The 72,089-nt window shown below is 38.8% G+C and overlaps 4 protein-coding genes, 1 long non-coding RNA gene and 1 other non-coding gene across 6 annotated transcripts; 2 read left to right on the top strand and 4 right to left on the bottom strand.

Annotated features, from left to right (window-relative positions):
* Nucleotides 1-36,183: 36,183 nt before the first annotated feature.
* On the bottom strand, nt 36,184-38,246 carry LOC141656188 (uncharacterized). Its single transcript, XR_012548411.1, has 2 exons — nt 37,878-38,246; nt 36,184-37,344 (listed from the first exon to the last, which is right to left on the bottom strand). It is a non-coding gene; the product is annotated as an uncharacterized LOC141656188 (long non-coding RNA).
* Nucleotides 38,247-40,522: 2,276 nt separating this feature from the next.
* On the bottom strand, nt 40,523-40,596 carry TRNAN-GUU (transfer RNA asparagine (anticodon GUU)). Its single transcript has one exon. It is a non-coding gene; the product is annotated as a tRNA-Asn (tRNA).
* Nucleotides 40,597-43,079: 2,483 nt separating this feature from the next.
* LOC141657624 (protein neprosin) lies at nt 43,080-47,339 on the top strand. The gene is made up of 7 exons (XM_074464912.1): nt 43,080-43,526; nt 43,867-43,953; nt 44,423-44,704; nt 45,303-45,473; nt 45,701-45,754; nt 46,527-46,673; nt 46,784-47,339. Exons 1-7 carry the CDS (start codon nt 43,299-43,301, stop codon nt 47,159-47,161), a joined length of 1,347 nt encoding a protein of 448 aa, XP_074321013.1. The 5' UTR covers nt 43,080-43,298; the 3' UTR covers nt 47,162-47,339.
* Nucleotides 47,340-49,025: 1,686 nt separating this feature from the next.
* On the top strand, nt 49,026-50,066 carry LOC141657623 (uncharacterized). Its single transcript, XM_074464911.1, has 2 exons — nt 49,026-49,306; nt 49,645-50,066. The coding sequence occupies exons 1-2, from the start codon at nt 49,209-49,211 to the stop codon at nt 49,859-49,861; spliced, it is 315 nt and encodes a 104-aa protein (XP_074321012.1). The 5' UTR covers nt 49,026-49,208; the 3' UTR covers nt 49,862-50,066.
* Nucleotides 50,067-51,615: 1,549 nt separating this feature from the next.
* LOC141657625 (uncharacterized) lies at nt 51,616-55,992 on the bottom strand. Its single transcript, XM_074464913.1, has 2 exons — nt 55,618-55,992; nt 51,616-52,323 (listed from the first exon to the last, which is right to left on the bottom strand). Exons 1-2 carry the CDS (start codon nt 55,924-55,926, stop codon nt 51,787-51,789), a joined length of 846 nt encoding a protein of 281 aa, XP_074321014.1. The 5' UTR covers nt 55,927-55,992; the 3' UTR covers nt 51,616-51,786.
* A 3,934-nt stretch (nt 55,993-59,926) lies between these two features.
* Nucleotides 59,927-63,466, bottom strand: LOC141657622 (hypothetical protein At1g04090-like). The gene is made up of 2 exons (XM_074464910.1): nt 63,017-63,466; nt 59,927-61,648 (listed from the first exon to the last, which is right to left on the bottom strand). The coding sequence occupies exons 1-2, from the start codon at nt 63,123-63,125 to the stop codon at nt 60,096-60,098; spliced, it is 1,662 nt and encodes a 553-aa protein (XP_074321011.1). The 5' UTR covers nt 63,126-63,466; the 3' UTR covers nt 59,927-60,095.
* Between the last annotated feature and the right edge of the window lie 8,623 nt (nt 63,467-72,089).

Genomic DNA, 72,089 nt, shown 5'->3' with positions numbered 1-72,089 from the left:
GAAAAGGACCCAAGCATTTTGCCAAGAATGGAATATCAACCTGGTAACATCAACCCCTGGATATCCAAAAGCCAATGGCCAGGCTGAATCAAGCAATAAGGTAGTCATAAGCTGCCTAAAAAAGAAGCTAAAAAGAAGACGAGGCGGATGGGTCAAGAACTTCCATTAGTACTATGGGCGGACAGGGACGACTCAAAGACATCAACAGGCCAAACACCTTATTCTTTGGTGTACGGTTGTGAAGCTATCATTCTGCGGAAATACGGGTGCCAACATCAAGGTACAGTCTGAACAATGTTGAAGCAAACAAAGACCTAATGCAAGATAACCTGGTTCTAACAGAAGAATTAAGAGACGCTGCCAAGATCAGGATGGCATCATACCAACAAACAGTTGCCAGGACTTAAAACAAAAATGTCAAAATCAGAGTTTTCAGGGAAGGAGACCTTGTTCTACGCAAGGTATTTCCAAATAAAAAAAATCAGCAGGCAAACTGGCTCCCACATGGGAAGGCCCTTACTTAATTGATTCAATTGTTGGACAAAGAGCATATAGGCTCCAAACACTAGAAGGAGAAATGATCCCAAGATCCTGGAATGTAACCCATTTAAAATTATTCCATATGTAAAGATCAGATCAGGCCACAAATCAGGTATAAATTCAATCACTACTTAACCTGACATGCTACCTGAGAAACTACGTGTTTTACATGCTTTGTATGCAACTCATATCTATATATTCAACTAACCCATTTATTTTACTTCTTGAATCCTGAACAATTATACATGATAAAAGATATGCATAAATATTCAGGATTGAGGGCTACTCTACTATATATTTCTGAAACAAAAATTTTGCACTTGACTGTGCCTGACGAGTTGGTAACCACCATCGGATACAGTAAATGTCAGGACCAATCAGGCATGAAATAATTGCATGACCTGACTAGGTTTACTGCCACGAATTACAACCGGCTGGACGCAGCAAGACAGGTGCAAGGGTGTTCTCTCCCAAACACTTAGTCTAAATGCCCTCCTGACAGGCCGAATACCAAGCCCTCCAGCTAGGCAGGGGACATAAGCCCTTCTGACAGGCCGGTTTTCCCACTCCTTCAACCATTATAGCAAAAAACTATACTTGGTTGAATTACTCATGAATAACAAGATAGAACAAAAATGATGTGCAGGTTATTCAAAGAAAAGGTTTGACAGGCCCAATAGGATGAAACTCACAAATTCAAGCAAAGTCAAAAGCAAAATCAGCCAAAAAAGGCCACCATGCCTACATTAATAAAGCCCTTACCCCCTGGGGCAAAGGCACCAAAATATTCATAAAGGCCAGGGATAGTCTCTCTCACCAAGACAAGGACAGAAAAAAGAAAAATTGTTTGTCCAGGACATCCCCCCTGGATAGGCCAAATACCAACTAAAAAATCAAATTACTACTTCTCCTTAGAAATAGTACCAGCATCAACATCCTGCTCCCTACTCTTAGCCGGATTAGCATCAACATCCTGCTCCCCTGGAGAGTCGACCTCCTGTTCATTTTCTATGTTATGCAGGTCATGATACTTTGAAGCAGCAAAAGTCATCTCAGCTTCAGGATTCCACTTCGCCCTGGCCTCGACATGCTTTGACATAACAGCAGCCCTCCCTTTAATATAGAAGTAGAGGGAAGCATCATCTAGCTTGAACTCCAAGTCATCCCTCTCTTGGGTGAGCTCCTCATTCTTGTCCAAAGCTTCCTGCAAAAGCCGCTTACTTGAAACTGCCTCAGTCTTAGCAGCATCTCTCTCAGCCTGCACCCTCACCAAATCAGCAGCTTTAGCAGTCAGGTCAGCTCGTGCAAAATCCAGATCAGACTTCAGCCTATCATAATCTGATCTCATCAGATCAATCCTGGCCACCAAAGAAGTAGCCTGATAGGCATTATGGAGATAGGTCGCAGCACCCAGACCAAAAAACATGAAGAAAAGTATGAATAATATACCCCAATAATAAAAACTACCCAAACAAAACACACATAAAAATTGTTCCAGCCTACCTCCTTTACAGCAGCCAAGGCACCTGCCAAGAGGTCGATGAATGATCCATCAAGCAACCTTTGAGTAGCGAGTCTCAACAGGGTAAAGGGTGAGCATGACATCTGATCTAGAAGCAGCGTAATCCCTGATCTTCACCCTAGCAGCCTCCATATTGTCCACCCTGGCTTTCACTTCCCTGACCGGGGCATAAATGTCAACATCTTCAATTTTCCTTTTTTGGGCTGCTTCAGCAGGGGCAGCAGGTACAGCAGTGACCTTGGGAGCATCAGACTGTTCAGTCAAATCTATAACAGGTTCAGCATCTCCGCTTCCCTGGGAACCTTTCTCCTTGATCTTAGCCAGCCTGGCTGAAAGGTCAGCCATACCGAACCTGGCAAGACGAGTAGATGACCTGGTAGCTACAACATGAAACACTATATTAGCAATACAAACCAAACATTATCAGGAAGCCAAAGCAAAAAGAAGAAATAAATTAAGATAGACTTACTGCCTGAGGTTGTGGCACTAACAGCCCCAGAAGGCTTAGCCACCCTGGCAGCACCATCAGCCTTCAAGCAACGAGGAATATGGCCAACCCCACAACAGAGAGGCCAAGACCTCTCCAAAGGAGGAATAGCGAGGAAAGCAGAAATATTGGTAGTAGGATACTCGGTTTGAGAACCAGTCATCAATCACGCGCATAAAAGGTATAATTCAATATGAATTTCATTTCATTTTTTACTAACAAGTAAAACATGCAGGACGAAAGAAAGAAATTCACCAGCAACACAAGCTTCGTAATTTAAATACGCCAAGTCAGGACCCACAGAATTGGTCCTGACAAACATGTACCCAGCAGCCCAGCCCTTATCATGGCTGTTGTCCATATTGCTCAAAAGAGGAGTAGTAGAAGCCCTTACCTTAAAACTTATACGGCCAGGACTATTGGTTTTAACAGCGTAACAAGCCTTCAGATCATCAAGAGAAAACGAGATATTGTGCTTTTTACAGAGATAATCAATGAAACACACAACCTTCCACACCATAGGCATGAGCTGATAAGATGGAACGCCAATCTCCTTAATAACCTCAACCATAAGAGGAGAAAAAGGAAGCTTACAACCTGCCCTGAAAGCCCAATCATGAATGCAGAACTAACCAGGACAAGCCCAGTCGGCCCTGATAGGAGAATTCTCAGGGATCCAGACTTCAAAGATAGGGATGATCCCCTTATCCTTCAATACCTTCTCAAACTCAGGCTTCAAACGATTTGCAAGAGACTGATCATCCTTCAAAGCCTTCGTAGGCCTGAATTGGAAGTCACCATGAGAAATTGAGATCATCTCCAATGGAGAATCACTCGGCTTGCTGATCGTGGCAGGTTGAGCAGCAGAAGAAGTAGGCAAATTTTCGGAAGAAATTTCCTCAGGATTCTGAGAAGGAGGGGTTACAGGAGTCGCTGCCCTGGTAGACTTCTTTTTTGCAGCCATTGATGGAAGAGTTATGAAGATTAATTGAAGATTGAAGAACTCGGAATTAAGGAAACTAGAGAGAAAGATTATTAAGAAAGAAATAAGAAGAAGTATTTTGGTGGAGTTCAACTTAATGAAGCACGCAGGTATTTATAGTAGAGAAAATTAGGGTTTCAACCGCAAAGGAAGTGGATAATCATTAAGGAAGTTAAAGGAAATCTTACACGCGTCATAAACTGCAGTAAAATAGCCGTTACAGGAAACTGACTGGGTATAACTTAACCGTTGGGTAATCTTCCTAAGAATAAAGTTATCTCCTCATTTTTCGTCCTGGCACACTGAAAATAAGGAGATAAGGGCAATTGTTAGGACTGAAAATCCGCAGATGCCCCTGACCAGTATCTAATCTCAACCTGACTACCAGGCTGTCAGGATGTCAGGCTATCAGGACACATGAAGACAGGCGCCAGGCCATGGAGAGGACAGCGGTCAAAATATCAGGACAATATTAGACCATAAACGCGTATTATAAAAGGATTATATACGCAACATTGAATGGAAAGATCTCGCAGTAAATGCGGTAATTAAGGGAGGAATATTGGCAATTATCACAGGCAATTAAGGAGAATAATCCGCATTTAATTCAGTATCAAGTAGCCGTTCAAGTAAAAGCCTATATAAGGAACACTTTGAAGACATTGGAGATATCTCATTCTTACACAAGAGAAAGCATACGTCTAAATATTCCACACTTAGAGAAATATTAATATTGTCATTATCATACGCTGATTCTCCCAATTATATAGTGAAATCCTCTCCTAGATTGGTGCCCGTGGTTTTTTCCCATTCAAGGGTTTTCCACGTACAAAATTCTTTGTCTTATTATTGTTATTTTTTGTTATATTCATAGCATACGTTTTGACCCTGACGACCTGACCAATAGACCGATTAGAGCTAGTTAACCCTACTTAAATCTACCCTGACCTGATTTCGCCTTGCGCAAAATCCACACAAAACAGTTACCAACTCGTTAGGCACAGTGAAGTGCAAAAATATTTAAAAAGTGGTCCTAGTAAGGCACTTGGAGCATGACTCTTAGACACAAACGAATGTGTAGCCCCGGAATCAAACAAAACAAAGGACGGTACATTATGAACAAGAAAGGTACCGGTAACTACATGAGCATCATCCTGTGCTTCCTGCTTGTCCATCATGAAGAGCTTTCCACTGTTTTTCTGTCCTCCACCCTGAACTGAAGCATTGGAGGTACGCGGCTTGGCTGCTGAATCCTGAGTGACGCTATTGTTCTTGCGCTGATAAGATCCACCACCTCCGCGGTTGTAACCGCCCTGATTTCCCTGTCCACCTCTGTTGCCCCATGAACCTCCCGGTCGGTTACTAGCAAAACTCTGAGTCGGCCCCTGAGAAAAATTCCCTGACCGTGCTCCTGAACCAGTGCCGGGCTTGTAGCTCGTGCATTCCCGTCTTTTGTGGCCTATCCCACCACAGTTGAAGCAAGTAAGGTTGGAGTTGTCACTCACAGCCCGACCTCCATTCTTTCCCCAACCACGAGATCCTCCCGAGAAACCAGCTCCACCAGAAAAAGCCTTAGCATGGTTGAAATTCTCTTTCTTGTTGGTCGGCCGACCGTTGTTTCCACCATCGTCTTCCTCTTTCTGCAGCGAGTCCTCTCATCGATCTCTCTTGAGAGATCTACCATTCTCTCGGCTTGACCCGCTCTCAAGTACACTTCCTTGAGGTCGCAGCAACCCCTACTGGCATACGACTCACGATCTTATCAGATAAACCTCACTCAAAACGGAGAGCCAAACCTCTCTGTCCTAGCTGCATATCTTCAACATAACGAGATAGCTCCAAAAACCGATGATAGTAATCAGTGACTGTCATCTCCTCGGTCATGGTGAAGGAATCAAAGTCGGATCTCATCTTGTGTCGGATATACTCCGACTGGCGCTCTCTCATAGCACTCTTCAACCTGACCACGGAATAGCTCCTTCCGCTGGTAGTACGCTCTAGCATCTTCCTTGACATTTTGCCACCAAACTGCAGCCTCACCTCTTAGGTAGTACACTACCTGCTCAACAATCATGTCCTCGGGGAACTTAACCATTTCCATGAGAGCTTCAATCTCACGGTGCCACTTCTCGAGTAGCTTTGGTTCACCTACCCCGTCATATGTGGGAGGGTTGAAGCGAGCAATGATGATGCTGAGTTGAGTTGAATCCATCGACTTCTCGTTCCCCTTTCCCACATTTTTGAGAGCTTCAAGGAGAGCCTCTTGTTGCTCAATCATACGAGCAACCTCATCAAGAGTCATCTCCGAAGCTTGGATCTGCGCGGGAGTTCTTTTGGGCGGCATACTAAACTGACAAGAAACACGGAAACGTAAACAAAAAAGCCTACAACTCAAAACGTAGTAACCTCCACCAAAAGAACACTCGGCCGAGTATACCAACATACTCGGTCGAGTAACGACTACTCGGTCGAGTATCCTAGATACTCGGTCGAGTATTTCGACTCCAGAAGCGAACTTTAAAAACTCAAAAACAACACTCGGTCGAGTAAAACAACACTCGGCCGAGTAGCCACTACTCGGTCGAGTATACCTCTTACTCGGTCAAGTTGTCACAAACAGTAGCTACTGCTACTCACTGCAAATCAATACTCGGTCGAGCTCTTGGTTACTCGGCCGAGTGCTCCCTACTCGGTCGAGTACCTGCCCTGCTCGACCGAGTCACAAAATAGACGGGTATACAGTATAAAGTTCCCCTATCATGCTCACTATTCCCCGCAGCAAACGCATAATATTACGAGTTTAAATGCCATGTTATAATCACATCAGCATACAATTCATATATCAAGAACTTTAATGCCACATTAGAATCATATCAGCATACAATTCATACATATGCTAAATCCAACATGACCAACATTCACAACCCGTCACATCCACCATTCCTCCCATCACAACATTTAGAAACTTCAACACACATACTTTCAACTATCAACTTTTACCAACATGCATCTTCACATACATGTACATACAAAACCTAGCTCTCATCACACTTCCCCATGTTACCGGCTCGAGTTAGTGAGGGCCAATTTGCGACTCCGGACGTCTCCAGGAGTCTTTGCGGTAGCTCAAACAATTATCCCGGGTTCATTTTATTTAGACTCCCTAGGTTCATTATATTCATTTGTTTAGGTGCCGGAATCTTGGCTCTCGATACCACTTTGTAACACCCCTCATACCAAGGTGCCTTACCAGGACCACCTTACCATGAAAGTGTGTTACCATCTCGGTTGCCCGAGGTTGGTACATATCAAAAGCGTCGAACGAGCACATTTATTAAAAATCTTTAAAGCATAAAGTTTACAACATCCCAAATCCAAATCTTTTGGTTTAACAAAATACAATCTCCAAAGTTTAACAATAAAAGAAATCCAATCTAAGACTCAGACGGTGATGCTATGACTGGTGATGGCGATACTCCCAAGACAGTTCCCAAGCTTACACTAGCAATACCTGTCAAGCCTACTCACCATCCCCGAATGGATAACCGCAGATTCCACAAACAACACGGGGTCAGTATTACTCAAACATTAAGACAAACAAACGGAGAAATCCACTGATCATCGCCAATTCCCATTACTCTATTCTCACACAGTAACCGACTACACACTGAAGTGTGTAGGCCTGCCAGATTACTCATCGCAAAAGGTAATCCTCGCCGCCAGTGGGTGACCGCAGCCGATCCCACCTAGTCCAGTTCCTCAACGAGCGACAACAATCCCTGTCCCTTAATGTGCACATCCCCTCCCGTGGCGGGTTCCACGGAGGGCGAACTAAGTGTGAAGCCACTCCCACAAGTGACTCCACCACAATCACAAACACCAGATATCACGACCATCTCAATACCCTTACACCATCATCGTCACAACAATCTCCATACTCCGATGATCAACGGATAACAATAATCACAACAACATGTCTTACAATAACGATGAACCGAGTAGGAAACCCTACCTTAGAAATCAACAAAGTGGGAATGAACTTGCACACTCAGAAAGGCTCCTCTACGAAGTCTTCTCCTATACCATAATCATATCACACAATTACACATTGCACAACCCCCATATTCCCAATTCCGTAATTACAGTAACCCCAACGAATACAAACAACATAGAATAAAACTTACCAACAGTAGGATGAGGAATTGTACGTAAGGACTCCGAAGGTTTCGCAAACAACAAAGCAATGGGATGATTAGGGAGTGATTAGGGAGAGATTAGGGTTAACGTAAAATGATGAAGTAGAAATGATGTTTTGAAAACTGACGCGGGATATAAAATAAATCTTAAACGCTCCCTAATCAAACCGTCAAAATAATACTCGCCAGACCGAATACTCGGTCGAGTAAAGTTATACTCGGTCGAGTATCCTCTACTCGGTCGAGTATTCACTATACTCGGCCGAGTATTCATCGGAAGAACCAAAACAACTCATAACAACAGCACTACTCGGCCGAGTAGGCTCTACTAGGTCGAGTAGTCACCAAAGAAAATCCGTAGTGTTACAATCTTCCCCCCTTAAAAAGAACTTCGTCCCGAAGTTCATACTCTACTATAAAACAAAGCACAACACTACAGCACAAGACTATACTAACCACATATAACAACACCAAGGAACTAAACAAGTCACCACAAAAGTCATTATCCCGACTCAAAGCAAACAACAAACAAAACAAAACACAACCGCGACCATCTCCTACCCCCCGAAAAAGACAACGGTTACGTCCCCGTAACAAAACATACCTAATCAAAAAGGTGAGGAAAACGTTCTCGCATAGCTTCCTCGGGTTCCCATGTGGCTTCCTCCACATTATGATTAGACCAAAGGACCTTGAGTAAGACCGTCTCACCATTCCGGGTCTTACGAACCTTGCGATCAAGAATCTCCTTAGGAATCTCGGCGTAGGACAAGGATTCATCAAGCTCGATGTTCTCCATCTCAAGGATATGCGACGGATCGCTCACATACTTCCGAAGTTGAGATACATGAAAAACATTGTGTACTCTATCCAAAGCTGGTGGTAACGCTAACCTGTAGGCCACCTCGCCAACACGGTCCAAAATCTCATAAGGACCTATAAACTTTTGGCTTAGCTTACCCTTTTTCCCGAACCTCATAACACCTCGCATAAGTGACACTTTTAAAAGAACCTTGTCACCTACCATAAACTCAATGTCCTTGCGGTGCAAGTCAGCGTAGCTCTTCTGACGATCTTGAGTTGCTCTCATCTTTTGCCGAATTAATTGGATCTGCTCAACCATATCTTGAACCAACTGTGGCCCTAAAACCACCGTCTCAGAACTATCATCCCAACAAACTGGACTTCGGCATTTCCGGCCATACAAAGCTTCAAAAGGTGCCATCCCAATGCTTGTATGATAACTGTTATTGTATGAAAACTCGATCAAATCAAGCCTGTCTTCCCAACTGCCCCCAAAGTCCATAACACATGCCCTCAACATGTCCTCTAAGGTCTTGATGGTCCGTTCTGTCAATCGACCATCGTTTTGCGGGTGAAAGGCTGTACTCATCTTTAAAGTTGTACCCATCAACTCTTGCAGCTCTTGCCAAAACTTGGATATGAACCTCGCATCACGATCAGAAACGATATCTTTAGGTATACCATGTAACCGAACCACATGCCTCCTGTAACCCAATGCCAGCTGCATCTTAGACCAAGTATCTTTCATGGGAACGAAATGAGCTGACTTGGTTAACCGATCAACAATCACCCAAATCATATTGTTACCTTGTTGTGACCTAGGTAACCCCACAATGAAGTCCATGGAGATCGACTCCCACTTCCACTCGGGTATTGTCAAAGACTGAATCTTACCTTGTGGTCTCCTTTGTTCACCCTTGACCTTTTGACAGGTCAAACATCTGGCCACAAACTCAGCTACATCTCTCTTTATGTTTGGCCACCAAAAAGTCTTCTTAAGGTCTCTATAAAGCTTGTCTCCACCTGGGTGAACTGAATAGGGAGTGTAATGAGCCTCCGTCAAGATCACTCTCCGCAACTCTGCATCCTCAGGAACATACCATCTCCCATCAAAACGAACACTCCCATATGGATGGATAGAAAACCTGGAAGCCGTTCCACTCTCTACCTTTGACTTCCACTCCTGAATCTTCGGATCAAGCTCTTGCTTACTTTTGATGTTCTCATACAACTCTGGCTCGATCGTCAAATCCCCGATGGTATCCCCCTCTCGAATCATAAAGATCCCCAAATTAGACATCTCATCCCTCAACTTCAGCAAGGACATAGCTGTACATAGCGAATGAACGCTCTTCCTACTCAATGCATCTGCAACAACATTAGCCTTACCCTCGTGATAGATGATCTCCATATCATAATCTCCAATCAACTCCATCCACCGTCTCTGTCGCATGTTAAGCTCCTTCTGAGTGTAGATGTACTTTAGACTCTTATGATCAGAGAACACCTTAAAAGTTGCTCCATAAAGGTAGTGTCTCCAAATCTTAAGAGCGAACACAACGCACCCGACTCCGGATCATGAGTTGGGTAGTTCTCCTCATATTGCTTGTGCCTCGCCTCAAGCATAGGCTATGACTTTCCCTCCCTGCATCAAAACACAACCAAGACCATTCTTTGAAGCGTCGGTATATACCTCAAAGTTCTCACAACCCTCTGGCAAGGCTAAGATAGGAGCTGTGGTCAAGCGTTCCTTTAGGGTCTGAAACGCCGTCTTACAACTCTCATCCCAAACAAATCTAACTTCCTTCCTCATCAAAGATGTCATAGGCCGCGCTATGGTAGAGAAATCTTTCACAAATCTTCTGTAGTAGCCTGCAAGGCCTAAGAAACTCCGAATCTCAGCAACATTCTTCGGCGATTCCCACTTGGTAACGACCTCAATCTTACTAGGATCCACGGATACCCCCTATATTACATGGCCCAGAAAAGCCATCTCCCATAACCAGAACTCACACTTGGATAGCTTGGCATAAAGCTGATTATCTCTCAAAGTCTGCAGAACTATCCTCAAATGCTCCTCATGCTCTTTCTTAGTCTTAGAATAGACTAAGATATCGTCGATGAAAACAACCACAAACCTATCCAAAAACGGTGTAAAGATCCGATTCATCAAATCCATAAAAGCTGCTGGCGCATTGGTCAACCCAAAAGGCATCACCACGTACTCGTAGTGACCATATCGAGATCGGAACGCTGTTTTAGGAATATCCTCGTCTGCTATCCTCAATTTGGTGATACCCCGACCTCAGATCAATCTTGGAAAACACACCTGCTCCACTTAGCTGATCAAACAAGTCATCAATCCTCGGCAACGGATACTTGTTCTTCACTGTGACCCGATTGAGCTCTCTGTAATCAATGCACAGTCTCATACTCCCATCTTTGTTCTTTACAAAAAGAACTGGAGCTCCCCACGGTGACACACTAGGCCTGATATAACCCTTGCCTAGCAACTCATGTATCTGCTTTTTCAACTCTGCCAACTCTTTAGGTGCCATACGGTAAGGTGCTTTAGATATAGGACCCGTTCCCGGCTTAAGCTCCACGCTGAAATCAACATCCCTCTTGGGAGGCAAACTCGGTATCTCCTCAGGAAAAACATCTTGAACTCTCTCACCACGGATATCTCGGAAAGGTTGTCGGTGGCTCTACTCGATGATCTCTCACATGACAAAGAATCAAGGGACACTTCTTCCTTAAAAATGACTTTAAAGTCATTACAGCTATGAACCTACACTTAGGCTTTACCACAAACCCTCTATAGGACACCCTAACACCCTTGGGACCCTTTAAAGACACTCTCTTTTGTCGACAATCTATCCTGGCATCATACTTACCTAGCCAATCCATCCCGACAATCACCTCGAACCCATCCATAGGAAATTCTAACAGGTCTACTGGTAAATCTACCCCTCCAACTACCATGGATACTCCCTTATACAGCTTGAGACACGACACAGACTCCCCTGAAGGTATGAATACATCATCTTTTACAACCTCAAACTTTCCCAAACCCATAGACACAGCATGACTCTTAGACACAAACGAATGTGTAGCCCCGGAATCAAACAAAACAAAGGACGGTACATTATGAACAAGAAAGGTACCGGTAACTACATGAGCATCATCATGTGCTTCCTGCTTGTCCATCATGAAGAGCTTTCCACTGTTTTTCTGTCCTCCACCCTGAACTGAAGCATTGGAGGTACTTGGCTTGGCTGCCGAATCCTGAGTGACGCTATTGTTCTGGCGCTGATAAGATCCACCACCTCCGCGGTTGTAACCGCCCTGGTTGCCCTGTCCACCTCTGTTGCCCCATGAACCTCCCGGTCGGTTACTAGCAAAACTCTAAATCAGCCCCTGAGAAAATTTCCCTGACCGTGCTCCTGAACCAGTGCCGGGCTTGTAGCTCGTGCATTCCCGTCTTTTGTGGCCTATCCCACCATAGTTGAAGCAAGTAAGGTTGGAGGTGTCACTCACAGCCCGACCCCCATTCTTTCCCCAACCACAAGATCCTCCCATGAAACCAGCTCCACCAGAAAAAGCCTTAGCGTGGTTGAAATTCCCTTTCTTATTGGTCGGCTGACTGTTGTTTCCACCATCAGTCTTCCTCTTTCTGCAGTTAGCCGATCCTCTCATCGATCTCTCTTGAGAGATCTACCATTCTCTCGGCTTGACCCGCTCTCAAGTACACTTCCTTGAGGTCGTAGCAACCCGGTGGCATACGACTCACGATCTTAGCAGATAAACCCCGCTCAAAACGGAGAGCCAAACCTCTCTGTCCTAGTCGCATATCTTCAACATAACGAGATAGCTCCAAAAACCGATGATAGTAATCGGTGGATCTGTCATCTCCTCGGTCATGGTGAAGGAATCAAAGTCGGATCTCATCTTGTGTCGGATATGCTCCGCACAACCGCTCTCTCATAGCACTCTTCAACCCAGACCACGGAATAGCTCCTTCCGCCTGGTAGTACGCTCTAGCATCTTCCTTGACATTTTGCCACCAAGCTACAGCCTCACCTCTTAGGTAGTACACTACCTGCTCAACAATCATGTCCTCGGGGAACTTAACCATTTCCATGAGAGCTTCAATCTCACGGTGCCACTTCTCGAGTAGCTTTGGTTCACCTACCCCGTCATATGTGGGAGGGTTGAAGCGAGCAATGATGATCTTTGAGTTGAGTTGCATCCATCGACTTCTCGTTCCCCTTTCCCACATTTTTGAGAGCTTCAAGGAGAGCCTCTTGTTGCTCAATCATACGAGCAACCTCATCAAGAGTCATCTCCGAAGCTTGGATCTGCGCGGGAGTTCTTTTGGGCGTATACCGAATCGACAAGAAACACAGAAACGTAAACACAAAAGCCTACAACTCAAAACGTAGTAACCTCCGCCAAAAGAACACTCGGTACGAGTATACCAACATACTCGGTCGAGTAATGACTACTCGGTCGAGTATCCTAGATGCTCGGTCGAGTATTTCGACTCCTGAGCGAACTTCAAAAACTCAAAACAACACTCGGTCGAGTAAAACAACACTCGGCCGAGTAGCCACTACTCTGTCGAGTATACCTATTACTCGGTCGAGTTGTCACAAACAGTAGCTACTGCTACTCACTGCAAATCAATACTCGGTCGAGCTCTTGGTTACTCGGCCGAGTGCTCCCTACTCGGTCGAGTACCGCCCGCTCGGCCGAGTCACAAAATAGTCGGGTATACAAAGTATAAAGTTCCCTATCATGCTCACTATTCCCCGCAAACAAACGCATAATATTACGAGTTTAAATGCCATGTTATAATTACATCAACATACAATTCATATATTAAGAACTTTAATGCCACATTAGAATCATATCAGCATACAATTCATACATATGCTAAATCCAACATGACCAACATTCACAACCCATCACATCCACCATTCCTCCCATCACAACATTTATGAACTTCAACACACATACTTTCAACTATCAACTTTTACCAACATGCATCTTCACATACATGTACATACAAAACCTAGCTCTCATCACACTTCCCATGTTATTCTGGCTCGAGTTAGTGAGGGCCAATTTGCGACTCCGGACGTCTCCGAGTCTTTGCGGTAGCTCCAAACAACTCTCCCCGGGTTCATTTTATTTAGACTCCCTAGGTTCATTATATTCATTTGTTTAGGTGCCGGAATCTTGACTCGATACCACTTTGTAACACCCCCTCATACCAAGGTGCCTTACCAGGACCACCTTACCATGAAAGTGTGTTACCATCTCGGTTGCCCGAGGTTAGTACATATCAAAAGCGTCTGAACTGAGCACATTTATTAAAAATACTATAAAGCATAAAGTTTACAACATCCCAAATCCAAATACTGGTTTAACAAATCACAATCTCCAAAGTTTAACAATAAAAGAAATCCAATCTAAGACTCAGACGGTGATGCTATGACTGGTGATGGCGATACTCCCAAGACAGTTCCCAAGCTTACACTAGCAATACCGTCAAGCTCGCTCACCATCCCCGAATGTATCACCGCATGATTCCACAAACAACACGGGGTCAAGATTACTCAAACATTAAGACAAACAAACGGAGAAATCCACCGATCATCGCCAATTCCCATTACTCTATTCTCACACAAGAATCGACTACACACATTGAAGTGTATAGCCCCGCCGGATTACCCATCGCAACAGGTAATCCTCGCGCTTGATGGGTGACCGTAGCCGATCCCACTTAGTCCGGCTCCTCAACGAGCGACAACAATCCATGTCCCTTAATGTGCACATCCCCTCCCGTGGCGGGTTCCACGGAGGGCGAACTAGGGTGTGAAGCCACTCCCGCAAGTGACTCCACCACAATCACAAACACCGGATATCACGACCATCTCAACACCCTTACACCATCATCGTCACAACAATCTCCATACTCCGATGATCAACGGATAACAATAATCACAACAACATGTCTTACAATAAAAGAATGGCGAGTAGGAAACCCTACCTTAGAAATCAACGGTGGGAATGAACTTGCACACTCGAAAGGCTCCTCTACGAAGTCTTCTCCTATACCATAATCATATCACACAATTACACATTGCACAACCCCTATATTCCTAATTCCGTAATTACAAAAGAACCCCAACGAATACAAACAACATAGAATAAAACTTACCAACAGTAGGATGAGGAATTGTACGTAAGGACTCTGAAGGTTTCGCAAACAACAAAGCAATGGGATGATTAGGGAGTGATTAGGGAGAGATTAGGGTTAACGTAAAATGATGAAGTAGAAATGATGTTTTGAAAACTGACGCGGGATATAAAATAAATCTTAAACGCTCCCTAATCAAACCGTCAAAATAATACTCGCCAGACCGAATACTCGGTCGAGTAAAGTTATACTCGGCCGAGTATCCTCTACTCGGTCGAGTATTCACTATACTCGGCAGAGTATTCATCGGCAGAACCAAAACAACTCATAACAACAGCACTACTCGGCCGAGTAGGCTCTACTCGGTCGAGTAGTCACCAAAGAAAATCCGTAGTGTTACAATCTTCCCCCCTTAAAAAGAACTTCGTCCCGAAGTTCATACTCTACTATAAAACAAAGCACAACACTACAGCACAAGACTATACTAACTACATATAACAACACCAAGGAACTAAACAAGTCACCACAAAAGTCATTATCCCGACTCAAAGCAAACAACAAACAAAACAAAACACAACCGCGACCATCTCCTACCCCCCTAAAAAGGCAACGGTTACGTCCCCGTAACCAAACATACCTGATCAAAAAGGTGAGGAAAACGTTCTCGCATATCTTCCTCGGGTTCCCATGTGGCTTCCTCCACATTATGATTAGACCAAAGGACCTTGAGTAAGACCGTCTCACCATTCCGGGTCTTACGAACCTTGCGATCAAGAATCTCCTTAGGAATCTCGGCGTAGGACAAGGATTCATCAAGCTCGATGTTCTCCATCTCAAGGATATGCGACGGATCGCTCACATACTTCTGAAGTTGAGATACATGAAAAACATTGTGTACTCTATCCAAAGCTGGTGGTAACGCTAACCTGTAGGCCACCTCGCCAACACGGTCCAAAATCTCATAAGGACCTATAAACTTTTGGCTTAGCTTACCCTTTTTCCCAAACCTCATAACACCTCACATAGGTGACACTTTTAAAAGAACCTTGTCACCTACCATAAACTCAATGTCCTTGCGGTGCAAGTCAGCGTAGCTCTTCTGACGATCTTGAGCTGCTCTCATCTTTTGCCGAATTAATTGGATCTGCTCAACCATATCTTGAACCAACTGTGGCCCTAAAACCACCGTCTCAGAACTATCATCCCAACAAACTGGACTTCGGCATTTCCGGCCATACAAAGCTTCAAAAGGTGTCATCCCAATGCTTGTATGATAACTGTTATTGTATGAAAACTCGATCAAATCAAGCATGTCTTCCCAACTGCCCCCAAAGTCCATAACACATGCCCTCAACATGTCCTCTAAGGTCTTGATGGTCCCTTCAATCCGACCATCGGTTCTTAGGATGAAAGGTCTGTACTCATCTTTAAAGTTGTACCCATCAACTCTTGCAGCTCTTGCCAAAACTTGGATATGAACCTCGCATCACGATCAGAAACGATATCTTTAGGTATACCATGTAACCGAACCACATGCCTCCTGTAACCCAATGCCAGCTGCATCTTAGACCAAGTATCTTTCATGGGAACGAAATGAGCTGACTTGGTTAACCGATCAACAATCACCCAAATCATATTGTTACCTTGTTGTGACCTAGGTAACCCCACAATGAAGTCCATGGAGATCGACTCCCACTTCCACTCGGGTATTGTCAAAGACTGAATCTTACCTTGTGGTCTTCTTTGTTCACCCTTGACCTTTTGACAGTCGGACATCCGCCACAAACTCGGCTACATCTCTCTTTATGTTTGGCCACCAAAAAGTCTTCTTAAGGTCTCTATAAAGCTTGTCTCCACCGGGTGAATCGAATAGGGAGTGCAATGAGCCTCCGTCAAGATCACTCTCCGCAACTCTGCATCCTCGGGAACACACCATCTCCCATCAAAACGAACACTCCCATCTGGATGGATAGAAAACACAGAAGCCGTTCCACTCTCTACCTTTGACTTCCACTCCCGACTCTTCGGATCAAGCTCTTGCTTACTTTTGATGTTCTCATACAACTCTGGCTCGATCGTCAAATCCCCGATGGTATCCCCCTCTCGAATCATAAAGATCCCCAAATTAGACATCTCATCCCTCAACTTCAGCAAGGACATAGCTGTACATAGCGAATGAACGCTCTTCCTACTCAATGCATCTGCAACAACATTAGCCTTACCCTCGTGATAGATGATCTCCATATCATAATCTCCAATCAACTTCATCCACCGTCTCTGTCGCATGTTAAGCTCCTTCTGAGTGTAGATGTACTTTAGACTCTTATGATCAGAGAACACCTTAAAAGTTGCTCCATAAAGGTAGTGTCTCCAAATCTTAAGAGCGAACACAACTGTACCCAGCTCCAGATCATGAGTAGGGTAGTTCTCCTCATATTGCTTCAGCTGCCTTGAAGCATAGGCTATGACTTTCCCTCCCTGCATCAAAACACAACCAAGACCATTCTTTGAAGCATCGGTATATACCTCAAAGTTCTCACAACCCCTCGCAAGGCTAAGATAGAGAGTTGTGGTCAAGCGTTCCTTTAGGGTGAAACGCCGTCTTACAACTCTCATCCCAAACAAATCTGCTTCCTTCTTCCTCATCAAAGATGTCATAGGCCGCGCTATGGTAGAGAAATCTTTCACAAATCTTCGTAGTAGCCGCAAGGCCTAAGAAACTCGAATCTCAAGAACATTCTTCGGCGATTCCCACTTGGTAACGGCCTCAATCTTACTAGGATCCACGGATACCCCTTTCTTAGATATTACATGGCCCAGAAAAGCCACCTCCTCTAACCAGAACTCACACTTGGATAGCTTGGCATAAAGCTGATTATCTCTCAAAGTCTGCAGAACTATCCTCAAATGCTCCTCATGCTCTTCCTTAGTCTTAGAATAGACTAAGATATCGTCGATGAAAACAACGACAAACCTATCCAAAAACGGTGTAAAGATCCGATTCATCAAATCCATAAAAATTTGTTGGCGCATTGGTCAACCCAAAAGGCATCACCACGTACTCGTAGTGACCATATCGAGATCGGAACGCTGTTTTAGGAATATCCTCGTCTGCTATCCTCAGCTGGTGATACCCCGACCTCAGATCAATCTTGGAAAACACACCTGCTCCACTTAGCTGATCAAACAAGTCATCAATCCTCGGCAACGGATACTTGTTTTTTACTGTGACCCGATTGAGCTCTCTGTAATCAATGCACAGTCTCATACTCCCATCTTTCTTCTTTACAAAAAGAACGGAGCTCCCACGGTGACACACTAGGCCTGATATAACCCTTGCCTAGCAACTCATGTATCTGCTTTTTCAACTCTGCCAACTCTTTAGGTGCCATACGGTAAGGTGCTTTAGATATAGGACCCGTTCCCGGCTTAAGCTCCACGCTGAAATCAACATCCCTCTTGGGAGGCAAACTCGGTATCTCCTCAGGAAAAACATCTTCGAACTCTCTCACCACAGATATCTCAGAAGCTGTCGGTGGCTCTACTCGATGATCTCTCACATGACAAAGAATCAAGGGACACTTCTTCCTTAAACATGACTTTAAAGTCATTACAGCTATGAACCTACACTTAGGCTTTACCACAAACCCTCTATAGGACACCCTAACACCCTTGGGACCCTTTAAAGACACTCTCTTTTGTCGACAATCTATCCTGGCATCATACTTACCTAGCCAATCCATCCCGACAATCACCTCGAACCCATCCATAGGAAATTCTAACAGGTCTACTGGTAAATCTACCCCTCCAACTACCATGGATACTCCCTTATACAGCTTGAGACACGACACAGACTCCCCTGAAGGTATGAATACATCATCTTTTACAACCTCAAACTTTCCCAAACCCATAGACACAGCATGACTCTTAGACACAAACGAATGTGTAGCCCCGGAATCAAACAAAACAAAGGACGGTACATTATGAACAAGAAAGGTACCGGTAACTACATGAGCATCATCCTGTGCTTCCTGCTTGTCCATCATGAAGAGCTTTCCACTGTTTTTCTGTCCTCCACCCTGAACTGAAGCATTGGAGGTACTCGGCTTGGCTCTTTGAATCTGAGTGACGCTATTGTTCGCGCGATAAGATCCACCACCTCCGCGGTTGTAACCGCCCTGGTTGCCCTGTCCACCTCTGTTGCCCCATGAACCTCCCGGTCGGTTACTAGCAAAACTCTGAGTCGGCCCCTGAGAAAAATTCCCTGACCGTGCTCCTGAACCAGTGCCGGGCTTGTAGCTCGTGCATTCCCGTGTTTTGTGGCCTATCCCACCACAGTTGAAGCAAGTAAGGTTGGAGTTGTCACTCACAGCCCGACCCCCATTCTTTCCCCAACCACGAGATCCTCCCGAGAAACCAGCTCCACCAGAAAAAGCCTTAGCATGGTTGAAATTCCCTTTCTTGTTGGTCGGCTGACTGTTGTTTCCACCATCAGCCTTCCTCTTTTCTGCAGCAGTCCTCTCATCGATCTCTCTTGAGAGATCTACCATTCTCTCAGCTTGACCCGCTCTCAAGTACACTTCCTTGAGGTCAGTAGCAACCCCGGCTGGCATACGACTAACTATCTTAGCAGATAAACCCCGCTCAAAACGGAGAGCCAAACCTCTCTGTCCTAGCTGCATATCTTCAACATAACGAGATAGCTCCAAAAACCGATGATAGTAATCAGTGACTGTCATCTCCTCGGTCATGGTGAAGGAATCAAAGTCGGATCTCATCTTGTGTCGGATATGCTCCGTGTGACACCCTTAAATTTAGCGTTATCTAATTACTTAAATTCTACAGAAAAACTGGTAGGATATGTTTGTAATTGGTTCAACTAGATAAAAACCTGTAATTTCAAAAAAAATTCTAAACCAATCACAACATTTCCAACATTCCCAAAAGGAGGGTGTCAAAACCTGCAATGCTAACGAACTAATTTACATGCCATAGCTAATCTATATGAAAATGTAATGATACAACCCAAAATAGAAAAAGGGAGACATATGTCCCTTCAAATTATATACAAAACCAAAAGTTAAAAGGTTTACTATAAGAATAGCCAAACTAGGTCCAAGGTTCCTTGCTCACTAGCTCGTCTGTGACCCCAACAAAGCATCAACAACCTGTCAATCGCATTTTATACAAACACGAAAGCCGCAATTCGGTGGGGAGTAACCCGAGTCCTCCCGTACGAATCGTCATAAATAATGTAACATGTAGTAAAACATGTAAACAATATGATAATTAATCTAATTTCCAAGTATTATAACATATGAATACTAAATTGACCAATTTAAACTATCATGTGAAACATATAACAAATTGTAATCCAAACTTTATCAATTGTGGCAAACTTACATCTCACCTATTACAATTCATAAAATCACCATACAAGAAAGGGCAATATATCAAAGACAGGCATAAGTTCTTAGCACCGTCAATAGTCACTCTGTAACTCGAGTCTATACCACGAGGTAGGGAAGGTAATCGAACCGGTATCTTGGCTCAGCGGTTAATATTAATAAAACATGGCCAAGACACAACACAACCCTAGCCTAAAATCTGCGCAGACCTAGACATGCGGATACACACCACCGCACCCAAGACCCACAATTTTTCTAAAACAAAGTGAGTACCCTAAGGAGTCCACCAAAGGGTTGGCTAGTACTTAAGCTGACCACTTACTATCAAAATAAGTAACGAGGTCATGCCCCAACTTGGATATAAATCCACTAGTCAGGAACACAAAGGCTATCAAGCAGTGAACATATACTCGTCAAAGACTATAAAGACCTATCTATGATGAAGGCCGAAATACTCACCTAGGACCTAGTCCCAGCTAGTCCCAGCTTGAATACTTTAGCCCACACCACACAAGACAAGTAAGACACCCACTTAACCATAAGAGGACAAAAAGTCCAACTTACCAACCTAAATGCTAACATTCTATCATGTGAAAGGCTATATAAATGTCTATTCAGCAGATAATCCAACAGTGTCCTCAATAAGTATTCAATACTAATTTCCAATTCTAACAATATTAACCATGTTAAAGGCTTCAGGGAATCTAGGGCCGTTTCTACAATATAATAAGCTACTTAAATCAACTAATTACACATGTGAAATAAAAATATAATAAATGGCCTAAAACAAGAAAAAGGCCGATTATCTAATTCATTCAACCGAATTTTTACCCGCAACCCCAGCCCTCGCGACAGTGCGGGTTAAATTGCGGCTGACCAATCACTCAATTGACTGACATCGAATTAGTCAAAGGGATTAAGGCTCAGTTTTCGGCACAGTCATCAAAACATTGCAATTATTGCTATAAAGTTCATTTTGAGCCTACTAATTACAATTTCATTTTATAAACTAACCTAACATGTGATGACTATTAATATAAGCATAATTTTTACCAACCTCATTATCTTTACTACTAACATTATTCATTTTAAGCCTTTTTATTACCATTTCATTTTATAACCTATACTAACATATGCTAACTACCAATATAAGAATAATCTCTACTACTAGTATGATTCAATTTAAAAGTGTACTCATATGTGACTTATACAACTCTAACATTAATTAACCCGAAATGACCAATATTGTACGAAAAACCGCGAAACAAGCAACGGACCGACCCGGGCCAGCCATGGGCCAGCCGTAGGCCTGCCGGGCTGCTGCCGGGCCTGCTGCCGTCCCCCTACACCTCATTTTTTTTTTCATTTTTGTTCATTATAACATCGTCTGAACACTAATTAATCGTTCCAAATTCAACTTTGTTAACTTAAACTAACAAAAGGCATAAATTAAGCATGCATGCATCAAATTTTAACATGTGAAAATTTCTACTCAAACCAAAAATCACAAAACATCCAAAAACAACAAAGCATGTGACGATCTTTCGTCGAGTAACTCGAAATATGTTACCTTAAGCTAGAAAAAGAGCAATTAGCACCTTAAACCCAAACCCTAACAAGCACTAGCCGCTATCCTCGACAATATACGAGTCCCCAAACTCGTCCTCCAATTCTTCACCTAATTAAACAATAAAAACACCATAATAAGTACATAAATACCGAAATTACCGAAAATTCGTCTTAAAACAACTTCAAGAAAACTGAAATTAAAACATACAAGGTTGTAGATCTCGACGAGGGGATTCCGAAAATGTAAACTTTGCGAAAATCCGAGTAGAAATGAGGGAGTTGTGTCGAAAATTAGCTTGAAAGTAAGAAAAATGGTGGTTTTGAATGTTTAGAAGGTTGAAGATGATGATGAACAAAGGAAATCAGAAAAAAAAAAAAAAAGGGGGGGAAGGGGGTTTGGTCCGCGGGAAAGGGAGAAAGGAAAGGAGGGAGTCGGGTTTGAGTCGGGATTTTTCGAGTCGGTTTTGACTCGTTTCGATAATAATTAAAACCGTAAGTCAAATGCAAATTCCGACAAGACCAAAGTTTTTAAACACGAGATTACAAGAAAATTGAATACTCATACGACCCATTTCCAAATTCGTTTACCCAATGTTCAAAAGAATTGTCATATTCCCCCCGATACGCCCTTATTTCGAAATAAAAAGTTTTACACGGTTTAAACTATTTTTAAACATCTCGAAACTATCAAAATAAATACTTTTCTTCAAAATATAATAAAATTATATTTCTTTGAATTATTTTTACTTTAAATACTTAAATATCAAATTTTATTTGATTAATAAATTATTTTCGAAATATATTAACGGTCCGAAATTACGGGCGTTACACTCCGGCACAAACTGCTCTCTCATAGCACTCTTCAACCCAGACCACGGAATAGCTCCTTTCGCCTGGTAGTACGCTCTAGCATCTTCCTTGACATTTTGCCACCAAACTGCAGCCTCACCTCTTAGGTAGTACACTACCTGCTCAACAATCATGTCCTCGGGGCACTTAACCATTTCCATGAGAGCTTCAATCTCACGGTGCCACTTCTCGAGTAGTTTGGTTCACCTACCCCGTCATATGTGGAAGGGTTGAAGCGAGCAATGATGATGCTGAGTTGAGTTGCATCCATCGACTTCTCGTTCCCCTTTCCCACATTTTTGAGAGCTTCAAGGAGAGCCTCTTGTTGCTCAATCATACGAGCAACCTCATCAAGAGTCATCTCCGAAGCTTGGATCTGCGCGGGAGTTCTTTTGGGTGGCATACTGAACTGACAAGAAACACGAAAACGTAAACACAAAAGCCTACAACTCAAAACGTAGTAACCTCCGCCAAAAGAACACTCGGTCGAGTAAAACAACACTCGGCCGACTCCAGAAGCGAACTTCAAAATCTCAAAAACAACACTCGGTCGAGTAAAACAACACTCGGCCGAGTAGCCACTACTCGGTCGAGTATACCTCTTGCTCGGTCGAGTTGTCACAAACAGTAGCTACTGCTACTCACTGCAAATCAATACTCGGTCGAGCTCTTGGTAACTCGGCCGAGTCCTCCTACTCGGCCGAGCACCGCCCGCTCGGCCGAGTCACAAAATAGACGGGTATACGTATAAAGTTCCCCTATCATGCTCACTATTCCCCGCAGCAAACGCATAATATTACGAGTTTAAATGCCATGTTATAATCACATCAGCATAAAATTCATATATCAAGAACTTTAATTCCACATTAGAATCATATCAGCATACAATTCATATATATGCTAAATCCAACATGACCAACATTCACAACCCGTCACATCCACCATTCCTCCTATCACAACATTTAGGAACTTCAACACACATACTTTCAACTATCAACTTTTACCAACATGCATCTTCACATACATGTACATACAAAACCTAGCTCTCATCACACTTCCCCATGTTACTGGCTCGAGTTAGTGAGGGCCAATTTGCGACTCCGGGACGTCTCCCGAGTCTTTGCGGTAGCTTCAAACAACTCTCCCCGGGTTCATTTTATTTAGACTCCCTAGGTTCATTATATTCATTTGTTTAGGTGCCGGAATCTTCGGCTCTGATACCACTTTGTAACACCCCCTCATACCAAGGTGCCTTACCAGGACCACCTTACCATGAAAGTGTGTTACCATCTCGGTTGCCCGAGGTTAGTACATATCAAAAGCGTCTGAACTGAGCACATTTATTAAAAATACTGTAAAGCATAAAGTTTACAACATCCCAAATCCAAATACTGGTTTAACAAATCACAATCTCCAAAGTTTAACAATAAAAGAAATCCAATCTAAGACTCAGACGGTGATGCTATGACTGGTGATGGCGATACTCCCAAGACAGTTCCCAAGCTTACACTAGCAATACCTGTCAAGCCTGCTCACCATCCCCGAATGTATCACCGCAGATTCCACAAACAACACGGGGTCAGTATTACTCAAACATTAAGACAAACAAACGGAGAAATCCACTGATCATCGCCAATTCCCATTACTCTATTCTCACACAGTAACCGACTACACACTGAAGTGTATAGCCCTGCCAGATTACCCATCGCAACAGGTAATCCTCGCCGCCAGTGGGTGACCGTAGCCGATCCCACTTAGTCCAGCTCCTCAACGAGCGACAACAATCCATGTCCCTTAATGTGCACATCCCCTCCCGTGGCGGGTTCCACGGAGGGCGAACTAGGGTGTGAAGCCACTCCCGCAAGTGACTCCACCACAATCACAAACACCAGATATCACAGCCATCTCAACACCCTTACACCATCATCGTCACAACAATCTCCATACTCCGATGATCAACGGATAACAATAATCACAACAACATGTCTTACAATAACAGTAAACTGAGTAGGAAACCCTACCTCAGAAATCAACAGTGGGAATGAACTTGCACACTCAGAAAGGCTCCTCTACGAAGTCTTCTCCTATACCATAATCATATCACACAATTACACATTGCACAACCCCCATATTCCTAATTCCGTAATTACAGTAACCCCAACGAATACAAACAACGTAGAATAAAACTTACCAACAGTAGGATGAGGAATTGTACGTAAGGACTCCGAAGGTTTCGCAAACAACAAAGCAATGGGATGATTAGGGAGTTATTAGGGAGAGATTAGGGTTAACGTAAAATGATGAAGTAGAAATGATGTTTTGAAAACTGACGCGGGATATAAAATAAATCTTAAACGCTCCCTAATCAAACCATCAAAATAATACTCGCCAGACCGAATAGTCGGTCGAGTAAAGTTATACTCGGCCGAGTATCCTCTACTCGGTCGAGTATTCATTATACTCGGCCGAGTATTCATCGGCAGAACCAAAACAACTCATAACAACAGCACTACTCGGCCGAGTAGGCTCTACTCGGTCGAGTAGTCACCAAAGAAAATCCGTAGTGTTACACCCGTGGTTTTTTCCCATTCAAGGGTTTTCCACGTACAAAATTCTTTGTCTTATTATTGTTATTTTTTGTTATATTCATAGCATACGTTTTGACCTTGACGACCTGACCAATAGACCGATTAGAGCTAGTTAACCCTACTTAAATCTACCCTGACCTGATTTCGCCTTGCGCAAAATCCACACAAAACAGTTACCAACTCGTTAGGCACAGTGAAGTGCAAAAATATTTAAAAAGTATGTAAATAAGGGGTCTGATGTACAGTAGAGTAGCCCTCAATCCTGAATATTTATGCATACAAACATTTATCATGTATAATTGTTCAGGATTAAAAATAAGAGAAATTGGGTTAGTTGCACATACAGACTTGAATTACACATAGGACATGTGAAGCACGTAATTTTTCAGATAGCATGTGATAAGTCCATTTTATATAGACTTTATCTCCTTCTTTTAGCTCTAATATATTTGACATTATGCACTAACCTTAGTGATTTTGAGCTAATATTGTATTTCTAGTTGCATTTGCATGTTCTATCATATTTTGTAGGTACTTAAGCTTTAAGGAGCTTAATTCCACATATTTACAAGCACTAGGATACAAAGCTAAGTTGAAGAGAAGAATGGAACAACAATGAAGTAAAGCCTGGACTTGCATGAGCAAATGTGGTGGATTAATTTGAGAAATGCACAACACAAGTCAAGAAATATCAAGCCCAATTTATAAGTCCACACAAACTCAACATGGGATGCTCAACTTTGGATGCAAAATTGTGTGATTAACCAAAGCTTAAAGATGGGATTAATGGCTCACATGGGATTCTATAAGCAATTACTCAAGCAATTAAGAGAAAATATTTGGGGTTGACCCCTTGTATTTGCTCTAAGTTTCACCCTCATTTCCTATATAAAGGGTGTAGACTTCACCAATTTACATACCATTCACATAGACAATTTCTCATAATTCTCTCTAAGTTTAGTAGTTAGATTAGTTTAGTTATTAGCTTAGCTTAGTTTAGATTTACTTTATGTTATTTACATTTCTTATTTACATTTCAAGTCATAAAACAATTTACATTTACAAGTTATTTATATTACTAGTATTGTTCTTCCATTTCCATTTCCACTTCCAATTGCAAGGTAATTTCTTATTCATATTTTCATTATCTTTGTCATTTCATTTATCATTAGTTAAATTTACATTTCCGCCATGTTAGAGTAGTTGCATTTGTCTAAGGAGTAAGGGGAGCCATGCATGTTTAAGTAATAAGTAAATGTCAAAATGAGGATAAGTTAATATTGTTAATTGTTTCCATCACATGTTTGCACCTTAATGTTTAATCTTTGTTTAAAGGCCTTATTCATTGATTAAGTTTGTTCATTAATTCTAAAAGTCGAGAGGTATGAAATTGAATTAGACTAAGCATGTGTAGTAGGACGACTTAGTCATGGACGAGAGTTTCTCTAGGACTCGGTCTATGGTTGACACTAATATCGTAAGGTGGGTGTCTTTAAGCCTAAACATTTATCGTAAAATAAACTTCCTAACTTGACATGATCAATTGCATAATTAGCATGTGTGACCCGACCTCCCTAGACATTTTATTTATTATTGTTTTATCACTTCAACCCAATCAATCAATCGATAATCTACCAAGGTAAAATTCAATCCATAACAATTAATTAATAACTCCCGTCTCCTTTCGGTTCGACCCCTAAGTACTAAATTCATTTGTTTGTTAGGGTATAAATATTATCTTTGCATAGGTGTGCGATAGCCTATCAGCATGTCAGGTTGAAACACTGATAGTAAAGATATAGTTTTTACCTGATTCAGAGCTGACATAGAGTTTATACATGGAATAATTTCAAATGTGTTACATTCCAAGATCTTGGGATTATTTCTCCTTCTAATGTTTGGAGCCTGTATGCTCCTTGTCCGACAATTGAATCAATTAAGTAAGTGCCTTCCCATGTAGGCGCAAGCTTGCTCGCTGATTTTTCTTTTTTATTTGGAAAAACTTTTAGTAGGATAAGGTCTCCTTCCCAGAAGACTCTAATCCTGACATTTTTGTTGTAAGTTCTGGCTACTGCTTGTTGATATGAGGCCATTCTGATTTTAGCAGCGTCTCTTAGTTCTTCTATTAGGACCAGGTTGTCTTGCATCAGGTTGTTGTTTGCTTCGACATTGTTCAGGCTATATCTTGATTTTGGCACCCTAACTTCTGCAAGGATGACAGCTTCACAGCCATACACCAAAGAATAGGGTGTTTGGCCTCTTGTCGTCTTTGGAGTTGTCCTATCTGCCCATAGCACTAATGGAAGTTCTTCAGCCCATCTGCCTTGTCTTCTCTTCAGTTTCTTCTTTAAGCAGCTTATAACTACCTTGTTGCTAGATTCAGCCTGACCATTAGCTTTTGGATATCCAGGGGTTGATGTGACCAGGTTAATATTCCACTCTTGGCAAAATGCTTTAGTCTTTTTCCCCACAAATTGGGTCCCGTTATCACACACTATCTCTGATGGAACATCATATGTGCAAATAATATTTGTCCTGATGAAGGATATTACTTCCTTCTCGGTTACCTGCCCGAAGGAGTCAGCTTCAATCCATTTGGAGAAGTAGTCAGTCATAGCCAACATGAATACTTTCTGTCCTGGAGCTACGGGCAGTTTTCCTACAATATCCATGCCCCATTTCATAAATGGCCAGGGTGCAAAAATCGAGTGAAGAAGTTCAGACGACTGATGTATTATTGGTGCATGGATTTGGTAGGCTTCACATTTTTGAACAATATTCCAAGCAGTCAGCCCTCAGTGTAGGCCAATAGTAGCCTGTCCTGAGTACTTTACTTGCTAGGCTCTTTCCTCCTTTATGGTTGCCACAGTGTCCATCGTGTATTTCTTGGAGTACTTGTTTAGCTTCATCAGGCTCTAAACATCTCAAATATGGGCCAGCCTACGATCTCTTAAACAAAGTGTTATTGATAATAGAATAGGTTGAAGCTCTGATTTTAAAAGCCCTTGCTTCATGTCTTTCCTAAGGTAGTATTCCTTGGAGAAACCAATCATAATAGGATTTGCTCCAAGAATTACTATCTTGATTGACAGGGTTGACTTGTTCAGTTTTGCTGATAGTTGGTTCTAATAAATGAACAATTGGTATTTTGTCGAAAACTGCAGGGGTAAAATTTGAACCTAGTCTTGCTAAAGCATCAGCCTGGGTATTCAGGTCTCTTGGTATTTGATCTATGTCAAATAAAGTAAATTTAGGGGTAAGGGTTTTTGCATACTCTAAATATGAAATCATTTTTGCATCCTTTGCCGTGTAAATTCCCTTTATTTGATTAGCAATTAAAAGTGAATTTGTATTTACCTTTAAGTTCTGCACACCGAGGCTTAGACATACCTTTAGGCCTGCTATTAGGGCTTCGTATTCAGCTTCATTATTGGTAGCTTTGAACTCACAACTTACAGCCTGAGCTATCATGTCTCCCTGTGGCGATTTAAGCACTAATCCTAACCCTGTCCCCCTGGCATTGGATGCCCCATCTATGAAAAAAGTCCATTCTTGGTCTGGGATTTTATCTTCTAATTGGTTAACTTCTTTTTTCAGGTCAAGTTCTAGGTTAGGGCTGAAATCAGTCACAAAGTCGGCTAGGCCTATGATTTAATCGTTGTCCTGGATTCAAAGGTAATATCATATGTACTGAGCTGAACTGACCATTTGGCCATCCTACCTGACAATTCAGACTTGCGTAGGACAAATTTTATAGGTAAGTTGGTCCTGACTATGATGGGGTGACACTCAAAATAAGGACATAGTTTAGCACATGACATAAATAAAGCTAAAACATATTTCTCAAGTAATCCATACCTCATTTCGGCATTCAGCAGGCTTTTACTTACATAACAAACAGGATGTTGTTGACCTTCTTGTTCTTTTACCGGGACTGCACTGACTGATGTGTCAGTAACGGATAGGTATACTGACAGGGGTTCTCCTTTTTTCTGGTTTAGCCAGTAAAAGTAGAGATGATAGGTATGATTTTAAGTCTTGAAAGGTTGCTTCATGTTCATCCGTCCAATGGAACTGTTTATTTTTTCTGAGCAAGTTGTAAAATGTTTTACACCTTTCAGAGGATCTTGATATGAACCGGTTCAGGGCAGCTACTCGACCTGTCAATTTCTGAATATCTTTGACAGACTTGGGTGACTAAAGTTCCAGGATAGCTTTTATCTGCTCTGGACTGGCTTCTATGCCTCTTTTTGTAACTACGTAACCGAGGAATTTACCTGCAGAGACTCCGAAGTGGCACTTTGCAGGGTTGAGTTTCATGTTGTATTTTTCCAATATTTGGAATGCTATTTCCAAATGTTTCACATGATCTTTAGCTCTTTTAGATTTTACTATCATGTCATCTATATAGACTTCCATGATATCACCTATTTGATCCTTGAACATCATGTTGACCAGGCGCTGGTATGTTGCCCCTGCATTCTTCAGGCCGAAAGGCATGGCCGTAATGAAGATATGCCTCGATGCGTAATGAATGAAGTACTCTCCTGGTCACCAGGGTGCATTTTTATTTGATTGAATCCACTGGAGGCATCCATGAATGTCAGCATCTCATGTCCTGTTGTTGCATCTACCATGACATCAATATGTGGCAGGGAAAACGGATCTTTAGGGCAGGCTTTGTTCAGGTCAGTGTAATCTAAACAAACTCTCCATTTACCATTCTTTTTCTGCACAACAACCACGTTAGCTAACCATTCAGGGTACATTACTTCCCTGATCATTCCCATATCCAGAAGTTTTTCTACTTCTTCGTTAATTATTGCATTTCTTTCAGGTGCAAATTTCCATGTTTTCTGTTGCACAGGCTTAAAAGATTGATCAATGTTAAGTTTTTGTGTAATTATATCAGCACTAATTCCAGTCATATCAAAATGAGCAAACCAAGATGATTTATTCTTAAGAAATTTTATCAGTTCTGGTCTGACACAGTCTGGGACGTCAGACCCTACTAGAACATACCTGTCAGGGTACTCAGGTTCTAGGGTTACCTGATCTGTTTTCATCCTAGGTGGTGCCACATAAGTGCTCCTGACAGGGTACGGTAATTGCTATGCGAGAGACTTACCTGCCTTGGAAGGCTTCAAGGCTGCTGTATAGGATTCTTGGGTTGTCTTGTGTTCTCCTTTGATTGTGGCTATGCCCCAATCCGCTGGTACTTTGATGCACTGATGGTAGGTTGACGGCACGACTTTAACATTGTGGATCCAGGGCCTGCCCAAGATTGCATTGTAGGATAACAAGCAATCCAGGACTCCAAATTTCTCATAGGATGAGACTCCTTCAACATAAGTTGGAAGATGAATTTCTCCTAATATGCTTCTAGTTTCTCCGTTGAACCCTACCAAAACGCTGGATTTTTTGGTGATTTGATTTTCACTAATTTTCATGGCTTTCAGGACATCAAGCATGATCAAGTTCACCGAGCTGCCTCCATCTACTAGGATCCTCCTTACTGCAGCGGTTCCAATCTGCATAGAAATTACCAGGTCAACATGATGAACATCAGGAATTCCTACCAGGTCGTAATCACTGAATGTGATTGTCGGGACATGATCCGGTTTGCAAGATGATGTGGTCCTTGGCGTCCTGTCTATCTTTTTTGCTGCTGAACTGGTCAGGCCGCAAATTTCCGATCCACCATATATGAATTTTACTTCAGAGGAAGGCTGTGATCCTGTTTATGCTCCTGGTTCTCTTTGCCCTGGTCTGCATTTATGCCTTTCGTCCTGATCAAGTCTTTTAGATATCCGGATTTCAATAGGTAAGTCACTTCTTTTCTCAGGGTGAAGCAATCGTCCGTTGTATGTCCAATGTCCATGTGGAATTCGCACCATTTGGAGTTGTCTCTCCTTGGGTTGGGATTTTCCACCTTCCTGGGCCATCTGACTACTGGTCCCATGTTGTCAAGCCTTTGGATCAATCCTGCAATATCAACACTGAAGTTATACTCAGAAATAGGCGGAAAAACTTTAGCCTTACCTTGATACTCATGTGCCAGGTTAACTTCTAAATGGTCTGGCCTGGAATATGGAGTAGGTCTGTAATTGTTTCCTTTGCTGCTCTTCTTATTGCTCTTTTCATAATCCTTTGGTCCACTAGATGATCCGACTTTGTAGCTTTTTTCTTCTTCCAGCCTGATATAAGCAAGGGTCTTGGCCTGGACGTCTTCGAAGGTATGGCAAGGATACTTAGTGAGTTCATTGTATAAGTCACTATGAGGTAGTAACCCTTTCCTGAATGCTTCTACTGCTGTTCCAACGTCACACTTGGGAATAGATACTTTCTCCTTGTTGAACCTGGCGAGGAATACCCTGAGAGTCTCCTCTGGCTTCTGTGTAATCCTGTAAAGATCAATGGACCGTTTCTCCAACTTCCTGCTGCTTGCAAACTACTGGTTGAAGTTGTTGATCAGGTTGGCAAAAGAATAGATGCTCCCAGTTGGCAGGTTGATATACCATTGTAGTGCAGGTTCGGTTAGGGTTGTTCCGAATCCCTTACACATGCAGACTTGCCTGAACTCACTGGGATAGATGCAGCTAAAATTTTCTGTTTATAGAGAGTTACATGATTCTGTGGATCTGTGGTTCCATCATAAATTTTCATAGACGGAATCACAAACTTTTTAGGCAGATCCACTTTTGCTATTTCGTCGATAAAAGGTGAATCAGCATAGCTATCAGGGGCAGCTTCTTCTAGACTGGAAGGAACTCCAGGTATTTCTTCGAATTTTTCATTTAGCTTCTTGATTTCCTGAACTACTGCCATCATGATGGCTGCTAGCTGCAGATTCATCAGGTTTTTCATTGTTATTATTTGGCTCACTATCGCCATCAACATTGGCAAACTTAGAGCCACTTGGGCTTCCAAAGCTGGAAAAATCAATGTTTTTGATAATTGATGCAAACGGTGTTCCTGGCTGGAATCTGGAGCCTGCTCCTTGGGTTTTTTCCAATTTTTGTTTCAGAGCTAATTCAGATTCTCTTAACTGAAGGATTTCAGCCTCAGTTTGGGCTACCTTGTCTTTCAAGCTTTCTAACTCAGCTATTTGTTGGAGAGCTGCGTTTAGTTGTTCTTCAATGGTAGGCTGGCCATTTTTGTAGGTTATTTGGATTTTTGTAAGATAAGGAAAAAAGATTTTAAAGAGCTAGATGCCCCACGGTGGGCGCCAATTATTTTGTATGGATTTTGCGCAATGCGAAAGCAGGTCAGAGTAGGTCTAGGCAGGGTTAACTAGCTCAAACTTATCCGTGAATATGTACGGCAGGGTACGAAACTAGAAGAATAAACTAAGGTAAATAAACAATAGTGAGACAAAGAATTTGTACGTGGAAAACCCTTAAATGGGAAAAAACCACGGGCACCAAGCCAGAAGAGGATTTCACTATGATATTGAATAATTCGCACAAATGACTATAATTTAGCTTGTATATGAGTATTGCTAGTGTGTTGCTAGAGTATTGTCTTGTGTGTTGCAAATGATCTAAGTGCTCCTTATATAGTTCAATGCTGAACGGCTGTCGGATCTTCATCAATGCTGAATATTCTGCCTTAATTATCCGGAATAATGGTCATTATTGCTCCCTTAATTGCTGTCCTTTATTGCTAAATCTTCTCCATTAATGCTCCAATTATTGCGCGAATATTGTTTATAATATAGTCATCTAGTCAAATATTGTCCTGCTGTTTTGACCGTTGTCCTCTCCGTGGCTTGGCGCCTGTCTTCTTGCACCCTGGTGGCTTGATGTCCTGATAACTTGATAGTTTGACGGCCAGGGTAAAATGTCATCCTAAAGTATCTGCGGATTTCCAAGCCTAACACATACGATGACTTTTGTCATCTAGTTGTCTTAACTTGTGCAATTTTTGTATGTTAGAAGGTATTTTAGAATCGAAGGGAGTATTATAGTTATTGTAAGATGTATAATACGATGTAGAATGGACTAATGGAGGTCGTCGCATAACTATAACACTCTTATTCGAGTTTTTGTCCAGATTTTACATTACATAACTAACACAAGTCAAAAAGTTTTTACGGTGCAACTACCACATGCAATATTGGACCATTCATTTTTGTTTTATTTCTGTATCTTCAAGCTATAAGAAAATGTATAGAAATGGATTTGATAATAGGATTGCCTAAATTAGAATCCTCTAATAATTAGCATATTACATTGAGACGACTTTGCTCTCTATAATATTTTTGGCCTTTATTGTTAATTGGTGAATTAGGTAGTCTCAGAATATGGTGAAGCTAATAACTTCATTCAAGTTGGACGCAACTTATTCAAATATGCCTTATTTACACCGCACTTGTGAGATTTTGGTGATGTGGTGAATAAAAGCTGTCAAGAAATTCAATCAAACTGCCTACGAATAGAATAGAACGAATAAATAAGCTAGCTTGAAAAATTATTACTCTTCCCATTGTGATAATTTACTTATTTTATATTTAGATAATGTCTCAATTATTTTTTGACTTTTTATATTTAGAATGTTTTTTTAAGGTGCTTTGATCATTCACATGCATAACCTACTGTCCACTTGTTATCCTCTACAATATCCACAATTAGTCCCCTCGTTCTCCTTAGTCTTTGTGCCAAAATCAAAAATAAACAAATGACCGGGAGTAAAGGAAGTATACATTAAAAGAAAGAGCGAAAGATTATTAATTTTTGTAATGTATTGAATAGGGGTGCTCATGGGTTGGGTCGGCCTGGTTATGCTAAGAGTTAGCAGTCCAGGCACAGCTCGATTGAGGGATCGGGGATCGGGCTGTGCCGAGACAGGGATGGGGCGTATTCGTTTAACTCGAGCCCAGTTCACTGAGTAGCGGGTCAGAGTGGGCCGGGCTAGACCCCTTGTTTTTTTAATGTTGGGACCGGGATGGCTGGGCCGAGGAAGTAGCGGTGCTAGCCTGGCTCGTGGATGACACCATGACATGTTGGGCTGGTCGGGCTGCAAAATTCGGGCCCACTACACCGGGCTGGGCTAGCCTACCATATTGAACAACCCTAATACTGAATATCTCTTTAGAATTCGTAGCCGAAACTTTTGGTTTAACCCCTAGTAAATATTGGACTTACGAATTATCCAAGTGAGGTAAGTTTGTCACTCAAAATCTAATTAAAATGTAATTTTATGTTTTTTACTAAGTAGTTGTTTTCTCCTGCTAGAAAAACTACATATTTTATCCGTATTTATTGTGACACACATGATTTAATGATTATATCACTATTGTGTATATAATCGGCGGTATGAAATACTAAAATTATAATTATTTCCATATCACATTTGTTCTTGTCATTTACTTTATTTTACACGGTTTTCAAGACACTAATTTAACCGCATTGCTCGGCATGTATATAATTTTTGTTGAAAAATATATTCTGTGAAAAAAATTTCGATAATAAATCAAAATATTTTAGTTTTATGTCCTACTCCGTATTTTTTATTTATCTATTTATTTATGATCAAAATTTGAGATCTTCATAAAATGGTAATAAGGAATATGAAAAATTCTTGTGCCCTCCGGAAGGACCGTACTCCTTATATCTGAGCTTTAATTTTATAATATTTTATTTGGTAAATTGCCTTTACATGTAAAGAGTACGGTCTTCCAGGAGAACACAAAAATTTTTCTAACAAATACTCCCTCCATTCAACTCCACTTTACATGTATTCCATTTCCGTCCATTCAACTCTACTTTACAGATTTCCTTATTTGGCTAAAAAAATGACAATTCTATCCTTATTGAAAATCTTTATTTACAAAAAATGCCACCCAAAACCCACCATAAAACCCCACCTTTATGTTTTTTTAATATTTTTAACCTCTTCTTTCTCTTTCCCCATGTACTTTTAATACTTTTTTTAATCCGTTCCTTAATACCCGTGTAAAAACCAAAGTTGCAAAGTGGAGTTGAATGGAGGGAGTATACCGGTAGGGAGTACAATAATTTCAGTAGGGTGTTCGGACTTCTTTTTACCATGAATTATTTTAGCAAGTTAAACTTGTTCAATTTTGGGAAAGTTGAGTGTTTACTTTAGCTTCCAAGTTTCAATTGGCGGCCGAATTAATAGAACATGAAACGACATGAATGAATGCGGCATGTGAACAAATTGAATGTTTTTTTTTTTTTTTTTTTTTTTTGGTGCTTGAACAAATTGAATGTTGATGGGGTTGTTTCACAGCTACTCTTTCTAATTGCAGGAATTTTCTTAATAAGGTGTTCATGTAATAAACGAAATAATAACGATGTTTGCAACAAATAAGAAAATGAGATTATATCTATATGGTTGTGTTGATTTTATCAGTGAAGATCTCTGTTTTTCGTGGTTCGCATTTTGTATACTCCCTCTTATTCATTCATTTCTTCCCATTCTATTTTGCACAAGAATTAAGAAAATGATTTTGGACCATACAAAACACTTCATTCCACTCTACCCCACATGTAATTAAATTTGGATCACACAAAAGTTACCAAAAAAGGAAAAAGTGAAGAAAACTCGACTTATCCAAAAAGGAATGAGGGAAGAAATGGGTGAATATGAGGGAGTATAAGTTTATATACATTTTGACACATCAACACTTTAACATATATTTTGTATATTTTTTTATTTGTAATAACTGACGTGTTAAAAGATATGTTAATTGCCACAGAGAATGAGACTCAAGAGTGGACAAAGGACAATGTCAGTATAATCTCATTTTCATATTTCTTACAACTATTTTTTTTTTATTATTTGATTTATTTCCAATGTCGAAATAAACTCTTTCACTCTCGTGTGAAATATCTCAACTTCTAAACGTGTGTTTTATGTTAAATTGTTAATTGACTAAAAGCTTATCATCATCATATTAACTAAGTGAAAACTTTATTATTTAAATTTGTAAATGGATATCAAGGTGAATCTCATTCACTTTCCTTTATTTTTCATTGTTCATTCCATTCTTTTACCAACTCTTATAAAACATGTGAAAATCACTTTACTGATTAAAATCGTTTTCGTCTTCAAACAAGTGAAATAAGACTTTCGACATAATCTCTAACTCCCTCGAATGAAGGTAAAGCGCGAAGGATAAATTTCCCTAGCTTGCTGCTTTCTTCTCCCTGAGGCGGTAATTCACTTAGATCCTCGACTACCTTTAACTGTTTTTGATGACCTACCACCAACTTACCCGTTGTAGAATAATAAATCAAAGTAACATCTCTAAGATTCTTCGAGTCGACTACTTTTTCCCAGGAATTCCAATCATCCTTGTGTTTCAACTTCCAAACACTAATACAATTACGATAGGAGGTCGCGTGGACTGCAAGACAGCCTTTCAAATTCATCAACACGGCAGGTTCCCTCAAATCGGCAAACTTCATCCTTGGTTTTACCTCGTACTCTTCACGAACTAAATTGAACGAGTATATGAGTGCCCACATTGGCATAGATTTTATATACATTGAGAGGCCAGTAAAGACAATCGTCGACCAACACTGGCGCACCAGACTTTATCTTCATCAATGCACCATACCTGTCTATGCTACAAGAAATCCTTTTCCACAATCTACCCTTCCATGAAAAGGTCCAAAAAATACCTTGATGGAGATTGAAAGCGACTATCCTGTAGTCGTCGATGGAAGATACGTAACCAAACCAATTGAACCATTCTAGGAAACATTCATCGCCAGGCCCAAGAATTTCAACTTGCTGACCCGTAGCTGGGTTTAATACGTAAAATTTCATGGCACCCAAACACGATGAATCGAAATAAAAGCACACAAGTCCATTACAGCAGCCAATTACTCTTATCCAGGTATATTCACCGCCAATTTCACGAGCCGGAACAAGGAAAAAATTAGAGGTTTCAACCCTGACATTTTTTTGAAGCAGCAAAAATTGGTGGCGAGAGCTAGAGAAGGACAGGTGAGACTTTGAGAATTCAGGGGTAGAAATAGTAGAACGCCAATTTTTGCAAACAGATTTAAAGCGGATTAATTGTTTAACAGGGAGTCTTGGTAGGATGTCGTTGAATATGAGGTGATCAGGAAGTGTTGCAAGCCTGTGTCGCTCATCATCCTCGTCCTCGTTGATACATTCTTCCTCAAGAAGATTTGGGGGCTTCATTGTCACGAGATCTGTATTCTATTAAAACTTAGAAGAATAGAATTGTGAATGAATTGCATAAATACATCTCAAGTACAATGCTTATGCTATAAGGAATCCAATCAAGCTTATAAGAAGAACTGCTACTGCAAAATGGTTAATGGGCAGAGATGCGCTACTGCTACTGCTACTGCTACTGCTACTGCTACTGCTACTGCTACTGCTACTGCTACTGCAAATGGGCAGGGGATGCTAGGAGACTGCTCTAGGCATACCTTTGTTCCCTTACCTCATTACGAATGAATTGCATGCTGTAGACTATCAATTTTAATACAAACATATCGAACTCGGTTTAGAATAACAACAATCTAACAAATTAAAATCATACTGTAATAATTATTAATCCACAGCATAATCACCATCAAGTTACAATATTCCTCCCAGATTTGTCCATATTAACATAATCATCATCATCATCAAGTTATAATAATACTGTATAAACACAACAATTAAACAAAAATAAATCGAATTAAAACTTAGGGAATCTAAAAATTAGGGTTTATACCTCAAATAGGAAAGAGAATAAGGGTGGCACTCACGGTGGTTGTTCGCCGGTGGTGATATAACCAAAGAAATAAGGATCAAGTTTTACAAGCAACAAAATGACGATAGCTTTTGGTTCCCTTAATCTCCCAACATTGGGAAATTTTAGACCCTCGGATTTAAAATCGGGTCAAATCTCGGGACGTGCCGTGCCTGGTTCGTGTCGGACCGTGCCGTGTTTGGGCACAGAAATTCCCAAAAAACGCAGTCGCGGCACGCCTCCAACCTGTTCGTGCTGTGCCCATGCCGTTCATTCGTGTTGTATCGTGCCTGTGTCGCCCGCCTTAGCTCGGTTCGGATTGCCATCTCTAAATGAGGGTTTGATCAATAAAAGAACTGTCCTTTATCGGTTGTTAAATTTCATGTATTGTCATTCCTTGAAGCATACATCCTAAATATTTACATAGACCTGTCAAACGGGTGCGCGGGTCGGGTCAGAATATGGGTTTGGTTAGAGTCAGAATACGGGTCAAGAAATGATTTATAAGAAATGATTTATAACGATTTTTTTAATCAAAAAAATATTTTTAAAAATTGTAAAATACATTTAAAATTAACATTTTAATCATATTCAATGTTTAACTTAATTATATTGATATAATATTAAAATAACGTTTTTTAAATAATTATTTTATTATTAAATATAATAAAATATAAAATTGACTTTTTAATTGTGTTTGTAATTTTAAGTAATAAAAAAAATATTTTCTTAATTATTTTTTCAAATATAAAATATTAATATTAATATTTTAATCAAAAAAATTATTTACCTTTGACCCAACGGGTCGGGTCTCGACCCTAAATTAACGGGTCATTTCGGGTTCGGGTCAAGCAGGTCGCCGGGAAAAAATTTTCGGGTTTTGACCCTGAAAAACGGGTCGGGTCGGGTTAGAATTTGACCATAGTATGCGTGCAATTGTCTCTGTCATTTCAACAATCATTTATTTAATAACAATACTCCAAAACTATTGGGGTGTTTTTCAAAATGGGTATTGCTCTTTACATAACCATTTTATTCTTTCACATACTTTTGTTTCTGCAAAAGTGGTAATTGAGCATTTGAGCCCCATTACTTTGTCTGATTATGAAATTCAACCTCTTAAGTTTAAATTGTACTGATTAGGCCCCATAAGTTATAAAAGGTGAAATTAAATCCCTCACCCAAAATCTCATGACTCATGAGAAATTCAATATATCATATATAAAAAGTGAATTTGATTATACTTTTTAGAAAATATACAATCAAAATTCAAAAAAAAAAAAAACTAACAAATGAAATTATAATCGAAAATGAATTGACATCATTTAGAGAATATTTTAAATTATTTGATAGAAAAAATATTTAAATTTTATAAAAGAACTAAAATATTTTTCCTAAAATTGTTAACAATTCTTTAAAAATATACAGTATATAATTTTTTTTTTTGAAAAAAAAATGAATCTCTAAAAATATGTGTGCCTGGTTTTTAATTGTCTAAAGTTTTCTTAGGTAACAAATAAGTGTTTTAATAATAAAACGTTTTTTTTCTTAAAATATAGTATAAATTAAAAAATTTTATTTTTTTCAGATTTTAAAAACATAATTTTATTTATATTTAAAAAGTCCATATTTTTTTTAAATAAAACATAACTAATTTCGGTTTTTAGAGTACGAAAAAATGAATTTCGCATGAGTTTTTGATTTAGAGCTTAATTTCACTTTTTGCAAAATTTAAGGGCCTAATCACCTCAATTGAAACTTAAGGGTTGAATCTCCCAATTATACTAAGTTAAGAGGCTAATTTATTACTTTCGCGCTGTTTTTTCATAAATTGTGTCTCTTCTCCTTGAAATATAATCAAATTACTCCTAAAATCTGCAATTATAGATCAACATTTATTTACTCTTGGTTTCTTCTTATAGTGAACTGATAGATGATCAAAACTAGGATATCATCCTTTGACTTTATTTAGTGCTGATAGGGTTTGGCCTTTTGTCATGCTGTTGACTCTTTTTCTGTCATCTCATTGTGGATATTCATTGTTGTTTCTTGTTAGATTGCATCATTAGTCGGTACGTTATTATTCAGAAATTGCAAACACTCAAGGGTACAATACTACAATTAGTCAAGTCATTAATATGTTAGCTAAAATGGGATAAGCATTCGAAGCAATTAGTTACAGTTGTATTAATTATCTAGCGACTTATGATATCATTGGAAAGTTTGTTAAAACAGATGTTGTATTGCTTTACTATCTTTCAACTATACGAAAGCTACACCCTGGAAAATTTCTAGGTCCATGCTGAGAAAATAGGTGTTTCTGTGCAGCTGTTAAACAAGAATGCGGGGATCTAAGAAGGATCCAAATATCAGTATTGCTAAATCAACAAGTGACTCTGGCCTTAGTTTTCCTGCCTTACAGCTTCTTGCATTAAAGAAACCGACTTGAATACTCAAAGAACGAATGGGTTTCACACTATCAGGTAATTATGATTGCAAATTAACCCAGTACACATTTTAATTGGGTCTGTGCTACTTACTCACTGATTTATTCACGTCGTACGTCAAGATTTATTGTGAAGTTGCAATCATTAATAAATTTAAAGAAAAAAAGACTTGAGGGAAAACGCTAGAAGGAGGGCTTGAACCTCCGACCTTGTGGTTAACAGCCACACGCTCTAACCAACTGAGCTATTCCAGCTTCTTGTTTAATATTTTGTTAGTTTGTAAATAAAGTAATTAGTACCAGCAAATGGATCTCTTCTGTGTAGAATGCCATCACTGCGTCTCATGGGCCATGGCTTTCTAGTTTCTACCCCTAGTCCCCCCCATTAGGAGTCAGTAGACCTTGCAGAAGTAATATGACCCAACTAACTAAATTCAAATTACTTGGTTTTTATCTAAGTTAGATCCGAAAAGAACGACTTATAGTTGATCAAGACCTGAATGTGAAAATCACGAATTTTGAAAATGAACTCTAAAAGATTAAGAATAAGAGTTTTAAAACTAAAACATGACTATAAATGAGAGATGACAATTTGAAAGTTTCATCGTGAAATAACATGAACCAAACTGACAAGATCCAAACTGCCACATATTTAAAATGGTCAGACAAACTGCAATAAGAAATAATCTTACTCGTATTAACTCGACCCAAAATAACCAAACCCACTCAACTAAATCTCACATCCAAAATCAAAAGTTCAAAATTAAGAGTCAAACTTAATTCTTTCACGGCTAATTTTACTTCATTTAGCAAATTGGGCTGGATTATTCATTCACTAGAGGTCTCTCTAATGGCTGGGGTGACCAGCCTTTAACTGTAAGACTAATCTAACCATAAAAGTATGAGCTATGACCTATGGGCCTATGACAAACAAATATAAAGAGGAAGGTTAACAAATTTTTGTAACGAACAAAGTAACTGAAGTATGGCTTGTGACACCAAAGAGTATGGCATACAATGATGCAAATAACTGACCAACTCAAACATTTGGAATTTCCTTGCTCAGTTCCCCATTATGTGGAAGCGGTACCATCATAAATTGATATGCCGATTCTCCGGAGTAGTGGCTCGGAGTCACCGAGTGACCCTCGATGACTCCGGATATAATAGTGTAAAATTAAGGTAGGTATATGATCGAAAGTGAATTTAGCATTTATATAAGAGGGTGGAACTAAAATTCAATATCAAGCGCTCTCATTAAAAATATTATACGTAGTAATTACATATTATTATCCCTTTTGCACTCGACATCTTTAGTTTGTGTCATTCTCTTGCATTCCATAATCGTGTTAGATTATAGATTTTTTTTTTAGCATCACAAATTCACAACTCAAAAAGAGCAAGTCTTTTTTACATTGAAATTATTGGGAGAACTTTTAGGCTTTGTTCTTTTGAATCTAATTTATATTAGACTTAGTTTATTACAATTTATAATTAAATAAATTTAGTTTTAGTCGGATCTTAATATGAGAGTTACCGTTTATATAGGCCAACCTTGATATTGTGATGAGGGCTTAAAGCCAAAATCATTGTTTAGATCCAAACAATATTTGAATTTGTGATTATGATGACAGTGAAATGATTTGGCAATTGTTTGGTGTTTAATAACAATGGCTCATGGCTCATTGACCTTAGATAATCAAATCTGCTGTTATTGCGGGAGGCCAAGAGCTAATCAACTCCTCTATAAGCTTAAGTAGCCAATTCAAAACACCAGAAAATCTGCAACAATTGCACATAATCCAAAACTAGCAATCAACTCATACATCATCCTAAAATGATATGTATGCCATGTCCTTACTAAGTACAAAAGCACAAATAAAAAATCAATTAAGTAATTAATAATCGAATTCGTTTACAAAGAAAGAATTATAATGATTTCAAATAAAATAATTGTAAGAAGTCGTCAATGTTACAACTTAATTGTTCACGCCTTAGTCGTACATTACCCACAAATACAAATAAATGTAGTATGATCTTGACAAACTATTAAAACTTGAATTTGAATACTTTTCATTTCCTCTCTAATACATCCATATTTAATACATTTTCTCTCTCTATCCATTAAAACTTTATTTTTATGAAACGATTACAAGTATTAGATCATCACAAGATTTGATCCGGACCGTTTATAGGAAATGGAGGTCCATTTCTTTTAAGGAAATTGAAAGAATCCGGACTACTAAAACTTATAATCTTCAATAACAAAAACTGATAGACTTTTTTAAATTTTAGTGACACGATCAACTGTTTACATCTGATAATAACAAATACGTCATTTATAAGTTAACTTCCGCCTGACCTCTTGATCCTTCCAATGCATGATCAGCTTGTGCATACAACTAACAAAAAAAAACCAACATATAAATAAATTAAAACCTTTCCCATCATGTTACTATAGAAGTAATAATGAAAGTGTAGAATATACTTCAAAATATTAGTTGTAGTACAAGAAGTATATAGTAGAAGATTGGTAGTGCATGCTTGAAGCAAAGTTAATGCCCCCTTTCCTCAACTAAGTGTGTTGGCAAGTCGCAAGTTGAGTGAGTGATAAATAAAATCATTATAAAACAAGTTTAGAGATTCAAGTTTGGAGGTTGCAATTAATATAGGTTGGTCCAAAAGTTAAGGCCTTTAACTCCACACTACTACATACATCTTCCTCTTCAAATCAAAACCTCTACTAATTTTGCCATTCAACAATTCAACTCATTTTTTCCCTCTATTTTTTCTTGCTACATAAAACCAAATTTCCTTTTTTTATTCTATAAAACACTATAAATTAGAAAAACAGGGGAACTCTGTTTTTATTTTGAAACCATTTTTTTCTTTGTGGATTATTCACTAATTCAACAATATGATATAAACCCACAAAAAAAAAAAAAAAAAACACAAAAATGGGAATTGTTGTTTGCAAAAAGAAGAATATAGTTTCATATTGTTTTTCATCTTTTCATTCTGTTCTTGTTTTGCTATTATTAGTAAGCTTGTTTTTGGAAGGATTTACAGTTGTTTGTGGGTTAAACTACACAAAATATAGAAATAGAAAAGTTAGCAAATTAAGGCTTGATAGAATTCAGAATCATGTTGACCAGATTAATAAGCCTCATGTCTTCAGTATTCAGGTTACTTTCTTTCTTTTATTTTTTATTCTTTGTGCTTCTTTTGTTTATTTTTTTTTGTTAGTTTGTTCTTATTAGTAGTTAGGCTAATATAATAAGACAAATTAATAATGTAGTACTAATCTTATATCGGGTTTTCTAACGTGTACCCTAAGGATACACATTAAAAGTCTAAATAAAGAAAAAACGATCTTATATTATTGTTTTAGGCTTTTAGCTATTGTTTCTTTTAACATTATTCGAAGAATTTGGCTTCTGTATTTAATTCGTTAATTCGATTAATGAAATAGACGCGACTTATCTTTTACGGTCCAGTTCATGTCTTTTGTTTATCGATTTTCAGAGCCCTGACGGAGATATCATAAATTGTGTTCATAAGAGAAAACAGCCTGCTTTTGATCATCCTCTTTTGAAGAATCACAAGATTCAGGTACGAAAATTAGTTTAACTCGTGAACTGAATAATTTACTCGTCGTACCAAAAAAAAATTTACTCGTAAATTGTGTTTATAGAGTTTTCAATCTATAGTAAAAATTCAAAGTACTAGGACTAATACAATTCCCACCATTGATTTTTCGTACGTTTTCACATTTAATTTAGTAGTAATGCTTTGGGTCCCTTGACTTTATACATTTTGTTAAAGGTTATTAATAAAGATAAGATTAGTCTTTGTTCATGATTGTCATATGAGTACGATAATTTAATTAATCGATTCTAAAATACGTACTCATATGGTAATGTAACGCTACATGAGATTGTTTTGTATATATTCTAGCTTGGGATATATCAAGAGACGGTCTAATATTGAGTTTATTGGGAGATTATTTTCAAATTAACATAAAGATTTCTAAAACCATAGTTCACATGTTTACATGTAATGTGTTTAAATAATGTGTCAGAAAGAGCCACCAGAAATGCCAAAAGGCCTTAAAATGAAAATAAATGAGGAAAAAGATGGGAGTAGCAAGAATAACAAAGACGGATCAAAGGAAATAGATTGGCAAATGTGGCACCTCAATGGAACAAGATGTCCTAAGGGTACTGTTCCGATACGGAGGAGCACGGTGCAGGATGTTCTACGGGCCAAGTCTTTGTATGATTATGGCAGGAAATCGCCACGATCGTTTCCCTTAACTAACCGCAATGATGCTCCTGATGGTGTCAATGGCAATGGCCATGAGGTAATCAATATATAATATTACGTCTATTTGGGTTAATTAAGTTTTAGGCTCAAAATGTAGTGTTAAAACTCATGAGAAAACGCGGTTGGTGCAAGCCAGAACGCTGATGCTGTTTTTATGTCTAGTGCTGGAGACTGATAAGCATGGCATCATAATTTGCTAGTTTGTTGAGTTCATCATGGTAAATTGAAGTAGTGCACAAGTGAATGTGATTATATATTTGCTTGATGACGAAGTTATACTCGACAATCAATTTAAGAGAACGTGTCATATAATGGAATTTTTACTGATTAATTATGCAAACATAACTTGTTCGAGCACATTTTAAGAAAAGTCTATTTTAGACGAATTTTGTTACCAGAATTAAAGTATTTTACTAATTTTTAAACTTGGCCGAAGCCGTTACCATTAAGTTATGCCTATTTCCGCCCTTGCCCTTGGTTATTGCCCTACTCAATCGAAATGCGGTTTGATTCATTCTACACCATCACCCATGGAACGTATGTATACACAAGTTTACTATGATGATGTAAACAATTTAATCGCTTGAAAAACCCGACTATTTGCACTTTTGATTAGTTGGACATATGTATTGTAGCATGCAATTGCATACACGGGATCACCGGAAGAAATATATGGAGCGAAGGCGACAATAAACGTATGGGATCCGTCAATTGAAGAAATAAATGAGTTTAGTTTGTCACAAATTTGGGTCCTCTCCGGTGATTTCGGGGGCCCTGATCTCAACAGCATTGAAGCTGGATGGCAGGTACTTTCTCCCTATTCTCCTCTCTAGGCTCTAGTAGCTGCCTTATTTCTGCATTACTAAAAGTTTCAAACAAAATAAAGAGGTGATTTATTTATGATCATTATCGTATTTTAAAAAAATCGTAATTAGTCATATAGAATGAACGAAATATTAAAAAAAAACGATTGAATAAATTGGAGGAGGCTTAAGGCATTGATGAATGATGATTGTAATACTGTACTAGTCAGGTCAGTCCGGAGCTTTATGGTGATACGAGACCAAGGTTATTCACTTACTGGACGGTATGATCTATTCCTTCATTTTTCATCTTGTTTCCTTTGTAACGATAAAATTCCAACACATATTAGTTTTCATATCCGGACAAAATTCCAAACATCTAGTTCAAGAGATACAACAACGAACAACAATAGTAACGATAATATTACCCTAAATGGCTTACATAGCAAAATTAAATAGGCAACCTAAAAAGGTGAAGGCTGGGTTGGAGTGACTTGAATGTGTGAGACTGTCTCACATAATATTAGTTTACCAACACATATTAGTTTTCATATAATGGATGGTGCGGTGCGTCTTACGGTATGAGACTGTCTCACATAATATTTTTTCCGTCTCAATCATTTGTTAAAAAAAAGTTATTAAAAGCTTGGTCATAGGGTGGGAGTGTAGGAACCAATGAGAATCGCATAAGCATTAAATAGGACAGGTAACAGGAGAGTGAGATTCAGCAGTAGCCCTTTAATTAAAAATAAATAACTAGGACGTGGATGTCAGTGTGAGTTAAATTAAAGGAAACATAGTGACCAATAATATTTATGTAGATCATATATCTCCCACTCTTACAATTTAATTGGACGGACCACCTTTCTCATTTACTCTCATTCTATACCATCATGACTTTAACACCACCATCCTATTCACTCCACATTTGAGTCCGTGTCAGCTTCCATGTTTCTTGCCTCCTTGGATAACGCAAGAATCCTAGGCTATTTTTAACTAGTACGCAATTATTATGTGAGTCGGTCTTATACTATAATTTGTGATTAATATTTGCAGAGTGATTCATACCAAGCAACAGGATGCTATAATCTTCTATGTGCTGGATTCATTCAAACCCACTCCAGAATTGCCATTGGAGCCGCGATATCCCCTGTGTCTTCCTTTTCAAGCAATCAATTCGACATTACTATCCTTATTTGGAAGGTTTGTTAATTAATAAAAGAAGTTATAATTCACAAACTCCGACATTAAACAATAAATACCAGACATTTTGAATATGAATATCCGATCTGAACCATCACTCTGAATTGCAGGACCCGCAATTTGGGAATTGGTGGATGAACTTTGGTGGTAACATAAACGTAGGGTATTGGCCAGCAGAGCTATTCAGCAACCTAGCAAGCCATGCAACGTTGGTAGAATGGGGTGGAGAGGTGGTCAACACTCGGGCTAATGGGCTCCACACATCAACCCAAATGGGCTCGGGTCATTTCGCAGAAGATGGGTTTGGAAAAGCCAGTTACTTTAGAAACCTTGAAATTGTGGACTCTGATAATAGTCTAAGCCCGGCCCATGATCTCTTATTCCTTGCCGAGGATCCCAATTGTTATGACGTTCAAAGTTCGTATGATAATGATTGGGGTCAACATTTCTATTATGGTGGGCCTGGGAGAAACCCTAAATGCCAATAATACTTGGCCCAAAGGCCCAAACTAGCTTAAGGCTATAAGTAGTATACATAACACCTTTATGTAGTCGTTATTAATATAAGACGGTTTTAACTTTTATGAGTATGATCAGTCTCATAGTAAACACGTGTATTTATCTAAAAGTTAGCTATATACCAATCACATTATATTTTTTTAATGATACCGATACAAGTAGATAGATCCGTTTCTATTTTTATCAAATAACAGTATGTCAAAATAAAATCTAAAAGTGAAATAAATGTGAGTGCTTATGTTTGGATTTTACACTTTCGAGCTTGTCTTACCTTATTATGATCCCTTAAATTAGGTGTTGATTATAGTATTAATATTAATATTAATTCTTCTATTTTGTTTATTTGTGTTAAGGTAAAATGCAGTTTACGTTTTTCAATTTTAGTGTTTCTTTTGGTCTATCTAAGTATGTAGCAAAAAATAAAATATTAAATGTAATGGTGACATAAAAGAACAACTGAACAAAGAAACAAAACTAAAATAAAGGAAGTGGCAATAAATTAACGTTTATACAATTCTCATTTCTCTTTTCTTAGCCTTGCGACGGGCTAATTTAGTAGTTTTGTTTGTCTTGTAAGATACTTTCTTTTATTTATTACATCGGTTTACTATTGTCGAAAAAAAAAACTACATATTTCACGAAATTAATGTTAGATCTACATAATAAGCGGACTAATCAGTGGTGGAGCCGGGTTTCTTACTAGAAGTGTATTATGAAAAAAAGGAACATATATATAATGTATTCCATTAGACCTAATATGTTATTGAACATATGTTTATTGTTTCTAAGTTTCTTTAAAACTTATAAATTACATTTTAATTTGTTGACGTCAAAACGCAAATTTTATGAGTTTATATATAATGTTTTTGAGTTATATTGTAATTTGTTGAGCTTAATGTTTAAGTGAATGAACTCAAAAAATTTATAAGAAAATGCGAAAACTTTATTATAAAACTCAGAAACTACATCTAGTATACTATACCGGATGTATGGTCTACTTAATGATGCACTCATGGAATCGTTCTTAGTAAAAGATTTCGTGGTGGATTGAAAAATTGAGTCATTCAAACATAAGGATCACAATTAGACAAAATACAGAAAAGAAGCGTTCACGTAATTGGGAGATTATAATTCTATGATCTCATATCAATTGTAAATGTCACTGATTCTTTCCGCAGATAGTAATTTTATTTTTTCTAACTTCGACCTAACCGACCATATGTCCATAGTCCATACCCCCTGGTATGTAGAACGATAGGCTAAGAGTCCAAGACATATACGATTACACTTACAGTACTAAACTTACGTTGGACCTTGGCAATTGACCAAATAGTATTAGATTAATGATAAGAAGTTGTTCTAACTTAATGAGAGCTCCCATGTTCGAGCCCTGGGAACGCAACCTTGTTAAAACTCACGAAGGAGAGCTTTACCGCCCTAGTAGTCCTACTCGGCTCGAATCCGGACTAAACCTAATCGTTTAGTACTCCCACCGTCGATATTATTTGTTTACCTATTTTGTTATATGATGATTCGACCATTTGTTTACTTTTTTAAATTAGGAAGATTTTTATAGATAATCTAATCATAGACATTCATTATATTCCACTTGTTATCCACTTACAATCACCACGTAGAAAAAGTTTCATCCCCTTTCCTTAATTTTTTATCAAAATCAAAGGTAAACAAATGGTCGGAAGAGTAGTATAGTACTTGTTGGCTTGTTGCATTGGTGTTGGGAATCCACGGAGGAAAGGCTTTAGTTTCAAGCACTGTGGTCTTTCTTTACTCATATATATCCAGTTATCCACCCCCTTATTACTTTGCCTTTGCCTTTGCCTTTCTATACATACATACATAAGATAAAAAGATTCCTTTGCCTTTTACCCTCTTTATAAATATCACACTAGTACATTATATACTCCTTACAAATAAACCTAAACTACTCTTGCATTACATTGCCCTTTACTCTCTTTAAAACCATACCAATATAAACACAATTAAGATTAAGATTTGATGGGAACAACATCAGAATCGTCTCAGCTCAATATCATAGTTGAGAGAAATCCTTCCGAGGCTCGATTATCTGAGATTGGAATCAAATCTTGGCCTAAGTATGTTACTCTCTTTTCTAATTGTGTTTTCTACTTGTCGAGTTATAGTCAATGGGTAATGTCTTCGTTTGTTGCAGATGTCAGCTAAATTATAGTCGTACATATGTTTGGTTACTTATTATTATAGGTTATATATTACCCTATCATACAAGATAAATTTGGGGTGCACATGCATTTGTGCACCCCCTTACAGATGAAGTATTTCTTATTTAGACTTGTGCAGTCTAAAGTCAAAAATTCCAGCTCCGTCACTGTTTATATCATATCAAGACCTCAAAAGTTGTAATAATTTTAAATGTGGTTTAATGTTTGATTAAAATGAGGATGCATGCATGCAGATGGGGGTGTCCACCAGGGAAGATAACACTAAAGTATGATGCAACGGAGACATGTTATTTTGTAAGAGGAAAAGTGAAAGCATATCCAAAAGGGTCTAATACAGAAGTAGTAGAGTTTGGTGCAGGAGATCTAGTGACAATTCCAAAAGGACTTAGTTGCATTTGGGATGTTTCTGTTGCTGTTGACAAATACTATAAGTTTGAACCTCCTTCCTAGCTAATTAATAAATCCGAGTAATAATGAGTTTTATTTTATTCCAACAAGTTTGGAGATATGTATGTATGTATGTTGCAATAGGTCTTGATGAGTGATGTTAACTCTTCAAATTGTACTAGTTGTTGTCTTATGTTCTATGTGTGATTTTGTACTAGTCTGTCAACTTGTACTCTACTAATTATATTCTTGTGTTAGCTCCTTATATTATTCTCTTTTGCCTTGTTATACACCAAATTAGAGTTCTAAGGGTCCTTATGTTGTGCAACATCTGAAACTTGTGGGGTTATTATGTGAAAATTAGTCTTTCAACATCTCAAATTAGTCTAACTTTTCCCAAAAAAAATTAATGTTTCATCCAACATTTTTATCGTCAACAATATTTGATAGCGGTCAAGGTGTAAAGGTAGATTGTGCACAAAAATTAAACTTGATGAGTATCATGTGCAAAATCTTAAATTCATAGGTACCACATGAAAAAGACCAAACCGTATGAATCCCGTGAAAATTTTCCGTTTATTGATTTATATTTTAATTCAGATATTTCTTATAAAGAATATAAAAACTGATTGGAAAACGACGAAGAGAGTGTAGATATAGTGTTGAATTAGGGCATTAGGCAAACCTCCTCTCCTGAAAATGTATGCTCATACAATCATATTTTAACAGCCAAACAGTGTATCATTCATGTGTGAGAATTTAGTTTTAGCTTTCTTAAGGATTAAGGAACATATTTAAATTTACAGATTTACTTTATCATGCACAATAATGCTCCTTTTCGAACTAACAATCAACACAAACATTAGTATATAAATTACTGAAACAAATTCTCATTTAAGATAAGTATATCAGTCTTAATATTAAAACAGGTTAAATATCAATGTATTAAGATTAGTAAAAAGTTTATTATTTATACAAGTAGAGTATTATATAACTCGTTTTATTCTTGAAAAAGAAGACGTAGTGTTTAGTGATGACATGCATGTACATAATGTGGAAGGATTGAACGTGTAAATTAATGGGAGTGTAGAGATTAGATGAGTATATGATGATTGGTGAAGATATGGTCAAAGTTGAAAGACGGTAGTAATAATAATAAAGTCGAAAAAGGCAGTGAAGTTGCATGTCTCGTCCATGCTACCAAAGTGAATGCCTTTTCTTTTGGAAATCATGTCGTTTAGTCAAGCTGTAGTTTTGACCAGTCAGCCATAAAGTGCGTTTTAAATCCTGTGTCTTCTCCTTACTTTGGTCTGGGTTAAGATAAGGTCGTCTACAAAAAGCACTCTTTCACCTTTACTTACTACTCCTCTATCTCAAATCTCAATGTATGCTTCTCACTTTCTGCTCTCTCCAATCTGTATCGCACGTGAATTCATCCCCTGGATTCCACTCTCCCTAATGAGTCCGTTTTTCTTAAGACCATTGTTTTTGGTCTGAAATAAGACGGGTGTAACATGTCATCATTTTACAATAAAATGTTGTTATTTTTTGATAACATGTTACCATTATTGTTCACATTATTTTCAGGGTAAAAAATGACACCTCTAGTCATAACATTTTGTGAATTAATTGGTTACATTTTTTTAAAAAATGGCAACATTTTATCCGTCTGACAAATAAGACCAAAAGTGTCCGTCTGAAATAAGAATTTGTGCTCCCTGATATCCACCTACTCTCTCTATATTCCCAATTCCCAACTGACGGTGGCGGAGCCAGCATTTGAGTTTAGAGGGCGAAAAGTTTTAAGGAGGACGAATGACTAAAAAAAATTAAAACTAAAAATTTCGAAAACTCAACCGTCGGGAAGAACAGCTACATGAGTTTTTGGTGTACAGGAAGAACATCTTGTATTACACACAACATACAAAAAGGATCATGGCTAATTGGCTTTAGAAACATTATTAACAATTGACAATTCATGCTTCAGATTACAGAAGGAACCTGGTCCATGAACCCAACAACGGAAACACAGCAATCAGGTACCTCATCAACAATGGCTTGTCTCGGTTTCGCCTTCTGCTCAGTTTACCAGACCCTATTTCTAAATTTTGTCGCCTGACCTCTCGACTTTGCCCCTTGCTAGAAAAGCTGCTGGTGGGCTCTACTTGTTCATCTAGCTCATCCCATCCTCCAAACCTCGGATCACTTTCCACACCTTTCTTAACTGAACTGCTATTTGCTGTCCTCCATGACTGATATCCTCCGCTTCCAGGTGATGTCCTGCTTCGAGCTTTACGAGCACCAGGCCTACTTCTAGACCTGGGACGAGGCCTGCGCCTGGATTTGTATCCAGTCCTTGAACTAGAGCTGGAAGCTGCGCTTCCACCCAATTTATCCATTACCAAGGAAAGAGCAGTTTGGCCCAGGGGGAGTACCACGGCCATCATTAATGAATTTGTTCCTGTCCCTCCTAGTAAGTTTGATATAATTACAGCTGGAACAACCCAACCAAAGATTTTCAACGCCTGCATTAATTCACCGGAGCAATAAGCAGAGCAAAATCCTTATCATTTTATAATTACACCAGTCATGAACTCATGATCAACAAGATATCTCGGATCCTAGTTAGTAATATAAATCTGAAGTAAAAATGTTATCACTATTCTCACATGTTCGGAAGTTTAATTTACATTTAAATTACAATCTTTTTTAAGCATAGTAACATACTACGGACTTACGGAGTAACATTTACTAATAAAAACAACCGGTAGAATGACCAGCCCAATGGGGTAATTATAAGTTAGTAGAAGGGCTAATGAAATGCATTTATTTCTAATTTAACGGAGACATATGAACAAAACTAACACTTCCTAGAGACTTAACATTTGCATTTATGTAATCAAAGGCAAATCAGTATGCGTGTAAGCAGCAGCAGCAGCAGCATCCTAGCTACCTTTATCTGAGATACCATGTATACTATATCCAGATCTCAATGTAAAGCCCTCGTGCTGTAAAAGACCCTCAAGCAATTAACTAGTGTTCACATACACAGAGCTCAAAGCTTCAAAAGCAAAACATGGATACTCAACCCTAACTATGATAACGTACTAATATGCAGATGTTTCGGGAGACCGGAAATGGTAACCTTCAACAATAAAAATAAGTCCCAGATGAAATGACTATTAAATAAGTCCCAGTATATCAAATAATGAAGTCACTTCTACACAAGCACCCATTTCCTTCTTCAAGGGTGTGTTTGGAGTGGGGAATTTGGAGGGATGAAAAATTCTTTGTTTGGTTAGCAAAATGGAGATGGAAGAATTTGGAGGGGAGCGAAAATGGATCGCTTAATTTCCTCCACCAAGGCAAATTATTTCCCCTCCAACAAAAGTCCAAGACGCCTCACTAGTATTGACTCATATAACATTCTATTAGACCGCCATTATCTTCAACGAGTTTTCAAACGACACATTAATACATTATAACTATAACATTTGATCATATCCACAAAATAATATTGGAACAAAATCGTAAATGAGCTTTAAACCCTAACCATACTGTCCTTCTCCATCTATAAGACTTAGGTGTTTTATGGAAGAATTGTATATTAACATAATGAATGTTACAGGGTATTTATAGTTTACATATGTTAGCAACTAAGGTAATAAGATAATTACAAAAGATAGTATTCCTATAATTACAATATTCATATAATCAATTAGGATATTTCCTAATTGAGGGAGATATGGTTAATACGTCCCCGCAAGATGGACGTCCGATGAGTAAGACCAATCTTGGATCGAAGTTCAAGGTGCTAGTGCTTGTGGAGAGGTTTGGTGAGTATGTCAGCCCTTTGCTTGCAACGTGCTGAATGCGAACTTGACCATGAAGCAATTGCTGTTTGACGAAGTGAAATGATAGAGCCATGTGCTTCATTCGAGAGTGAAAGACCGGGTTTTTGGCATAGAGGGTGGCAGAGATATTGTCACAAAAGATGGCGGGAGGGGTGGTAAGTGAGATGTTAAGCTTGGTGAGAAGGTTGCGGAGCCAGAGAAGCTCGGTTGTGACAGATGCGATGGCACGAAATTCAGCTTCAGTGGTGGAGAGAGCAAGACCGCGTTGTTTCTTGGAAGACATGAGACTGGATTGCGGCCTAGGTAGAGAATGTAGCCTGTGGTGGAAACAAAAGTGTCTTTGTCACCTGCATGATCGGCATCACAAAATGCATGAAGACGGGATGGGGAGTCTCGATATAATTGGAGGCCAATGGTTTGAGTCCCTTGCAAGTAGCGAAGGAGACGCTTTAGCGCAGTGGTGGTGGGGTGATGTAGGAATTGAGCGAGACGATTAATGGCAAAGGCAATGTCGGGCCTAGTTAGGGATAGGTACTGTAGGCTACCAACAATAGCACGATAATCGGAGTGGTCATGAATGGGTAGGTGGTCTTCACGAACCAATGACGGAGATGTAGTCATGGGTGCCGTATTAGACTTAGCATCAATCATTTTGTACTTGGTTAGAAGATCGTGAATATACTTGGATTGGTTTAGATAAAGGCGGAGAGAATTATGTGCAACTTCGATGCCTAAAAAATAGGACAGCGGGCCAAGGTCTTTAAGCGAGAAACGCTGGGACAACTTGTCAATGAAGTAATGTAACTGGGTAGGGTGTGATCCAGTGACGATAATGTCGTCAACGTAGATGAGCATGTAAATGAAAGTGGTTTGTGTATGTAGAATAAATAGAGATGAGTCAGAGATAGATTGTTTAAAACCATAGTTTAGGAGATAGGTGGTTAATTCAGTGTACCAGGCTCGGAGCCTGTTTGAGACCATAAATGGCTTTGTTTAATTTACAAACATGATCAGTTTTTGTTTGATTAACGAAGCCAGGAGGTTGAATCATAAATACATCATCAGTTAACTTGATTTGGAGGAACGCATTATTGACATCTAATTGCCTTAGCGACCATGAATTAGTGACAGCTAAGGATAGAACGGTTGTTGGTTTAACAACGGGACTAAATGTTTCATTAAAATCAATACCGGGTCTTTGATGGAATCCCTTAGCGACAAGACGAGCTTTGCTTTGTTTAAGGGTGCCATCGGGGTTAAATTTGTTCCTGTAAACCCACTTACATCCTATGACATTTTGAGATGAAGTGCGTGGAACAAGGGTCCAGGTTTGGTTTCGTTCAAGAGCATCAAATTCTTCTTGCATGGCATTTCTCCATTGAGGAAGAATAAGAGCTTGCTTGACGGTGTTGGGTAGAATACCATTATGGAAGAATTGTATATTAACATAAAGAATGTTACAGGGTATTTATAGTTTACATATGTTAGCAACTAAGGTAATAAGATAATTACAAAAGATAGTATTCCTATAATTACAATATTCATATAATCAATTAGGATATTTCCTAATTGAGGGAGATATGGTTAATACCATCTACCATACTAATTACTAATAACCAAACAAACATTATCCTATTGCCTAAAGGGCTTCCGCAAAATAGCAGGACCAAGGCTGATATACTAGCCTTACCCCAGGCGATTATTGGGATAACCGATAATGATAATTGCGTCGAGAATTGCATCAAACGAATGCTAATTCACACCCAAAAAAAAATGCATTTTTTTCTTCACTAACCCATGAATCAGGTAGTCAGTAGCTTCACTGAAAATTGAAATCTGTTACTCATAACCATTGGGAGTATAATTTCGCAAACTTATAAAAACTCAAGCAATATATACAAAATTCTTACATCAAAAATCAAACTTAAACAGCATAATTACTCAAAAAGGTGAGGTTTTTTATACCTGGAAAATCCAATCAAATGGATTAGAATCTTCAAAAAACCCAAATTCAAAACCTTCATCGTCTTCATCATCACTATCACTGTCATCATCGTCGGACCACCAATTTCTGCGCTTTTCTCCTCTGAAATCGTCATCGAAGTCGAAGATGCGCCTTCGAATGGTGTCAGAAGTTGTTCTTCGATTAGGTTTAGAAAAAGATGAAGGGAGAAATTGGGGATAAAACTTGGGGGAAACAAGGGGATATCTAGGGTTTATCGGGGGATAGTTAATTGGGGATGCAAATAAGTGGAAGAAGTGAGTGCTCCCCATAGGTGTCCTCCCATTTCCTAGGAATCTATCCCTTATTTTGTGTAATTCTATTGTAACTTCTACGTTGATCAATTGTTGCCACTTGAGTTTAGTTAGTAAATTACTAGTATTGATCCCGCACAAATGCGCGGTTTTTAGATAAGAATATTAGAGGAATTAATAATTATACTATTGCTATTTAACTCCATTTGAAACTTAATTATAAAATTTACTTTTAATAATTTTGTATTAAGAGTTAGAAAAGAGATTGTTCAACACTTTTACTTCGTATAAGATTGTCGGTTTTACTGAAATTATTTTATTAACTATATCCATTGAAGGCGTTATATAAACAATTAAAAAAAGTAACCAAAATTTAAGTTTTCATATTGTATGGAGTAAAGATGGATATTAAGTTAAAGTGTAAAAAAAATATCATAAGTAAGTTTTTCTTTTTTTAGAAGTAATAACAATTTATGATACTCTCAATCCGTAGTACGTTTCTATGAAAAGATAGAATAATGGAATTAATTAGAAAATGTTTCCTAACAAAATGGTATTGGTCTTAGTGTTTAGTTTAAATATAATAATAGTAAAATATTTATATCACATTGTACATATAATTAGTGCAATTTCATGTATGTAACAAAATAAGAATATCCCGTTAATATGTATGTGCAAGTTAAAAGAATATTATTCCCTTTTTTTTAATGGCACAGAATTGTTTATTGTATGAAATTAATCAGTATGGTCCATTTGTAGATATATATATATATATGATGTTATGAAGCCCATTTATAGCTTAAGTCGAAATTAATTAGGATGGACCAGTTGTAGAAATGATGTTATGAAGCCCATTTATAGCCTAATTCATTTAGGTGGGAAAACTTTAGAGATCTCTTATTCTTTTAGTTTAAGGGGGATTGGAGGACGTTGCTAAATCGATTAGTCGATTAAGCGTTGTAATTAATAACTAGTGTAGATCCCGCGCAAATACGCGGTAAATATAGGCCTTTTAATTTTTAGTGTATTAGTTATAGATTTTAGATTTATATCTCGCGATTTTTTATAAAAAAAAATAACTAATATTAAAATTAATTAAAAGAATTGGATAATTCTATGAATTGTGTTTTTTATGAAAATATTTTAACTACATCAAATTTTTTAAAAAATCTTTTTTCATCACGAAATTAACAACAGGAGAAACAGTTTTTATGTATAGATTATTTTAAATGAAAAATTAGTTTAATAAATGAAAATCTAATTTGCTTCCATATATAAGTTTGAGCAGTGTAGGGAAAACTTTAGAGAAGTTGTATTCTCTTAATATATAGGAGGATTTATACTTTTAAAATTTGCACCTCATTAATATTTATCAGTATACTCCATTGTATTTTTATATGAAACAAAAAAATTGAAATGGAAAACTAATAAAAAAAATTATTTAAGTTGTGAATTTTTTTTAGTAAATATTTTTTGTCACGAAACTAATATTAAGCATGTGTCAAGCTATTCTCTACAGTAATAATTATTGCATTACTGAAAAATTTAGCAACTTATACTTTATAATTTAATATCAATTTTATTTTATTTTAATGAAAAAATCATAATTATGAATTTATTTAAAAAATTAGAGTTTATTTATAAGAATATATTCATTTAAAAGATAATAATTTAATGAAAGAAAATTTTATTTATTACCTTATTTAGCTAGATGTTTTTTGGAGGGAAAACTAAGAGAATTTTTATTCTCTTAGTAGTATGGGGGGTGATGGGGGGTGATTTTAATTGAGTGTTGTGGGGGTGATGGGGGTGATTTTAATTGAGTTTTGCATACAACATTAAAATCGTGAATAACAATTTACGCTTTATTTTTAGTTCCTTACCATCAACGTTCAAATTGTTGATACAAGGCTACAAAATTAACGGTTTACAAGTTTATTAGGACTTTAATGACGTTGGATTATAAATATTATGTGGAATTAAAACCGTTTCATTTGTTAACTATGGTCGTCTATGGAGTAGTAAACTTTCATATTTTTCATATGTTTTATTATTTTCCGATGAAATTTTTTTTCTACAATGATAGAGAAAGAAAATTTTTTGTGCTACTCCGTATTTTAGAGAGAATAGAGATTAAACAAGTATAATGGAAATGTATAGTATCAACAAGCCATCTTAATAAATGTAAAGAGTGAGGAGATAGTCATCCAAAAAAAATCAGTTATTGCAATGCATCTACATTTCAAATGAAATAAAAAAAATTATAAATAATACTCCCTCCATTTTCCTATTTTTACCCCTATTTGCTTTATTGCGGTCTCCAAAACGCCATTTTGACCGTATTTTTCGATGTCTATATGTTATTTTTTTGCTTGAAATATTTTTTCGTGAAAGATGTCTTGATATTAATTGTAAATGTTTTAGTTTTATAAATAAAGTTTTTATTCTCCAACTTATTGACGGTCAAAGTTCGGACAAAAAGCAAATGGGGTGAAAATAGAAAAATAGAGGGAGTAAAAAACTTGAAGATCGAGCCAGGACAACTATAGAAATACACTAAAGATTTTATAACGAATTAACGATGCAGTCTTGGGAATTGAAATTTATTAGAGATTTAGATAAAAGTAAGATACTCACTTTGCCCAAGTCTCCAACAATTTGCTTTCATATTTCAAAAAAATTCTTCTCATAAAAAATATGAAAAATAAATGATTGAAATGTAAAGGGTGGAGTATCATATAGAGGAATATATGCTATTAACATTAAAATAGAATAACAAGGTAGATATTGTGAAAGAATATGGATAGAAGTGATAGAACTATAGAAGATATTATGAATTCTAATTTATTGGCATTGATAAGTCTACAACAACACAACTTTATAGTCCTCCACTCTCAAATCGAAGAATTCTCCATATATGATTGATTTGTCTTAATTTCACTATAGATCCAATCCAATCCAAAAAGTATTATTCTAGATGCGCATATATCTCTAGCTTTTCTAGAACTATATACCCAATAATCCAAGAGCATAATTGGTTTCACGACTTTCATCACTCTCTTACACTATATTACCACTTTGAAACTTTACTTTGTTGCATGTTATGTATCGACACGATATCTTAATTACCTATTTTCGATGAATAACGTGAACCTTTTCACAAAATAACTCGTGACAAGGAATAGAATCATATGAAATTCCACATGGCACTCTATTTTTGCTAACATCCCTTATCAAATACTGATACGAATTTTCCATTGTAAAGAGAGCAATAAAAGCGATTTTTAATGTTGACAAGTTTTAAATTAGTGGGAGACGGTGTCTCATGAGACCTACTGATCAGTCGGATGGTGAGTACTGCCACCCAACTAGGAATTCTCCTGCTTGTAGATGAAGCTATATAATTATTTATTCCGAATAAAGACACTCACTCACTAGTCACTCCACTTAGTGCTACTTATACGAGGCCTTACTTACTCAGTCTCCAGCACAATTCTTATTCTCCTGAAACCTGAAAAACAGTTAGAATTACAGTTAGAAAAATAGCATTAAGTATGGAAACTCTGCCACCAAGAAGAGGACAGATTAAGCTGAGGATCATGGGTAAACTCGTCCAATCAACAGCTAATCTTGTTCACTCCAATCCCCCTACTAACTCCCCTGATTACTGTCCCAGAAGTGGCTATAGTTCAGACGCGAATATTCATCGTGAATCCAAGTCCTCCGTCATGGCTGTCAATGGAGAGTACTGTCCCAGAACCGGGGTTAGCTCCTGACTCGAATCCTGATTGACCGCAGTCTCTTTTTCTGAAGTTGATGTGTCCATGTAGTTGTCCTTTTATAAGTATGAGTTCCTTCTACCTTTTTTATTCAGTTACCGGTTAGTTTTGGACAAGAATGTCTTACTGTAAGCCATATGTTACATACGAATGCGTGTTTTAGGTGTCAGGGAAAGTTTATGTTTGTGTAAATGACATGTAATTTGTTCATGTGGATGAGTTTTACCTCTGGAGACTAGTTGAGTAGCAAAAGCTGGTCTTTCATCTTGTTCTTACACAAATATAACAAGGATTGCTACTAAATCGAGAAAATTAGCGTAGACCGTTACAAGTGAATTCGTAGATTTTACATATGAACTGGTATAGTATTTTACAATCCTGCACTCAAGGAGAGCAGTAATCAACTAATCACCATCTCTCGTCTCCAAACCAATTATCCTTCTCCTTAGGCCCGGTTGGTCCTTCTTCCCCACAAAGTTCAGTCGGAAACAGCTCTAATACATTCTCCATTGAAAAACGGAAAATTCTCGGGAGGTGATTAATTACCTTGTCTATTTCAGAAAACGCGTCATAAGTAACAGTTGGACCCCACTCTCTCATGTAATTAACCCAACACGGTTCCTCAACAGCATTTCCAAGATACTCCGCGGCAATGATCTTGTACTTCGTACTAGAGTCCACGAAGAACTTGCTTTTATCAACATCATTTCTAACACCAATCCCCAGCTTTGATGACCCTTGTATGTACGTTCCCGGGTGAGCATAACTGGCATGTCCACATTTGGAAGCATAAATAATTGCCTTGTTTCCATTTATGTATTCCAATGTACTTGCATCCACCCACCTACCACCACTGTGTTCAGAGCAGTAAATGCTCAATAACTCTCCGTTAAAATTACTTACCCGAAGAGTAAAGTGTTCCCAGTCACCGACATGCTCGCCAATACGATTCAAAGAGATATTAGTCAACCCAACTTTAAGGGTTGCAGGACCATTGAAGGGGCAAAATATCCACATAGCAATATCCGTGAAAGTACCACCAAAGGCGGGTTTTACATGAACATAAAGCTCTGCGCTCTCCAAGTTCCCACGTTTGAGTTGATCCCGTTTGTCATCATTATTTGGCAAATCTATCCAAAATTTCCCATCATTGAAGCCGCCCCGAGGCAACAATGAGCCTTTTGAGTCAATGCGTTGACCGTCACTTTCGCCATCCTTGTACAGGAGTGCCCCGTTATCGAAAAACCACTGTACTGAAGAGGGTAAATATATCTCATCAGGATGGAAATATAGAGTTGGTCCATAGTGTTGTATAATGGCGTGAATTTGACTCAAATTAGGCATCGCGTGTAGCGAAGGATCTTGATTTCTCAAACAAGCTGTGGTTAGGACATCATATTCAGCAGTCATATATGAACTGCAAAAAAATGTTCCCACGGAAACCCCTCTACTAAACATCCCCCTTCTGCAAGGTCTCGAGCTCCAAACCCAAAAATCAGCGTCAGATATCAAATCACAAGCTTCACAAGAGTCGGTCAAATCAACTCGAACACATCTAATATCATTAACAGAAGGCTCAACTGGTGTATTGGTGACCAAAAATCCCATAGCTCTATAGCCTGTTGGAGAGTTAGGTAACCATATATAGCCAGGTCCATGGTGTTGAGAATCAGCGCTCCAAACCAATGAGTAATTCCGAGGTTTCTTTAGGGGAGGAAGATCTAATAACTCGTATTTGTGTAATTCCCGTGCTACAAGAACAAATCCTCTCATGGGAAGATCTTTACATTGACAATAATGACCAAGGCAAAAAAATCCATCTGGTATTCCCTCAGGACTATAGAATGTCACACCTTTTGGTTTACCACGAGAAGAGCTCAAGCTCCAAATACTTTTGAATGTGCTAATTTGAGCTACCTCTAGTTCTCCAAGGCATATTTTACCCGTAGCAAAACCGTCACCTGAGAAGTAAGAAAGAGGCATTGATCATAATCCACAATGGCGGAACAAGAATTCAAGAATATGGGACCGTTAAAAGTCTACTATCGATTGGCCAAAGATTTGTCATTTAGTAATATTAAACGTCATTTGTCCAAAGACTTGGCAGGTCTCGACATGCCAATGTCTTTAAATGTGGCTCCGCCACTATGACTAACATATATTACAAGTATAAACTTCTAATTAGCTGCATTACTAATCTAATACAGGATATGAACTTCTAATTAATCCTGAAAGTGTCACCATTATCAGGAAAATTCAACATCAACTCGATCATTATCAAGACATTGAATTAGTGATAACCATCTTGGAATAGTATGCAGCAACTAACATATGAGATTGAGACTGCCATAAATGTGATTATGTGAATTCGACGATAAAAACAAACATACATCCAATCCAGTTGGGATTTGGCATATTCATAAGGGTCATTATCATCAGAAACAAATTAGAATACAAACACTATGTTTGAAAATTAAGAGTAGGTATGAATTGACCACAGGAACTCTAATTTGTCATGTTAGCTAAAGATGAACATCAAAAATCTAATGATTGCACACATCATTGATTGTACAAAATCTAGCCATTTCAAGTTCGTCATCGCCCCCAAGATAACCGAATCAAGGAGTTGATAAATTTAACCAACGGACACTTCCATTGAAAAGAATACCAAGTAATAGTTACAATTTTATACGGACGCGCATTTTACAAATTTGAAGCTGATGAATGTTGAAAAAATTAATGGTTGCACTAATAATACAAAATTTAACCAAATTCATTATGGCAACCAGAATCACAAAGGCAAGAACTGACGGAAACATTTAGATAATGTTAAAATAAAATAATATTACTAAATCAGACAAGATAGCATTAATCTTATCTTATTTTTATTTTTATTTTTATTATTATCTAATTGCCTAGATTTTGGGAGATAATATTATCTAAGCATGTCAGAATTTGTCCCTTAAAAATGCAAATCAAAAGGCAACAACAGAAAAACACCATGGAATAATGTAATCAAGCTCAAGATCATTGAAAGATCAATACTTTCACCAAATTCCATTGATTTTCCACTTAAAATCAAATCTTAAAGCATGAAAAACTAGAACCCATGATGGTAAATCGCAGAAAAGTTGAGCTCTTTCAACACATTTCAGTCATTTGTCAATTGTCACTCAAGAACCCTCAAAAGCTGGCAAATTCAAAAGACCCAGAAGAACTTTACCCCTGCAGTCTCGATTATTTGTTTACCTTTTGAGACGTATTTTAATCAAAGGTAAACGGGGATGGGGAGTCGTAAAAAGAAATAAACTTTAGGTAAAAGAAGATACCTTGGGGCCAGTGTGGAAGAGGTGCAGGTAAAGAAAATGGGTTTGGTATTGAATCATGTTCATGTAACTCTGAGACTTTGTTCCAGTAGAAACAGTCACACCCCAACATTCTTGAATTTTCAAAAAACAGAAGAATATGACAAATAAATTGTACAGAATATTTTGTTACAAATTCAAGAATTTGGTAGAATTCCCACTAACAAAAACAAAACCCAGAAACAAAAATTGCATGAATTGGCCTCTTCTTCCCTGGGAGTTGGTGACTAACTAAATAGTGTGGGAAAATGGAAAAAAAATGGGAATATAATTTGAGATTACCCACCAAAATTTATAGTTTAATTAATGAGGTTTAGAGATTTATAGATCACATGAATTATGAACAAGGTATATGATTTTGATTAGGTTGAGGAATTGTGATTTGTGAAAGAGTAAAGCAACCAAAATAAAATTAAAATTTAAAAATTTAAAGTGGTTGCTTTTATGGTTGCTTTTGAGTGTGTGATTTATTTTTATTTTTATTTTTTTGAATCATAGAATTATACACGTTTTATAAGTGGAATATACTTTTCCGTTGCCACTTGATAGTTGATCTGGCCCCAATTTGCCGAGAAAAAGGATTAGGATCTGAGTTAATATCTGAGACCTTGTAGTTGTGCACTATATATACATTTTTTTTCTGAGCATATTACCATTTATAAATATAGTTTTTGAGCAACATTATATTTTTTAGTGTAATGTTTTTTGTAAATGTGCTCAAAAACTTTATACTAAATTTTTTGTAAATGTGCTCAAACCACCCGGTGATGATTGGGCGCATGTTTGGACGCGGAACGATTTGTGACAGATTCAGTAAATTTATCGTCAAGTGATTGCTCAAACACCGATGTCTACCTCTTAGTTGTCATCTACGTGTCCGATACTGGTCGTTTTGACAAGAACTAGAGTACATTTTAGATGGAAGGCCTAAAACCGTCTTCATTTTCTCGATAACCGTTAAATCCCGAGTCAGAATGTTCTGGAATGTTCCGGATATTTCTATTCCATATTTTATAAATATTTCACAATCTTTTAATCTTTGGTGAACAATTTCCCGTAATATTCATACAAATATTAAGGAAGACCAAATTAATCCGTTATTCCATAACTTAAACACGGAAATCTTTCTTCCGCAGGAGGAAACCACTTGGGAATAGACGGCCAGCCGTTGCGTCTCTTCCAAGAGACGCAGATGGATCATTTGCGTCTCTTCGTGTCCTTTTCTGCGTATGTTTCGTATCTTTTCGAGATTCACTTCCAAAGTCTCTCCGAAAACCCTATTCCTTCACGTGATTAGTATAAATAGGAGCCTTCGCTCCTCATATTTCTCACGCGAGTGTCCGCCCTTCTCTTCTCCCTTTGCATTCTAGACCACGTTCTTACTTTTTGGCGTCTACGTGCTTGAACATTCGACCACGTAAGCTCGGATCTTTCTGAGTACCAGCCTCGTTTGCATGACCGACCAATTTGACCAACTCCACATCAATCAACTTAATTAATCTTAATCGTTTTCCTCTTACAAGAACACTTTCTTTACATTCGAGTCGAGCATCACTAATCGATAACTTAGTTCATCTCGTTTCGTCAAACATGTAAGTCTGAGGGTGTATAATCTCTCTTTTATTATTGTTCTTTACTTTTTGTATCATTAATGTAAGGTTTATGTCGAAAACATCTCTTAAAACCGATTTATAAAACCTCGTTTAAAACCCTTTTTTCGGATTATCAGAAGGTAACCGTCGAGAAAGGACGCAAAGAATCGCCTGCGCCTCTTGAAGGAGCGCATGCTCGCCGCGCCTCTTCGTGAGGGGCCGCAGATTCTCGCTTCCTTTCTTCTTCCAAATCTCGTAATTCGTTCGTTTTATTTGTTTCGTTTGTTTTTGCTAATTCTTTGACATACAATCATAATCGTCTCACATGTATATCATTTATCATTCATTAGTATATAATTCATCGTTAAATCCGACTTAAATCCCTTATAATCTCATATTTGCGGGTTTTCGTCATTAAACTCAATCCGAGTTGTAGGAATTCAATTCGTTCATATTGAATTTCTGGAACTCGACCTTTGATATATTTTCATCTGTCTATCGTCATATTCATCGCATATTCGTCATTAATTAGTTCATCATTAATTCGTCATGTTCAACCTAATTAATTCACCTATGTCACTAATCAATCTTTCATTCATGTAAATAATTCATCTTAATTCCGTCTCATCCATGTTTTATCGCTTTTATGACTCATTCGTATGTAATTAATTCATTAAATCACTTTCATCCGAGTAAATATCGTAATTAACCATTAAATTCACCAATTAATATTAACAATTTGCAGTTTCGGTTTCACAGCCAGAACTCACTCTTGGAACAGACGCAGCAGCAGGACTGCGCCCCTGCTGCGCCTGTTCCAGGTTGATTTCTTTCTCTGAACTTCCGTTCTGCCTTGACCTGATTAATTAGTCTACGTATAATTAACTATTAACCGTATTATCGCCTAATCATCTGTTCGTTGATTCATTCTTTTATTCTTTTTCTCAATTTATCCGTTTTAAAGGTATTTTCGACATAAATCGCTAAATCCATTGTAATTATTGTAATTTTTATTATCGTAATTTTCCTATTGTATTTATCATTGTATTTTGTATCATTTGTATGTTTTCACATGTAATTGAATCTTAAATTCCTACTTTGACTAAATTGTTTGCTAATTAATTGTTCACCGACTTAGTTAAATCTTCACATGCTAGGATTAAAACTTGGATGTTGCATTGCATGCATATAATCGACGATATATCAAGTATAGACGATTTCCCTAATCATTAGTAGAGGCCGCTATCGAGACGGGCGGGATTAGGTGTTCGATCAAAAGAGCTTCCTAATACGTACCCTCACCCCTTACTCCAGATCTCTGTGAACATCCGTGTTCATTGGCGTCCACGAGAGTCATTCTAGACATAGAATGCTAAGGGTAACGATTTCTTAGTGTTCATGTCACTACTTTGTGTCTTGACATGACACGAGGTGTTCGAACGGTTCCAATTTCCCATAAAAATTGGTGGCGATTCCACAAATGCAAACGCTTGTTTCCCAAGCGCCCCCGTGGCCCATGTCCACAGTTTGGCGACTCCGCTGGGGAATAATACACTTACGTGTAGCCAAAAGGGTGAAACTTGAACAAGGTTAGGGAATAGTTTGTATAAGACAATTGTCGATTTTCATAACTCGGTCTTCCTAGATCGTTTCATTCGGCCTTCCTAGGCCCAACCCAACCCATTCGACCAATCGTCCCGTCTAAACGGTCCTAATTCTTATTTGGGTCTAAGGATGGATAACGATTGACGTCATCCATACCATGATGCTTACTCTTGTTTGTATCAAGGACCTTCACTACTTGAGGAAATGGACTAGGAATCGGCCTTACTCTTGTTCGGTACGAGCCTCTCCACAGACTTCGGGTTTGATTGTTCGGTATGGCAACCCACCCTTTAAACCAAAACCGTTTTAAATGCACTCAACATCCCGTTATAATGCTTGTATAAATGTTTATACCTTACGTGATCACCATTTTTAAACAAAACCATGACGATTTTCGTAAAAAAAATCAAAATCCCTTTTTAAATGAAAATTTCGAAGAGGCCCATGATTAGCGCAAAACCGAGTCGAAACTCTGTCCGTTTGTCGAGTCAAAATTCGGGTCCAAGCCCATTTCAAAACCTCACTTCGAGTCCACTCCTACAACTACACTATAGTTGACTAGGATACCCATTTTCAAACCTTTGTCTCTTCTTCAAAACTCACTCGACACAAGTGGCACACACCCACTTCACAAGTCAAAACATTTCTTCTTTTAGTAAGTGTGTTAGGATGGTCGATCGTGTTTTGATTCGTCGTCGATCTCTTATCCAGTTTCCAAGATGCCTGAAACAAGTGACGCAAACTTCAATCAACTTCAAGATGGTAATGATCGAATCCTAGCCACACTAGCTCAAATCCAAGTTACCCAAGACCAAGTGTATGATCGCCTTGACACCATCGAAGGCCGGATCTACGCCGTAGAAACGAGGATTCCCCCTCGGGAAAGTGAAGTTGTTGATGACTTCGTGAATGACTTCAGGGAAGAAAGCTCTCCCATGGGTGTGACTGCAGCTGAGAAAAGGCTCCAATACTTAGAGGAGCAATTGATGTACCTTAAAGGGGATGACATTTATAGGGAGAATAATCGCAAATATGAGGCCGTCAATTCCAAATTGCCAACCAACTTCAACATGACGGATATCCCTAAATTCAAGGGGCATGAGAACCCTTTAAACCACATCCGTGCCTTCAAGGATTACATGTCTATCAAAGGCATCAAACCCAAGATGTTCTTAAGGATCTTTCCTTCATCTCTTGACACCATCCCAAAGCAATGGTTCTACTCTTTAGAACACAAGAAGATCGCCACTTGGGAAGATGCCGCAATCGAGTTTTCTAAGCAATATGCGGATAATGCCGAGATCCAAGTTAACATGCGCACTTTAGAGGTTCTTACCCAAAATGACAAAGAAGGATTCACCGACTTCCTAAATAGGTGGAGGAAGACTAGTACCCAACTAGTTGAACGCCCCAATGAGGCTACCCTTGTGGAGAAGTTCGTCGATAATCTCAAACCCATCTATGCCAATCATTTGAGGTACCAAAACATCAAAACTTTCAAGGACTTAACCGTACTAGGAACAAGGATTGAAGATGACATCCGTAAAGGGCTCTTGTCCAAAACGGTAGGTCGAGGATATCAAGGCTCAACAAGTCGTTCTTACGGCTCCACTAGCAAGACTGATGAAGTTAACCTTCTTGAGCCATCCAAGAAGAATACCCCACCAAGGAAATTCACGAATCTTGGGGACACTTACTCCAATGCTCTAAAGAGGTTAATGAAGCAAGGCAAACTCCAACCCATAGGACCTACTCCCGAACCTGAAAAGAAGTCCAAGTTCTGGGATGAGAACTCATACTGTGAATACCATAGGGGTAAGGGAAACGACAAAGAAAATGGTACAAATTGAAAAATGTGCTTCAAGACATGATAGAGGATGGTCGACTACCAATACCGCCGGGAGGCAAACCCAATAACACTCAGAACCCTCTTGGGATTCTAGTGATCACAAGTGAAGAATCTACCTTAGATTGTTCACACCTCATTTCTCCAATTGAAGGTGAGATCTGCGCGATCGAAAATGAAGGGTTCTACTCTACCATTTCCCCTACCATTGCCGACTTCATCACATGGGCAAGGAGTGTGGATAGGCAAGTTTGGGAATTAGAAAATGTGGTGACAACTTTACATGACTCCAATGCGGCACCCAAAGAACATGCCCCACTAGTCTTTTCTCAAAATGCCACTATGCAAGAAATAGTCGCCGTGGTTGACAAACTAGTAGACCAAATCACACAACTAGAAGACGAAATCATGAGAATGAGGGAACTAGCTACAATCAATGGAGTATGGGCCGATGATGACGAGGACGAGTATCTCATTGAAAACTCCCTAGTCAAAGAAATAGTCCAAAATGGCGAAGACCACGATGTGGATCACCTAACTCGTTCGGGGCGTCCATATAAAAATACTACTCAAAACGGTCCAACCAACGTTGTCACACCAAATGATAACGAAGATGACTCCACTGATCATTTGCTCAAGCAATTACAGAAGACAAAGGTCGATCTTTGTCTCGACAACTAGTAGCAAGCTCATTCCCACATCGCCAAGCTTTACTGCAAGCTTTGGCCAAACTAAGTGTAGCACATAACTCCACGCCCGACGATGTAGTCAACTTGGTCTTCCAAGAATCACCGAAGCTAAGTAATCCTATTACTTTCTCAGACGAAGATTTGCCATCCTTTGGCGCTAGTCACAACTTGGCACTTTACATCACCGTCATTTGTCTAAAGAAGAATGTGCCAATGACCTTGGTTGATGATGGCTCCGCGGTCAACGTCATACCCCTCAAAACGGCATACAAATTGGGCATGAAAGAGTCGGATTGGACCCCTACCAATCAAGGTGTTCGCGCATATGATGGTTACACGACGAAAGGTAGTAGGACTCGTTAACCTAACCATAGCCACATGGCCAATTGAACGAAAGGTTAACTTCCAAATAGTGGACATTGAAGCTTCCTTCAACATACTTCTAGGAAGACCTTGGATTCACGCTTCCAAAGCGGTGACATCCACCCTTCATCAAAAGATCAAGATCCCACTAAATGGCAAAGTGGTGACGATCACTTCGTCACCCATCAAGGCAATAATCGAAAAGAAATCAAACAATCAAGTCCTTGCGGATCCAATATATGAGCTTGGGGGCTTCCAAAGCATAAGCGTCATAGAAAGTGAATTGGCACCCTTATACTACGATCCCTACTCCAACTTGGTGGTCAACTACATACTCAAATCCCAGGGATACTTCCCTGGAATGCCTTTGAACCCTATCCGAAGAAACACCTTCGCACCCTACAAGAAAGGTAACTCAAAAAGAATACCACTTGGACTAGGGTACAAACCCACTAAAGAGGAAGTTCTCGAGATGCTTGCTCAAGTTCAAAACCGTAAGTACGTAGGAGTCCAAATGCGACCCTATCTCCCTACCCTAAACGGATACTTCGTTAAGGAAGGAAGTCTGGAACTCTTTCACGAATTTCCCGAACCTTGGCACTATCTCGAAAGGAAGCTAGCCGGAATCGAGATCTTTCACGATTGCTACTTCATTCCTCCAGAAACGTTTCCTACCGTCAAAGCTCGTCAAGCACCTTGCTTAGACGAACAAGCTGTTACTCTATTGTTTGGAGAAGATCGATTTGTTAGAGCCGCGCAGGATGAGATCATTACCATGATACTTCAAGACGATCACTTCAACCCTATCGCGTTAATCACGGAAACAAACGCGAATCAGCAGAAAGGATAGAGAAAATCAATCAAGTGAACCAACAACCAAGGAAGACTCTTCAAGCTCACCACTGGAGAAGGAGAGATGTTCAAAGAAGAACCAAAAGACGATGAATTCGAGTCAGAGTCAGAGTCGGAGTCTAGAGAAGTCACTAAGGAGTCTCCTCCTGTCGTCATCCCCATTCCCCTTGTTTCTCCTAGCTTAGCCTCAAATAGTAACAGTAGTTCGGGAAATGTCCCAACAACTGTCCCTTTACCGCCACTGACCACAGATCAGATGGCTTCTTTGTTTCAACTTTTCTCAAACTTTAATATGAATAAATCAGGTTCTGCTTACTCTTTGTGTTATCTTGAGTGCAATTTTGTTTACGATGATACTGAGGATGACCAAGACCCAAAATCAATTGAGATACCTCCCTACGTAGCCAAAGAAATACTACAAGAAGGGGAAGGGGGACCAGTAATAGAGAACACCGAACCCATCAATGTAGGAACCGAACTAGAACCCCAAGAACTTAGGATAGGGACTAGCTTGAGCTCTACCGAAAGGGCCGATTTCATAGACCTTCTAAACGAGTTCAAAGACGTCTTCGCTTGGTCCTACAAAGACATGCCAGGGATCGAGAGGGATATCGCCGAACATAGAATCCCAATTAAGCCAGGTTTCAAACCCGTGAAACAAAAGCTTCGTCGAATGAGGACATAATGGGCTCTCAAGATCAAAGAAGAAGTCGATAAACAATTCTGACTGGGTAGCTAACATAGTACCTGTACCCAAAAAGGATGGGAGAATCCGTGTTTGTGTTGATTTTAAGGACTTAAACAAAGCAAGTCCTAAAGATGACTTTCCTCTATCGACATATTGATGGACAATACCGCAGACCACGCGTTACTATCCTTCATGGATGGGTATGCGGGTTACAACCAAATCAAGATGGCCATAGAAGACATGCATAAGACCGCCTTTGTCACTCAATGGGGAACCTATTGCTATACGGTTATGCCGTTTGGGTTAATCAACGCCGGAGCTACATATCAATGCACCGTAACTACACTCTTACACGACATGATGCACAAAGAAGTTGAGGTATACGTAGACGACATGATTGTCAAATCCAAGGATAGAGAAAGGCATATTGCGAACCTTCGCAATTTTTTCGCAAGGCTACGAAAGTACAACATGAGACTTAATACTCAGAAGTGTGCATTCGGAGTAACATCTGGCAAACTCCTGGGATATGTTGTTAGCCAACGAGGTATAGAAATAGACCCTTCCAAAATCAAAGCCTTGATCGAAATGCCACAACCTCAAACAGAAAAAAGAAGTCGAGGATTCTGGGTAAAGTACAATACATAAGTCGATTCATATCGAAACTTACCATGATTTGTGAACCTATCTTCAAGAAGCTCAAGAAAACGGATCACACCATGTGGGATGATGACTGTCAGAAGGCATTTGACCGAATCAAGGAGATATTGGCTAAACCACCAGTGCTCATGCCACCTCAACGAGATCAACCTCGTGGTCTGTATCTCACAGTGACTGAAACAGCCATGGGCGCTATGCTAGCTCAAACCGTAGGAAAAGAAGAAAGGGCTATCTACTACCTTAGTAAGAAGTTCTTGGAGTACGAGTGCAAATACTCACAACTCGAAAAGACATGCCTCGCTCTTGTGTGGGCGACGAAGAAGCTACGCCATTACATGCTTAGCTACTCCGTCAAAATATACTCCAGAATGGATCCAGTCAAATACCTCTTCGAGAAACCCGTCCTCAACGGACGTCTAGCGAGATGGACTTTGATGCTCTCCGAGTTCGACCTCAAATACGTGCCGCTGAAAGTTATAAAAGGGCGCGCCGTTGCCGAATTCTTCGCAGAAAATCCCATCAATGATGCACAAACAATAGACACTTGGTCATTTCCAGACAAGGATATACTCCAAACCGATGTAGACTCCTGGGACCTTTACTTTGATAGAGCATCAAACTTAAGAGGATTTGGAATAGGAGTGTTGCTCATTTCTCCTGAAGGTGAGCATACACCAATCTCTGTCAAACTCGACTTCGAGGTGACAAACAATGCTGCAGAATACGAAGCTTGTCTCATTGG

Source organism: Silene latifolia, chromosome 5 (genome assembly GCF_048544455.1).
Source record: "Silene latifolia isolate original U9 population chromosome 5, ASM4854445v1, whole genome shotgun sequence".
NCBI classification, from domain to species: Eukaryota; Viridiplantae; Streptophyta; class Magnoliopsida; order Caryophyllales; family Caryophyllaceae; genus Silene; species Silene latifolia.
The sequence above is the reverse complement of the archived record's forward strand: the minus strand, read 5'-3'. Positions and strand labels throughout refer to the sequence as shown.

What these genes read in the sequence shown, in the direction of transcription:
- LOC141657624 (XM_074464912.1), top strand. Translation starts at nt 43,299, where the DNA reads ATGGGAATTGTTGTTTGCAAAAAGAAGAATATAGTTTCATATTGTTTT. An exon ending in CTCATGTCTTCAGTATTCAG is followed by an intron (nt 43,527 to 43,866) that starts GTTACTTTCTTT and finishes ATCGATTTTCAG; the next exon opens with AGCCCTGACGGAGATATCAT. An exon ending in GCATTGAAGCTGGATGGCAG is followed by an intron (nt 45,474 to 45,700) that starts GTACTTTCTCCC and finishes TGTACTAGTCAG; the next exon opens with GTCAGTCCGGAGCTTTATGG.
- LOC141657623 (XM_074464911.1), top strand. Translation starts at nt 49,209, where the DNA reads ATGGGAACAACATCAGAATCGTCTCAGCTCAATATCATAGTTGAGAGA. An exon ending in GGAATCAAATCTTGGCCTAA is followed by an intron (nt 49,307 to 49,644) that starts GTATGTTACTCT and finishes GCATGCATGCAG; the next exon opens with ATGGGGGTGTCCACCAGGGA.
- LOC141657625 (XM_074464913.1), bottom strand. Translation starts at nt 55,926, where the DNA reads ATGGGGAGCACTCACTTCTTCCACTTATTTGCATCCCCAATTAACTAT. An exon ending in CATTTGATTGGATTTTCCAG is followed by an intron (nt 52,324 to 55,617) that starts GTATAAAAAACC and finishes GAATTAATGCAG; the next exon opens with GCGTTGAAAATCTTTGGTTG.
- LOC141657622 (XM_074464910.1), bottom strand. Translation starts at nt 63,125, where the DNA reads ATGTTGGGGTGTGACTGTTTCTACTGGAACAAAGTCTCAGAGTTACAT. An exon ending in TCTTCCACACTGGCCCCAAG is followed by an intron (nt 61,649 to 63,016) that starts GTATCTTCTTTT and finishes CTTACTTCTCAG; the next exon opens with GTGACGGTTTTGCTACGGGT.